The sequence below is a fragment of the Leucopleurus acutus genome, assembly GCF_964270905.1.
Source record: "Leucopleurus acutus genome assembly, chromosome: 20".
Lineage (NCBI taxonomy): Eukaryota > Metazoa > Chordata > Mammalia > Artiodactyla > Delphinidae > Leucopleurus > Leucopleurus acutus.
This window is the reverse complement of record NC_139162.1, coordinates 4728578-4791189: the sequence shown is the minus strand read 5'-3', so window position 1 is coordinate 4791189 and position 62612 is coordinate 4728578. Positions and strand designations below refer to the sequence as shown.

At 50.8% G+C, this 62612-nt stretch overlaps 2 protein-coding genes across 2 annotated transcripts; one reads left to right on the top strand and one right to left on the bottom strand.

The window, feature by feature from the left end:
• Positions 1-4254: 4254 nt before the first annotated feature.
• Positions 4255-10267, top strand: ADAD2 (adenosine deaminase domain containing 2; the record flags this gene model as incomplete). The annotated part of the gene is given in 11 exon segments (XM_082863022.1): positions 4255-4326; positions 4330-4828; positions 7857-7997; positions 8327-8374; positions 8462-8587; positions 8670-8820; positions 8898-9063; positions 9066-9339; positions 9472-9715; positions 9958-10078; positions 10163-10267. Coding segments are annotated over 11 exon segments (1947 nt in total).
• A 9533-nt stretch (positions 10268-19800) lies between these two features.
• On the bottom strand, positions 19801-32074 carry KCNG4 (potassium voltage-gated channel modifier subfamily G member 4; the record flags this gene model as incomplete). The annotated part of the gene is made up of 2 exons (XM_082862474.1): positions 19801-20571; positions 31334-32074. 2 exons carry the CDS (start codon positions 32072-32074, stop codon positions 19801-19803), a joined length of 1512 nt encoding a protein of 503 aa, XP_082718600.1.
• Positions 32075-62612: the final 30538 nt, after the last annotated feature.

The window sequence follows — 62612 nt, the reverse complement described above, 5'->3', positions numbered from 1 at the left end:
ATGCATGAGGCTTTCCCAGTAGTCAGGCAAATACAGCTTTAGGCACTGGTTCCCAGATTCTAGCATGCATCAGCATCAACTGGAGGGTGTGTTAAAACAGAGTTTCTGGGCTTCCCTGGTGGCTCAGTGGTTGAGAGTCCACCTGCCGATGCAGGGGACACGGGTTCATGCCCCGGTCCGGGAAGATCTCCTTATGCCGCGGAGCGGCTGGGCCCGTGAGCCATGGCCGCTGAGCCGGCGCGTCCGGAGCACAGGCTCCGCAACGGGAGAGGCCACAACAGTGAGAGGCCCGCTTACCGCAAAAAAAACAAACAAACAACAACAACAGAGTTTCTGATTCAGTGAGCCCGGGGTGGGGCCTGATAATTTGTATTCCTGAGTTCCCAGGTGACGCTGATACTGCTTGTCTGCGGGCCAAGCTTTAAGAGCTACTGTGCGATCATATTACCCTTATCCAGCCCAGTAGTTTTCAGACCTGAGCATGCATCAGAATCCCCTGGAGGGCTTGTTATAACCTTTTGCTGGGCCACACCCCCAGCGTTTTCTGGTTCAGTAGGTCTGGGATGTGATTCAGGAATTTGCATTTCTTTTTTTTTTTATTCAACTTTTTTTTCATTTAAATGAATTCCTCTTAGAATTTAATCCCAGAAAAAAACTTTCTCCTTACAAACTTTATGCTACTTCTTTTTTTTTAAGAATTCCACATATTACTTATTTTAAATTTAATTCCATTTTTTTTTTAATTGGAGTAAAATTGCTTTACAATGTTGTGTTAGTTTCTTCTGTACAATGAAGTGAATCAGCTGTATGTGTACCTATATCCTCTCCCTCTTGGACCTCTCTCCCACCCCCACCCCCAACCCCCCCATCTAAGTCGTCACAGAGCACCGACCTGCACTCCCTGTGCTATACAGCAGGTTCCCACTAGCTATCTATTTTACACGTGGTAGTGTATTTATGTCAAACCTAATCTCCCAATTCGTCCCACCCTCCCCTTCCCCCCCAAAATTTGCATTTCTAATGAGTTTCCAGTGATGCTGACGCTGCTGGTCTGGGCACTGCACTTTGAGAACCATTACTTTCAAGAGTCAATTTCCAAATTCTTGGCTTCCATCTATATAGATTTTATCTGGGAGGTGCTTGGCTTCGGAAGCTTCGAGCTTTTTTCTCCTCCGTGGAGTGTTGCCTGAGATGAGTGCAGAACAAGGGGGCTATTCCAGAAAGCAGAGTCCCTGCAGGAGAAAGTTCACATAAGACTAAGAAAAGCAGGCTCAGTAAGAAGTAGTGATGGAAGGGTTCAGGAGAGGGTCTGTTTATATATTATATTTTTTCAATTCTTTATTATTTTTATTATTGTTATTATTATTTTTGGCTGCAGCATGAGGGATCTCAGTTCCCCAACCAGGGATCGAACCCATGACCCCTGTAGTGGAAGCAGAGTGTTCACAACTGGACTGCCGGGGAAGTCCCAGGGGCTCACAGTGTTATGTTCGTTCATCTGAGTCCTGGTTACATGGCTCTGTGCCGTGTGTGAAAATTCATTGAATGATCCGTGCACTTTTCTGCGTGTATGTTATACTTCAGTAAAGAATCTTTTTTAAAAAGAAAAGGAAAAAGGAAGAAAACTGCTGGCTGTGACACTTGATATTACTGAGACTTCAACCTCTAGGTCAGCCTTCTCAGCTACCTTAGAAATAGAGTCCAGAAGTCCCTCCACGAGGGCAGGGATTCTTCTGTCTGTGTTGGTCCCTGACATATCCCAAACAGCTAGAAGATGCTTCATGCATATTTGAATCAACGGAAAAGGGCATGAATGAGATGGCTCTTCTGAGAAAGTGTCAACACATTTACTTCAATTGCAAAAGCTAAGTCAGACTATTTCTGATGAGAAGTAATTCCATTTTAGCTGAGTGCTTTGTCTATGAGAGTAAGCTTTGACGATTAAATCATTTGGAGGGTGTTTTTCCTAAATGGAATAAGCTAAGTCTGCATCTCTGTGGTTTTGGTGAAAACACATTGGAAAGATGATTACAATATATAATAAACTAGAAATTTCACCTTTCGTAACTCTGTGTGACTAAATAATTGGGGGATACATAGTCTTTCAAAATTATTTTAGGGGTATATATGCCAAAAATATTGAAGGTCTTTTATACTAGTTTCCTATTGCTGTTGTAACAAATTACCACAAACTTAGTGGCTTTAGACAACAAAACATACAGTTCTGGAGGTCAGAAGCCTGAAATGGGTCTCACTGGGCTAAAATCAGGGTGTCAGTAGGGCTGTGTTCCTTTCCGAAGGCTGTGGGGAGACTTCTCTTTTTTTTTTTTTTTTCGCCTTTTTCAGCTCTGAAAGCTGCCTACACACCTGGGCTCATGGCCCCCTTCCATCTTCAAAGGCAGCAATGACCAGTTGAATCTTTCTCACAGGCCATCTCTGATTTTGACTCTTCGGTCTCTTTCTGGTTTAAGGACCCTTGTGATTACATTGGGCCCACCCAGCTAATCTCCCTCTCTTAAACTCAGCTGATTAGAAGCCTTAATTCCATGTGCAATCGTAATTTCCCCTTGCCATATGATGTAACAGAGTCATAGGCTGAGGCGATCATGATGTGGACATCTTGGGGGTACCATTATTTTGCCTACCACATCACTATTCACATCACCCATCCAGCTTCTGCTCGGGGAGGCCAATTCCATTTCCTCCTTCCTTCTTCCCTTTCTATAAACAAGCTGTTAGGTTTCCTCCTGTTACTGATATATACTTAACATGCAGTAGAGTGTACAAGTCTTAAGTGTACACTCATCAAGTTCTTACATACATATAAACCCACATAACTACCACCCAGATCAAGACAGAGAACATTTCCATCACTGCAGAAAATTCCCTGGTGCCTCTTGCCAGTCAATACCTCCTTGAAGAAGTTACCACGATTCTGACTCATCACCACAGATTAATTTTGGCAGCTCCAGAACTTTATATAAATGGCATCATGTGGAAGATAGTCTTTTTAGTCTGGCTTCTTTCACTCAACACGCATATGTGATTGTAAGCACAAAGTTAGCTTGTTTATTTTTTAAAAAAATTATTACTGAGTAATAGTCCATTGTCTGAATATATCACCGTTTGTTTGTGCAGTTTCCTGCTGGTGACGTTTCTGGGTTTGGTGACTCTGGTGAAGTCTCTGTGGATTTGTGTAGCCCTCATTCCACTACTGAACACCTGCTATGCTGTTCCTCTACTAGGTATAATTCTGCTCTCTGGGCTACACACGAAAGAAAAACCATAATTCCTGATGCCAATCCTTGAAACGTTTGGGAGTTTGCATCTACGCCGCTCCCCGCAGCTGCTCTTCCCGAGTCAAATGTTACTGGTTCTACCAACTGCTCCTCCTATGCCTCTGTATCCACACTGCCCCAATCCTGGCTAGTGTTCTCAGACCCAAAGGTAGCAATCAGCAGCCGCGGCAACAGTGACAAAGCTTACAGACGGTAAACTGAATCGTTGGTCACGTTTTCCCATTCACTGGCTCCAAGACCGTTAAAATTTCCAACCCCTTCAAGCAACTGCGTTGCATCGTAGCAGTCCATATGTAAATTGTCTTCATCCCTAACTTCATTTTACTTTTGTTTTATCTCCTTCATCCCTAGTCCCTCATCTTAAAGCACTGTTGTCTTGCGATATTTTTAGGAACCAACCCAAAATCCCTTCTGGAAAAAAAAAAAAATCGGGGGGTGGATGAGTGGACAGGGTACCAGATGAGTAATTTTATCAGGAAGACCTACGGTGAACAGTTTTTAAATGTAGGTCCTAAAGATTCTGTGGGAATGCTGCAATTGAAAACACCTTCATTTAACAAAAGAGGCCTGACTTTCCACCTCCCCCCGCCCCTCTGCCCCCGCCAGGCTCAATTAGGCAGCTGGGGGCAGGCTGGCACGATATGGCATGATTTGGGAGGCATCCTAGGATGGGAGCAGGGGTGAGGTGCTGGACTTGGGTCTCCAGACCCCTCCCCTGGTCTTTGCCTCCCCAATACCAGGCAAGGGCCGAGAAGAAGCTAACGGCACTGCCCAGTGCCCCATCCCCACCTCACACCTGAAGCCCCGCCCCCCGGATGTAGGATGTTGGTCAGGTGGCCACTCAGTCCACATCCAACGGTTTGGGACACTGGCCTTTCCATTGGCTGGGCACACTGTCGGCCACAGCTTTATAGGCTCTCATTGGCTAGGAGAGAGGTAGGAGGCGGAGCTCTCCATGCGCTGTCTGTCGTGTCACGTGCTCCCCACGCGCGAGCTCGCTTTCGCGTGTAAAAGGGCCCGGGTGGCGTGAGAACGTGCCCACTGTCCTCTCGGGTCCTCGCGTCCGGCCATGGCTTCACAGGCCAGCGCAGCCCTGGGCGCGAACGCCGGTGCCCGCAGGAAGACCCGCCTGGCGGCGTCATTGCAGATCAGCCCCGGGCCCAGCCCCAGGAGGCCTTCGGCCAGCCTGGGCCAAGACCCCTGGGAGATCGTGCCCGCTCCCAACTCAGACGACGCCGAGCAGGGCGGGCAGCTCCAGGCCTCGGCGACGGGGCATGGTGGGCCCGGGGTGGGGGCCCGTGTCTGGGAACTGGGGGCAGCCCGGGCACAGGAAGACTCGAGGGGAAGGATGCGGAGGTCCCACAGGGTCTCCTTTCCGTCCGCCGGGCCCGCCGGGGAATTCCCGACGGCGGCCAGACAGCTGGGCCTACAGATCAAAGACCCGCCACCGGGCCAGGCCGTGGCCTTGCTTACTCAGTGCGCGGCCACTCTGGGAGTCTCCCTGATCTTCCGAGAGAACCAAGCAGCAGGTGAGGCCCAGGGGGCTGGGGCGCCGCGTGCCCTGGGCCGACCCCAGATGAAGGGAGGAGGACTGTGAGTTGGGCCTGAGCCTGGGGCCCGAGGGTAGGCCCTGCTGTGAGCAGCGTGGCGCCAGGAGCACCAGGTACATCAGGTTTCTAACTGGCAGGTCATGGCCACATCTGAAGCTTGGGTTGCTTAAAGGACCTGCCTCAAGCTACCCCAGCCTTTCAGCAGGCTTTTCTGAGGGCCAGTTACATACAGTTAGAGTTGCCATGCCAGCACTGGAGAGGAGATACCTGAGCGAGGGCCAGCCCCAAAGTCAAAGACATTATCAAACACAGCGTGATGATGGCAACACCGCAAAGAGATGTAATCATTACAGTCCCCCCCGCCGCCCTCCCCAAGAGCAATACACCAGGTCCTAAATTCAGGTTCCCAACTTGAAGCCAGTACATTCCCTGCTTCTCATGAGGCAGCAAGAGATTCATCGCTTAAGCTTTGGGGAGCATTTGTGAAACCTCCTAGGAGAACCCCAACGGAACAGCTCAAAACGAGATAATGTGTTCAGAATCTATCCGGGATTTGTTTTAATCAGGTATGGCAAGAACAGCAGACGTGAGAATGATTGCCATGAAGGAAAAAGGAAATACAGATCCCTAGAAACAGGAAGCACAGCTTGCCATGCCGGACCATGTGGGAAAGGATGGGGGTGGTCCGGAGGTAGAGGAGAGGGCAGAGCCCAACCCACAGCCTTTATGGGGTTTTCTTGGGACAGAACGGTTGAGGCAGCGTAGGGACGCTGAGTAAGTTTAGGATTGAGGAAGGCAAGACAGTAAGTTTAGGGGTTAGGGGTTGGTTCCTAGTTGTCTAGTACCTGGCCTGGGGTGGGGGTGTGTGATTTAGGGTGCGGGGAGTGTTGGCTTGTGTGAGAGTTTGATGGTTGGGGCGCGAGCTCTGGATTGGTTGGTTTCTATATGAAAGGGCGTGCTTGCAGGGGACTCATCTGCTATGTCCAGGAATTAGCTAGCCCTGGGAGGGTCAGTCTCTCCAGGATCAAGTCCCCAAATGCCAGAGCATCGGGAGTACAGAAGTAAGGACATCAATTCAACAGCAGTGATGCTAGCTAACGTTCACGAGTTCTGGAGATGGGCCCGGTGTTGTTTGAAGGCCTTCAGACAGTAACTCCTGGAGTCCTCACAAGTATTCCTCGAGGGAGCACAATACCGTTACCACCACTTTACCCATGGGGAGACTGAGGCCAGAGGGGCTGTAGCCCAGAGGGGGCACTCTGCATTCAGAGCCTGTGCTGAACCACTGGGTAATATCGGCCCCTCCCTTCTGCCTAAGGTCCCCCTTTCCACTGTTTACATGCATAGGCATATTTTCAGTCATTTTTATTTTTTATTTTGGTAAAATTTCAAAGAATAGTATAAAAGAGCTCCCATAAACTCTTCATCCAGTTTCTGCAGTTCACATTTGCCACACTTACTTTGTGTATGTCTCTCCCTCCCTCCCTTCTATATATTTATATATGAATATCCACATTAATTTGTCGTGCTCAATCTGAACACTGATTTGCTGCTCCTTAAACACTTCAGTATGTATTTCCTAAGAACAAGGACATCGTCTTATATAATGGCAGTACAGTGATCGAATTCTGGAAGTTGGACATTGATATGATCCTATTAGCTAATTACCATTCACATTCAATTTTTGCCACTGGTCACAATAAGGGCCATTTTTTCCCAACCCAGCAGGACCTATCACATTAGCTCTTACACCTCTTTAATCTCCTTTCATCTGAAACAATTCCTCGGAGTGTCTCTGGCTTCAGGACATTGATGTTTTTGCAAAGTAAGGGCCGGTTGTTCTGTAGAAATTCCGTTCACTTGGGTCTGTTTCCTCAGGATTGGGTTCAGGTGATGCATACCTGGCAGGAGCGCCTGTAGGAACCTTGTGGCCCTGGCTGTGCATCCCACCAGCAAAACTGAGACCCGTTTGTCCTACCCCTGGGATGTCAGCTGGGAGGGCCTCACTAGGGTGGCGTCTGCCAGGTGTCTTCACTTCCCCCTGGGTGCGTCATCAGTCATCCGAGGGGGGCATCTCCAGATGGCGTGACTATCCTGGTCCCCAGAACACCATCACCTCGTGGCTCTAGCAGCCTTTGATGATTGTTGCCAGATTTAATTGTCACCCCGCTGGCTGCCGTGGATTCCTGATGCTAGCCTTCCTTCTGCATCTACTAGTTGGCATTTTTTTTTTTTTTTTTGCGGTACGCGGGCTTCTCACTATTGTGGCCTCTCCCGCTGCAGAGCACAGGCTCCAGGCGCGCAGGCCCAGCAGCCATGGCTCACGGGCCCAGCCGCTCCGCGGCATGTGGGATCCTCCCGGACTGGGGCACGAACCCATGTCCTCCGCATCGGCAGGCGGACTCTCAACCACTGTGCCACCAGGGAAGCCCCTAGTTGGCATTTTTGATGCCCTTTTAAAGTAGGTGAATCTCTGTGCTAGGGAGGGGCACTGAAGTGTGGGTTCTCTTCTAAAAGGGAGACCTTTGGGCAGCCAGTTCAGCAGCAGGTGCCAGCAAATACCACGAACGGAACTAAATTTATGCCCTTTGACCAAGTGATCCCAGTTCTAGGATTTTTCATCTGTCTCTGTTGTGTCATAAGTAACACCTGAAGTGGTAGGGTTTGGAAGATGACCCTTTCAAATGTAGAAAAGAAATAGAGCTGTGTGTTTGGGGGAAGACAGGGGACCTCCATCCTGAGAACAGTGCAGCCCTGGATGTGGGTCCTGGCACCACATGGGCACGCTACCTGCCCCTTGTGTGCCCCCTCTGTAAAGGGGGGTCATAGGGCGCTGTTTCAGAGGGCCTAGTGAGGATTCTGAGTGGGCATGGCCTGGGTGGAGGTCCGCAGGCCTGTCACCTTGTCATTCTTGTCCTGCTCACTGGCAGGTGTCATGGCCCCCCTAGAAGGGGCCCATGATGCGGATAAGGTACATGGTGCTACTTCTCAGCCCCTCCTTCCCCAGACCCCTGCTTGCCCTTCTCCATGTCTGTGGAGCTGGATGGGGTGGTCTGCCCTGCGGGCACCGCCTACAGTAGGGCAGAGGCCGAGCAGCAGGCAGCGCTGGCTGCCCTCCACTACATCCAGCATCGGCTGGAGAGCCCAGGTACCGGGGGAGGGGACCCAGGGCCCTGAGCCCCGGCGGGGGGCAGACGCACGTGTGTGGGGAGGGGGGAGTCGCTGCGGAGACCATCTGGGCATCAGGACCCGGCCCGCAGGGAGCTGACCTGGCCCTAACGTCCTTTGAAGGATGTTAGCAGTCCCTGAGGACAGGGACTGCTGGGGGCAGCCCAGGAACTTTGGGCTTCTGGAGGATGAGCCCCCCCCCACACACACACACTGCTTGCCAGTGGGACTTCTGGGATTCCTGAAGGACACAGGACAGGAGGGCAGACCCCAGCACCTACGGCAGCCCGCCCCTTGTCTGTCTTCCAGAGACCCCAAAGACCCCCAGCTGGCCTCCACTCGCCCCCCTGAGCATTGGTAGGTGGGCCCCCATTGACCTGACCCCAGGCACGGGAGGGGCGTGGCCTGTGGGCCCCCCACCGCCGCCCTCTCCCTTACCCGCAGAGAACATCCTGACCCACGAGCAGCGCTGTGCGGCCGTGGTCAGCGCCGGCTTTGACCGCCTGGTGGACGCGGGCTCGCAGTACTGGGCCTGCAAGGGGACTGTGGCCGCAGTCATCCTGGAGAGAGGTAGGGCTGGCCCTGCCCCTCACCTCGGAAGGCCTCTGGGCCTCTCGCCTCAGTCTAGTCATCTCTGCCCCCTTCCCTGCAGAGGTCCCGGGCGCCCAGGGCCACGCCAAGGAGATCTACCAGCTGGTGGCGCTGGGCACCGGCAGTGGCAGCTGTGCCGGGTGGCTGGACTTCTCGGGCCGACAGCTCCACGACTGCCACGGGCTGGTGGTGGCCCGCCGGGCCCTGCTGAGGTGAGGGGTCGGGGGGACCCTCTGCGGCCGCTCCGGGTGGGCCGGGCCGCCCCAGCTGCTGCTCCCTCCGCCCCCAGGTTCCTGTTCCGGCAGCTCTTGCTGGCCACGCAGGGGGGCCCCAAGGGCAAGGAGCAGTCTGTGGTGGTCCCCCAGCCGGGGTCCGGGCCCCCCTTCGCCCTCAAGCCCCGGATCTTCCTGCACCTGTACGTCAGCAACACCCCCAAGGGAGCTGCCCACGACATCTAGTATGTGGCGCGCCCGGGGAGGGCCGTGTGGGTGGGGGTGGGGAGAGCGGCCCTGAGCCCCGCGTCCTCCTCCCGCACAGCTGCCACCTCCGCCTGCAGGCCCACATCCAGGGGCGGCTGATGCCCGTGTGCTACGTGGCCCCTGCGCTCCGCGACACCCACGTGGGCTGCCTCTCAGCCAGCGACAAGTTGGCACGCTGGGCCGTGCTGGGGCTGGGCGGTGCACTGCTGGCCCACTTCCTGCCCCCCGTCTATGCCAGCAGCCTGGTCCTGGGTGAGGCCCGAGGGCGGGAGGGCTGAGGCGGGCTGGGGCGGGCTGGGGTGGGCTGGGGGGTGGGGTGGGGGGTGCGGGTGCGGGGGAGCGTGGCGGAGACTCAGGTCTCGTCCTGGGCCTTCTGTCCCCCAGCCGACCCCTGCCAGAACACCCCAGCCCTGGGCAGGGCCATCCACGCCCGGCCTGACCTCGACGGCGCCTTGGGACCATGCCTGCCGCCCCCCTACACCCGGACCATGCTGCACCTGTTTGCGGGGCCCTCGGTGGCCCCCTCCGACCTCCCCTCCAACACCTGCCAGGGCCTGAGCCTCAACTGGAGCCTGGGGGACCCTGACGTCGAGGTGGTGGATGTGGCCACCGGGCGTGTGAAGGCCGAGTGAGCAGGGCCCGGGCGGGGGGCAGCGGGACGGGCGCCTGGTGGTGGGGGTCCCCGGCCCCCTGCCCGTGGGGAAAGAGATCGCATCTAGCTGCCAGCCTCTTACCAGTAATGTGACCCACCCCGTGACCCACCCCCCGGATTGTCATGGCGTGGGTGGTGTGCAGGGCATGGAGTGGGCCTGTTAGTTTTGTCCTCCCTTGCCCTCCCCCGACGTTCGGTCCCTTTCTCTCCATCCCCAGCGCTGCCCTGGGGCCTCCATCCCGCCTCTGCAAGGCTGCCTTTCTCTGGGCCTTCCGCCAGGCTGCCCGTGCTCTCGGGAAGTCCCACCTCCTGGCCTTGAAGACCTACGAGGCAGCCAAGGTCAGCTGCTTCCCTGCCCGCAGCCCCCTTTCTCCTGCACCCGCAGCAGGCACGCTCTCTCCACCGTCTCATCTCCTGCCCTAGGCTGGGCCCTACCAGGAGGCTCGCCAGCAGCTGTCTCTCCTCCTGGACCAGCAGGGCCTGGGGGCCTGGCCCTCGAAACCACTGGTGGGCAAGTTCAGAAACTGAAACAGACGTCCGGCCCGAGGTCCCTGAGCCCAGGCGGAGCTTGCTGGAGGAGGGCCGTTTCTGGGCGGGGGAGGGTGGCGCACGGGGACACAGGGTGAAGCTGGGGGTGGAGGGAGGGCCTGGAGTGCTGGAGAGGTGGGGCGGCTGCATATTCGGGGCTTGCATAAAGAAGCTGTTTCTGGTGGTTCTGTGTGTTGTTGGCTTTCTGGCGGGGAAGAGGGGAGTTGTAGCCCCTCGGTTTGTGAAGGGAGAAGCCCCCGTGGTGGCCGGGGCTCGGCTGGAGCCTCCTCACAGACTCACTGCGTCGTCGCCCAGCCTTCGCGCCTGGGGGCGGCAGTGTGGTGTCTCGGGCAGCGGGTGTGGGAGCCTGTCCTCCCTGGTCTCCTTCCTTTCCCAGGACTCGCCCGGCAGGGTTGGGGGAGAAGGGTGGCACCTGGCCAGAGGAGGCAGCCACGAGGCCCGTAGAGCCAGCTGGGTCTGGCCAGCCGCTGCCGGGAAGGGTGGCTTTGGGAGAAGAGGCGGCCCGGGCAGGCGGCAGCCCCAGCTCCTGCCCTCTGCGTCCTCTGGGTTCCCGCGAGTGGGTGGGGCAGCGCTGGGCGCCAGCAGGAGGCTCACGCAGAGCTGAGCCCGGGCTTTCTCCGGCGCCCCAGCTGTCACACCGGCTGCGGCTGTGACCGGCCCGAGCCCCTGTGCCCGCTGGATGGGGGCTGCCTAGCCTGCCTCTCAGGCCAGGTGGGCGGGTCTCCTTCCTTCTCCTCGGGGGGCTGCAGTGAGTCTGTGGGGACTACCGGGCACTCCAAGGACCTTGGGTGTGGAGGGAAATGCTGTACACTTCACATGTGCACACACGCACACGTGCACACACACTCACGCACAGGTCTGCAGGCCTGGGCGCCACCCCAGCCTGGGCACGGCCTGTTGAGTGGGAGTACAGGCAGCTTTGAGGTCTGGGGACCTGGGGCCAGGGGGGCTTGAGGACCACACCAGCCCGCAGCTCCACACCCTGTGGCCGGACGCTCCCTGCTCCCTCAGCAGTTCCAGGGTTTAGAACTACAGACTGCTCTCCCTGGTGGGCTGGGAAGCTGGGCCAGGCCGGAGCAGATGATGGAGCCCTGGAATCGCATCCCCTCCCTCCAGGCCACCTCCCGGCCCCGGGTGTGTGTGGCCTCAGCTGCCGCTTAACCTCGGTGCACTTGGGTCGACTCATCTGGAGAAATAACTGGAAGGCCAGCCCCCAGGTGGCCTGTTCTCCTCCAGCCCATCCGGCCTCAGGCTGGGCTTTCCCTCTGCCTGTCCGCTGGGCCCGTGCTCCCTCCCTTTCAACCAGTGCGGCTGTCAACAAGGGGACCTGGGAGGGACGTGGGGGCAGAGGAAATAGCTGAGAGGCTAGAGGCTCTGGAGGCCCTGCACCCGAGGCTTTACAGATGCTGTCATATGGAAGAGGTAGATGCCATCGCTGCCCCATTTACTGGTGAGAAAACTCCCAAGGTGAAGTTGGGTAACCTCCACAAGAGCACGCGGGGTCAGGATGGAGCTGCGGTTCCCGTCCAGGCACCTGACTTCCAAGCCCCTCAATCCCACTCACCGCCTGGGCTGCCACTGGAGTTGCTTCTGTGACCTTGGACAGAACCCCCGACCTCTTTTATAACGTGACTGGACCATATGGCTCCAGGAGCTTCCTCCTGGCTCCGACCATCGCTCCTCGGCTCTCCTAACGGCCACGAGGGTGGGAGACGCAGCCTTTGCCATTGAGAGAAAGAGCTGCGGGCTGGCGGGCTTGGGAGAGGGTGGGAAAGGGGCTGGGGGAGGTGGGAGTAGCCGCCAAAGGCAGGACAGGTGTCCAGGAACGCGCATGTGCAAAAGAAGGGCGGAGGGAAGTTTGGACCCGGTTGGAGGGTCTCCAAAGCCAGGTAAGCGCTGATTTTTTCTTCTTCTTCTTTAACTGAGAAAACAGCGAGGTTATTTACCCGTGTTGTTATTTAAAAGAAAACAAACTTAGGCCAGCTTTGAAATAATGATTTCTCATGGTTATTTTTTTCAGAGATGGAGAGGATTTTTAAAACAGCCAAGCCTATTAATTAGCACATTTACTACACATGTTTTTCCCCCGGAGAGCATTTAAATTGATTTCCTTTTTGTCCTGCGATGGTGACTACAACCAGATCCAGAAATATACCAGCCATTCCAAATGGCAGTTCTATGCAACGAGCCTTTTGATGTTCATTAATCACATAATCAGTGGGTAAACAAGCGTTCAGAATGACATTAACTCTGCTGCGTTCTGCCCAGTAAGTAATATTTGTCCCCATGTTGCATAAACCTGCCTGGCCAATCCTCCCCTCCCAAGACAGTCCTCATTACACAATATTCGCTCAGTTCCTTTGACTCAGCTTATGATTGCAGGGTGACGATGAAGGCTGCTTCTGAAACGGAAAGCCTGTTAATGTCTTCTTGGCCCGATCCCGTCTGAGTGAGGTTTTGCCAACAACAGCATATTTGAGCAGGGAGGTGACGTAACCCAGCCGGGCACAGCTCAAACGCCGCTTCCTCCACGACGCCTTTGCCATCATGCCCACCTTCCCTTCCCTGCAGCTCCAAGCTCCGGGGGTCTGCCCTGGACCCCAGCACTGCGCTGCCCCTCCCCGTGTGTGGTCTTCACCGCTGAGCACAGGTGTGGACCCAGCGGCTGAGGGGCTACTCCACCTTTCCAAGCCTCAGTTTCCCCACCTGGGAAATCGGTCACAAACGCGTGGCCTTCAGGGTCATGGTGGGATGAACTGAGAAGTGTGCCGAGCACTGTTCCCGATGTTAGCAGTCATCGTTGGTGGCTGTCATAGGGCCTGGCTGCTCCCAGCTCCCGGAGGTCAGCCTGTTGTCTGTTTCTCTCCATCCCTTCCTTGAGGTCTCCCACAAAGAACATGCACAGCAAACAAGCGTTGAATGTAAAATGAATGAATGATAGTATCTTCTCTTTACAGGAGTGGGCTAGAGGGAAGGAACAAAATCCCTGTTCTAAAATACGGCTCTAGAAGACGTTTTGAAAATTTCCATTTTATTGTGAGCTCTTTTTTGCTGAGCTGTAGAAGCATTCAGAAAGACCTAAAGAATGTGATTACACCACACCTGAACTCCGTGTGTCTTGTCAGTTAGAAGAACCAATAAGCCTCCTTTAGTTTGTCTGCTTGTTAAATGAAGTCTGATTAGAGTTTCCTGTCCTTGGAAACAAAATATTTCTCACTGATATTTATGGGTGTGTCCTAAAGATGTAAAGTGCTGGTTCAGTTCATCTCCCAAACTGCCTGCATGTAAATCCTGGCTGCGGGGTCGGCTTCCGGGGGGACCCAAACATCTGGGAGAACCAGGGCAGACCTCCTCAGGGCCGGTGCCACGTATGTAATGTTAGTCCCGTCACCACGCTGCCCTCTTCCCTTCTAGGGCTTATCACAGGCTCTGCTTGTCCTGTTTATTTCCTTCTTGACTTATCCTGGGTCTCCCTCTCTACCCCACTCTTCCCCTCTACCCAGGTCTACAGGAGCATCTGTCTTGCTGACAGAACAACGCCTGGCGCGTGGCAGGCATTTAAGAAACACTGCCCCAGAAACTAACCATTGCCCTTCCAACTTCTGACTTGGCCACAGCCCAGGGGTTGGTGAGCCCTGACTCCTGCCACCCATCACCTGGGGGACCCTCCCACCTCCTCCGACATCCCTAGGTCAGCCCCAGCAGTCCCCGAGGCTAGACCTGCCCCAATACACCAGAGCAGCCATTTATCGCTTCTTAGTACAGTTTAATGTTTCTCTAGGAGTTGCAAGCAGGGGTGGGGTGGGGGGAGCCCCGGAAAGCTTAGTTAGGAAGGCGCCAGGTGAAATTGCTGAGTTTCCCAGGGGATCATATTTCAAGCCAGTCATTGACTGAGTACAATGGAAGCCTTTGGAACAGCAAGATTGGCTCATTTTAGCTCAGGGCGCCCAATTTCATGCTGTTTTCCCTTTGTTCCTCTCGCAGGAAAGGTGATTTATGAAAGTCATGTGCCTTCTCTGCGCGTCACCTGGAGCTGGCGGCCAGGGAGGCTGGGCTCGTGCGGCCTCAGCCGCGCTGCTCTGGACGGCCCCAGAGCCACAGGACTGGTGGGGACAGCGGCGTCCCTTTGTTTTAACTGACATTGTGTTTCCGGAGGTGCCCCTTGGTTAGATGTCAAATGGTGGATGAGCCCAGCGCTGGGCGAGGGTCAGGAGGCTCAGAGTTGCGGGCGCTGCCTGCTAGTCCTGGCTTTGCCGCCTCTGACCGTGTGACCTGCCCCATCACGTCCCCTTCCTGGGCCTCCGGGTCCACACCCATAAAAGGGCCGGGTTGGGCCCAGTGACCGTAAGGGACCGTTTAGCTCTGAGAATCTGTGAGGCAGGCCGTTGGTTCCCGGGCTGGCGGGGTCAGGAGGGCAAGGGACAGTCCCCTTCTCGTGGCAGCTGGAGAGTGAGGACCTGCTCTGAGCCTCGGGGATGGGGTCACCTGCCAGGCGGACCCTCTCTCCTCCTCAGTGAGCCGCCAATGGTCCATGCACTGCCGGCCATCTGGCATGTTCTATCCGGCCTGCATGGGAGCAGGGGTTAATTTTGTTTCTTATTTGAATGCCTTGGGCCCGGCCACCACTCCCCTGTTCTCTTTCTCTTTCTCACTCTCCACTCCCTTGCCAGCATTTCCTGGGGTCACCTCGCAAATAAAGGGCTTTTATGTCACCGGTGATGGCACCCCCAGATGTGATGCCCTGAGAGGGACACAACCTCACGGATATAGTGTGTGGCCAGGAAGGCACAGCCTCAATCTCAGCACAAGGATATGGGATGGGCACAAAATGAGTTGTGTTTTACTAAATAAGGAGAGGTCCACACTCACCCCAAATTTCCATGTCATCTGTGTCGAAGAAAGGCTGTGGAAAGATCCAGATCACGGGAGGCTAAAGAGATAGGACAAGGAAACGCAACACCCAAGCCCGTGCTGGACCCTGTCCCAGACGGAAAAGCCTAAAAGGATATTATTAGGGCAGCTGACAGAAGTGGACCAGGCAGTAGATTAGATTAAAATAGTGCCTCCAAGTTACATGTGCTGACGTCGGTAACTGCATTATGGCTTTGTACGAGAATATCCTTATCCTTAGGATCTACGTACCAAAGCGTTTCGGGTCTCCTTGGGCTCTCCACCTTAAAATGAAGGAGTTGGTTTACCTTAGAGCTTCTATCCTTTCACTTGGGGGAGGAGTCATAGGTTCCTTTGAGAACCTGATGAAATCATCGAACACTGCACTCTGAAATGCACATAACGTACACGTGCTTTGTTTCACGTCATCTCCAGAGATTCCCAAACCCCTTGTGGAAGCTCTTGGCTGGGAATCCTTGGACCCATGGTCTTCTGATACGCTTTCCAGTTACTACCTTCTAAAGTTCTGAAAGCAGAGTGCCGTGATATAGTCATCTATTCTCAAATGGTCCGGAAAAGCATACTATATAGGGAATAAAAAAATAGAGCAAACGATAAAACAAATGGGGCCAAGTGTTTCTTAAAAGGTGTATTGGAGTTGTCTATGTACTGTTTTTGCTCTTTGCAACTTTTGGTCAGTTTGACGTGTTTCCCAAATAAAATGTTAAAAAATCAATTGCAGGGTGCCTAGTAATCATTCAACAAGTGATGCCCGTTATGAGCATTTCGACAAGAACGAGAGGAGGGAGGGAGTTTAACGCCGCTGGAGGGAGGTGGGCAGGGGGCATGTAGAGCCGTGCAGCCAGACACCGGGGCGAGGCACCCAGGTGGGTGGGTAGGCGTGTGGCGGGCAGCTGGTGGACAGATCTTCATGAACTCCTATTCAAACTTGAACTACTTGCTGATTGTTGCTATGGGAGCAATTCTGCGGATAGTCAGGGACTGTGGTCAGCTTTTCTTTCTCACCTCTCTCCCTGTTTCTTACCTGCCCCTCTCTCTCCATCGTATAAGTTGTAGCAATGAACTTCCAGAATCCCAGACTGTCCACGCTGGGAGGGAATTTAACAACTACCTCATCCACCTGCTCCACGGGATCAATGAGAAAAGGAAGGCCCAGTGAAATCAATTTCCATGCCCATGTTATACAAAGGGTTAAGTGTTGGTACCCAGGGACCCCAAGACCACCCTCCTTACTCTGTTCAGGGTGGCATGGCAAAGTGTTAGAATCTTGTCTTGAATATTTTCTTTGAGGTCTTGGGCAGTGTTTCAGATGAACCTAAGAGCTGATGTACTAGAAAGAGTGTCCTGCTGGGAATCAGGCTGCTCGGATCTAACTAAACGAACATGCTGTGTGGCCTTGGGTAGGTGGCTTTCCCTCTCTGAGCCTTGGTCTCGCCATCTTAAAATGCAGAAGTTGATTTACTTAACTTCTTGTCCTTTTTCAGGGATCATGGATTCCCTGAGGATTGATAAAATCATTGAACCCTTTCTCAAAGCTGTGCATTTTGAGACACACTTAATCACCAGACGTTCAGGGACACCTCATGGAAACCACCTGCTTAGGTTGTCTTCTGATGGGCCTTCCAGGTGTCAATTTCTCCAGTCCTAAAAGCTATGAAAATAGAGTCAGTGGGTCGAGCCCCACTTGCATTGCATTGAAGAATTAACCCATCCATCCTCAATTCACTTGGGCTCAACTCTGGCTAGAGAGGTGTTGAACCAACACTTTAAAGTGGCCTCTGGGAGCCGCATGAAAATAAGCTTGAAGTAAAGGGGCCTTTGCTCTTTTGCCTTCAGCTGGAAAATTTTGACTTTTGGCTGCAGTCATGCCCATTGGCCTCCGACAAAAACAAGCCCTTCTGGGAATCGCAAGACTCCTTTCAGCCAATGGGGATGAAGAGACCGCCTAGCAACTCGCTGGTCATCCCCATCCCACCCAATCAGCATGAAGGAAAGGCTGCTCTGCCAGGCTAGACTAAACACAAGGAGACCAATCCCCCGGGACATTGCAGGGAAGGGAAAAAAATAGAGCCTTTAATTAAGCCCCACATGTAAGCGATCAATTCCAATTTTCCACTTCTAATTTGGTAAAGAATTTCCACCGGGCATGTACTGAGACGTTATAGAGCCTTATAATGTTGGTGATGGGCTCACCTATTTTTCTTTTAGCCCTGGCACATTTTGTTCAGATGACTGGTATGGGAAACAGAGGAAAACGGAGAGGCCTGGGTGGGAGCCAGTCACAGGATGGGTTGAGCCAGAGTGGGGAGTTATTGCCTCAGGCACGCAGCACAGAAAAGTCTCCAATGAGAAGAAGAAGGACCGATATGGGGGCCTGATGTGGGTCCCAGGCCTTCCCTGATCTGGGGTGAGCTCGCCCCCAGTGGGGGCCATGACTGAAATGGGGGAGGGTATCTAGAAATGTGCACATTCTTTTAAAAATCATTATTTGCAAGTGCTGCACCTTGGGATTCAGAGTTCTCCACCCACACAGCAGCCCTGAGGGTCTTCGTGAGACCCCAGCTGGAAAACCACAGACCTAGCCCAATGCCTGAAACTGACAGAAAGGGGCTAAAGTCACAGGAGCCTTTTCTAGGGGGTAGGGCTTTTCCTTGTGAGACTGGCCACCTCGCCACTATGCAAAGCGCCTATTTGGTGGAATAGCATGGGAAGGACTGGGGGGTGCCCTGCTGACTTTGGGGGAGTTAGAGGGACGGGGACATGTGTGTCTGTCAGCTGGGAGTGCACCCGGAGAAGTCAAAGGGAACAAGGGCTCCCCGCAAGATCAAGACCAGCTTGAAGCTAGATGTTGATGTGGGTGCCCCCTGTGCCAGAGGCCAAGGCCACACTGAGCCTGGCGTTGAGGTCTGGGGAAGGCGTGTGCCCAGCACATAGTAGACCTGCACTAAATACTAGTGGAATGAATAAACAGCACGTTAAGTTGTCCCCACTGATGAAATGCTAACACGCTTTCACATGAACTACATCAGATCCACAGGTCCACGATCTTCTCTCCATCATCCATTTGCAACCCCGTGCTCTTAGCAGATTTACAGCTAACGGTGCGCAGCTGTGCACGGCCGAATCACTGGTGGGAGGTGCTATCGAGGCCCCTCCCAGGTGTGCTCAGCTGGGGAACAAAAGATGAGACTCCAGGGGTGCCACCACCTTGTACGATTAATGACGTGGAGGAGGCAGGCCCTCATAGCTTGCCTGACCTGCTCGACTGTTCCCTGTTCCCAGCTGGTCCTCCTGCAACCCATCCCTTCATCATCATCATTCACACCTGCAGTCCGTTCACATCACCACTTTCTCCAGCATCTGCCGTATCTCCTCTCCATCTACCGAAATGTCCAAGTCCGCTACACAGCATCTCATCCCAGCCCACCTTTCCAGCTTCATCTCCCCAAACAGCCCAAACAGCCCTCCGCATTCAACCCCTTCCTGTGTCTCTGTGAAGCCCTCCGGGAGCCGACTGCCCAGAATGCACTGCTCTTTCCCCTCTGCTCAGAGTGCACTGCTTTTATCTCTAAGGACTTGGTCCTACCTCTGCCTCCTACTCTGGATGCAAAGGGCCGCGTCTCTTAATGAATGAATGGATGAGCAAATGAATTCATTTAAATATCAGCCAAGGACGTCTATTCTCTGGCATCAAGGGGTCGGGGGAGCGGGGGAGCAGGCAAGGGGCAGATCCTAAGTCTGCCCTCGTTTCTACGCTGCATCTGTGGTGGCTTAGCTGAGAGTGGAAGGCCGAGGTCCCCGCGGTGCTGGGGGAACCAGCAGCAGGAATGGTTCTCTCAAGCGACAATGCAGTGCCCTGTGAGAGTCAGCCTCTGTCAAGGCCAAGGACCGGATAATTGGACGATGTCTCACCAAGAGCCCAGGTGGCCAAGGAGGACCCGCTGTGCTGACAAGTGCCGCTCCTGTCCAGGTCCCAAGTGCGTCAGGAGGGGTGGCAGGCCACCACCCCCCACTGTGGGACTTAACGTGGAGGCCAGTTCTGCCTTCTCGGCTAAGAGCTTCCAGAGCTGGGGGGAGGCAGCTGCATTAGAAAAATGCCATTGGTTGTGTGAACAATAGCAAAACTGACCCCGGCTAGAACCCCCAGTAGAGCTGGGTGGAGAGATCTGATCAGAAGGGTTTGCAGTGACTGAACCCTCCAGGTCCTGGTGGTGGGTTGGCCCAGGAAAGAGGGTCTTCGGGGAGGAATGGAATTCTGTAGGCTTGGTTCTCTAGGTGTCTGGAAGCTAGCCTGGGTTGTTGAAGACTCTGCAGGAAAGGAAACGAGATTAAAGGGAGACAGACCTAACCCAGCAAGCGAACCTGCTTGTGCTCAGCGAGGAGCAGGGAGAGAGGAAACGGCAAGTGACGTGAACGTCGTAGCCAGGAGGGTCAAGAATCACCCAACCAAACATCTCTGGCCTCGAGCCCCTCCTAGCCCTGGGAGTGACCCCCAAGCTCTAGAAACACACCACTGGATAATGTAGGGGCTGGTGCTCTCCAGTTCATGTAAGCCGAGGGCGATGGGCTGAAGATCTGGAATATTCAGGGGGGATTTGGAGTTAAATGTATGCCATGGGCAAGGCAGGGCCCTCCAGGATCAGGTCTTTGACGTCGTTTAAGAGTTCGCGTTCACTGGCCGGGGCCGCGCTCTGCAGGCGGCGGAAGCGAGCCTCCAGCTGCTCCTGCTGTTTCTTGAGCTCCAGGTACGAGTGCGAGAAAATGTGAAAGATGGACGTGGCCGGGAAGGCCATGATGAGGATCCCGCTCAGGATGCCGCTGAGGGCCACCATCTGGCCCGGCACGCTGCTCGGGACCATGTCTCCGTAGCCCACGGTCGTCATGGAGATGACGGCCCACCAATAGGAGGCCGGGATGCTGGTGAACTCCAGAACTCGCCCAGACTCGTTCTCGGCCACGTAGACCAGAGGAGAGAAGAGGGTGATGGCTACGCAGAGAAAGAGGAGGAGCAGGGCGAACTCGCGCGTGCAGCGGCGCACCGTGAGGCCCAGCGTCTGCAGCCCTAGCGAGTGGCGGGCGAGGCGCATCACGTAGAGGATGCGCAGTGCCCGCAGCACGCGCAGCGCCAGCCCCACCTTCTCCACGTACGAGCTCCGGCTCGGCCTCTCGCCGTCCCCCTGGGGCTCGTCGGACACCGCGAGGGACACGTAGTAGGGGGAGATGGCCAGGATGTCGATGATGTTGAGGGGCCCTTGGAAGAACTGGCACTTGTTCTGGGCCTGGACAAACCTCAAGCAGAACTCCAGGGAGAACCAGGCCACGCAGACGGTCTCCACGATGAAAATGTAGTAGCACTTCTGCGAGCACTCGCCCTGGAGAGGCGACAAAACGCAGGGTAGAGAGGGGACGGAAATGGCGAACTAACCACACTGAAAAGCAATTCCATAGATCTGTAATGATACCGATATCGATTCCGTATGCAGAGTCTCTATACTAAATGTATATTCTCTCTATATTTTATATATTAAATATATATTAATAATATATTAACACGTACTAATATATTCTATAATATATTAATATTTATAATATACATAATATGTTACTGTAATATATATTATATAATACATATCACAATATACTGATATATTAAGTATAGCATATATTAAACATTCTATATATATTCTATATATATTCTTTGTATAGTATATGGTCTCTATAGTCTATATATTATCTATCTATCTACCATTTAGCTGTACATCGATGGAGCCCTGTTGTGGACTCTTAGTCATCTGCCAAAACCCCCTTTTTACATAGTTCTCAAGTTGTGGCTGTGCGCATGGCCAGTCAGCTAGATCAGAGACCACTTTTCCAGCCTCCCTTGCAGCTAAGCATGGCCACATAACTAAGCCCCCACCCACAGAATATAAACAGAGGGGATGCATGCCACCTCCAGTTCCAGGAGTTTAGTGTTGGCGTGAGTTCCTGCACACTCTTTCTCCCCTTCCTGTGAGCCAGGGCTCCCCAGCTTAGAACCAGCAGATTGGACCAACGCCCTGGGGAGGATGAGCACCACGGTGGGAAAAGTCCAGGTGTCAGAATGGGAGCTGCCCACTCACCTCCGCCCCTGTTTATGAGAGAAACCCACTTCTACCGTGCTGAAAGCTGTTCTATCGTGAGGCCTCTTGGTTAGAGCAGCCAAGTTTCTCCTTTATGACATAAGCACCTCTTGGGTACCAGGCGCTGCTCTGGTGCTGTCACTTAAGCCCCACGGTGATGCCGTGAGCAGGCAGCCGGCTTCAGTTATGGCCCAGGAAATGGTCCCGAGCGCTGAATAAATTGTCTGAGCTCTCATCCATGGTAGATGGCCTCCCAGAGATTATGCGCTGTTTTGTAACTTCTTTGCCCGCCATCCCTCATTCATTCATCCAACAAAATTGCGCGGAGGACTCACCTTGGGCCAGGTGCCATGCTAGACTCCGGAGGTAAAGGACTAGAGAAGCAGACATGGTTTCTGGGGGCTTGGAGCCTGGGGCAGGCAGAGAGGACACCGGCAACCCTGTGAGGCGGATTGCAACTATGTCCCTCCTGAGATCCCAGCCAGGGGGGGCTCCAGTGGGTTCCTCACTGTGTCATTCACACCCCTACCCCTGCCTCCAACAGAGACTTCCGCTAGCCCCTCTGCTACTCCAAGTGCACCCTGGAACCTAAAGCATCAGCCTCCCCTGGGAGCTTGTTAGAAACATGGAATCTTGGGCTCCACGGCATCCCTGCGGAGCCAGAATCTGCATTTCAACAATGATTTGTGTGCTCAATAAGGTTGGAGAAGCTCTGCTCTAGTGCAGTGGTTCTCAGCCTTGACTGCACGTGTTAGAATCACCTGGGGGGGCTTTGAAACAATCCTGATGTCCAGGTCGGGATGCCAGAGATTCTAATTTACTTGATCTAGGTTTTAGCCTGAGCAGTAGAATTTTCCAGAAGCCCCATCAATGATTCTCATGTGGAGCTAGAGTTGAGAACCTGACTCTAAATATTACATCTGCATCTTCATCTCTATCTGCATCTATCTCTATATTGTCTCCATCTGTGTCTATATCTCTATCATCTGTATCTTATGATAGATGAGTGAACCAATGACCAAAGCCAGTTGATTGAGTGAAAAGCAAGATGCTGACAAGCACAGTTTTCTTTGGATTAAAAACCTCTGATGTGGAAAAAGAAATTATTTCCAGTGCCTGGGCTCACAGGAATACTAAACTGAAATAATCTTTTTGTCTGGCCTTTGAAGAAAAAAACAGGCTGGACCGTCCTGATCTCTATTCGCCGGTCCAGTGCTGGGTAGCTCTCTCTCCCGGTTCACTGCCTCGGGAGGGTTGAGACAAATGGAAATGACGCAGGTAAAGAAGTTAGCAGGCTGCTGCCTCCGAAGGTACATGAAACATTGTAGCTACCCGGATGAGATGATTCACTGGTTGCAGACATAGCCTGCCTGATCTGTTTAAGGGGAACTATCCTTCTCCTATCCTGGATTTTACAGGAGGCTGAGGAAATTCTCCAACACACTAGAGGTCTTTGCCATGACTGCCTGGGGTTTGCTTCAGGACTCTGGAAGGCTCAGGAGTTTTGGGTCCTGATTCCCCAGTCCTGCTACAAACTTGCTGTGTGACTTTTCTGGGGTCACTGCCACTCTCTGTGCTTTAGTTTCTGATGGAGAGGGTGGAACAGAATCAGGATTTCTCAAGGCTGATTCATAAGCCCTGCATCAGAGTGCCCTAGAGTGCTTGTTACCAATGTGGATTCTGGGGGCCCCCATCACAAAATCAAAGCCCTGGAGCGAGGCCCAGGAATCTGCATTTTGGCAAGGCCTCCTGTTGACTCAGAGGCACCTGGAAGTTTTTCAGCCTCTGGGCCAGATCCTCTCAATAAGGCCTCTTTCATCACTGACATTCTGGGAGTTTTTTTTCTTTTGCGTAAGAGCCTTATGTAGCCTGGGAATAGTCTTCCCAGACCAGCGACCCAATAGCTCAGGAAGGTGACTCCTGGGAGGCAGAGGAGGCCCTGTGGGTCCTTCCTCCCTTTGCCTCTGGTGCTGGCTTTTGGATGTTCCAAGCATGCACCACCCACCTCCCACCGGCCACCTCCCTGCCCTGCAACAAGCGCTCTGCCGAGTCACCCCCTGCATGGCTGCTCCGCTCTGCAGCCTAAACCAACCTCCCCGCACTGGTCCTCAGACAAATGTCCTGTTAGCGGCCGGCATTGGAATGGCAGGGGTTTATGGGGTTCGAGCTGAGAAAATAATTCCCAGGCCAGGCAATATTTGAAGAAAACTAGAAGGGAAGGAAAGAAAAAAGTCACCCTCTCTCTGAGGAAGTTTCTGGTTGTATTCTGTAGGTGGGATGAACAACTCATCCTGGTTTGCCCAGAACTTTCCAGGTTGAGCAACAGACAGTCCCAGGTCACCAGAACTTCCCCTCAGTCCTGGACAAACGGGGATGCTTGGTCACCCCCCTGAGGGGCTTGTCACCACGAATGAGGCATGCTCTGATTCCTTCCTGCAATGAAGAGAAACATGACCAGCCCCAGGTAGGCCGGAGGGGTGAACGGTGTAAGAGCATGGACGAATGTCACAGATGGATGTGGGGCTATGTTCCCATCCAGGTGAAGTCCAAGAGCGGGCAACACTCACCTGAGGTGGACAGAATCACCAAAAGAGTGGCTGCCTCTGGATGGGGTAGGGAAGACCACAAACGGACCTGAAAGAACATTCTGGGGTGATGGGAATATTCCATATTAAACAGGGCTGTGGGTGTGCCCCATTTGTTACATTGGACAGCTAAGACTTGTGCATTTCAGTGTACATTTACATTTACATTTACATTACATTTCATGTAAATGTCACCCATAAAACTGTAAAATAAAAATAAAATGAATGATCATGGTGCTAAATGATTGTGGGTGGGAGGGGGTGGAGAGAGAGAGAGAACCAGAACGGCAGACTGTGGACCATTGTGAAAGCTGAGACATGGGTACTTACTGGGGGTTCATTAGATTATTCTAGTTACTTTGTAAATGCTCCAAATTTTCCATCCAGAAAAGTTTTTTTTTTTTTTTTTTAAATCAGAGTTGGAAATCAACACAACAATGAGATACCACTCCACACTCACTAAGATGGCTGTGATTATAGGGACAAAAAATAACAAGTTTTAGGAAAAGGGGATTAAGTGGTATAGACTACTAGGTATAGAATAAATAAGATACAAGGATGTAATGTACAGCACAGGGAATACAGCCAGTATCTTATAATATCTTTAAATAGAGTATAAGATACAAAAATATCGAATCACTCTGTTGTATACCTGAAACTAATATGATATAGTAAATCAACAATAAGAAAAACAAGTGTTGGTGAGGATGTCGAGAAATTGGAATCTCCCAGTCATTGCTGGTGGGAATGTAAAGTGGTACAGCTGCTGTGGAAAACAGGTGGGTGGTCCCTCAGAAAACTTAAACATACATTTGCTATATGACCAAGCAATTCCGCTCCTAGGTATATACCTGAAGGAACTGAAAGCACACATCCACACAAAAACTTGTCCATGAAGGTCTGCAGCAGTGTGATTGATAACAGCCAACAAGTGGAAACAAGCTAAATGCCCGCCAACGGATGAATGAATAAAACAAAATATGACCTCTCTATATGTTGGAATATTATTCAGCCATAAAAAGGAAGTCCTGGGCTTCCCTGCTGGCGCAGTGGTTGAGAGTGACCTGCCGATGCAGGGGACACGGGTTCGTGCCCCGGTCCGGGAAGATCCCACATACCCATAAGCCATGGCCGCTGAGCCTGCGCGTCCGGAGCCTGTGGTCCGCAACGGGAGAGGCCACAGCAGTGAGAGGCCCGTGTACCGCAAAAAAAAAAAAAAAAAAAAAAAAAAAAAGGAAGTCCCGACACGTGCTACAAAGCAGATGAGCCTTGAAAGCCTTATGCTCAGAGAAAGAAGCCAACATAAAGACCATATATTGTATGATTCCATATCTATAAAATTCCCAGAAAAGGCAAATTCATGAAGATAGAAAGTATGTTCACAGTTGCCTGGGGCTGGTGGAATGGGGGCGGGGAGGGGATGGGGAATAATTGGAAGTGTGTGCAGTGTTGCTTTTTAGGGTGATGAAAACGTTATGGAATTAGTGGGGTTGGTTGCATTACTGTATACTAAAAATCACTGATTTGTGCACTTGAATATTTGAGGGTATGAATTATATCTTAATAAAAAAGAACCTCGAGTTTGAGTCTGAGTGGCCAAGTCAGTCTGGGTGAGGCAGGGAGTGAGGTCCACAGCCTTGCCCCATCCTTTCCTGAAGCTCCGTAGCAGAGCTACTCTGAAGGGCTCTGGGGTCAGAGGGAGGCCAGGGCTTTCTGAGGACAAAGCCATTGTCGATGAGGGACCATCTGGACAGGCTGACCAGCAGATGGCTGCAGGCGCAGCTAGGGCCAGTTCTAGAAGTTCCATCTGGGAGGGACTTGGGGCCAAAGTCTTGACCTTGGAGCCTCCCCTGCACCCTCTGTCTCTCTCACAGCAATGCTTGCCATCTCCCTCTTTGGGAATGAGGCCAGAATCGGCCACGTCTTACCCGCTTAGCTCAGTGCTGGTCCCACTGCCCCATTCAGCAGTTCCACCCAGTTCCCTCCCTTTCCTTCCTCCTGGCTATGAAATCCATCATTTGTGCCTCTGGCGCTGGCGTCGGTCCTCCCCCTTCCGGTACCTGGTGGTGCTGACTCATGCCTCTCCCTGAGAGCCAGGTCTCTCTGCCCTCCTCGCCTCATGCAGGCCCCTTCCACGATCCTCTCCCTTGTCGCCCTCGCCTTGAGCCGCCGTCCCTCCTCCCCAGCCCTGCCCCTACCCTCGGCTCCCTTGTCCTAGCTGCCCAGACTCCCCAACCCTGGCACATGGGGGCTCTGAGTGGGAGGGGCTAGGAATTGGATGCACAGAGACCAGGGGAGCGTGGTGAGGCAGGAGGGACAGCATGAAGTATGTATACTCAGGAAAGGGGGGCTCATACAGGAAATGGGGAATAGTGCTTGTTGGCTGGGATATAGGGAGACTCAGCAGGGGACAGGGAACCCCCCCCCCACACACACACACACAAACTCCCAAAACAGGTTAAGAAGAATTCCGTAAAGCCATTACCAAATGTCACTGAACACAGAGAAGCTACAGAGCGGGCAGTTCTCTCTATGGAGCTGATCCATGATCCAAGAAGGGGCCAGGTAGGAGGAGACACTGGCTCTAGCACGAGACTTTTTATCAAAGGCGGGGAGGAGGAGGAGGATATTGCAGCCCCGAAGGTGAGCTGCACCCGCGCCAGGAGGGAATTGTTCCATCAGGGCCCCCAGTGGTTCCACCTGGTCTTTAAAAATCTCTGTAAAAAAAACAAATCTCTCGGGCTTCCCTGGTAGCGCAGTGGTTGAGAGTCCGCCTGCCGATGCAGGGGACGCGGGTTCGTGCCCCGGTCCGGGAGGATCCCACATGCCGCGGAGCGGCTGGGCCCGTGAGCCATGGCCGCTGAGCCTGCGCTTCCGGAGCCTGTGCTCCGCAACGGGAGAGGCCACAACAGTGAGAGGCCCGCGTTCCGCAAAAAAAAAAAAAAAAAAAACTCTCTGTGCTTTCCTTCCTTCCCCATCCCAGCGAGACGCAGAAAGCACAGCACAGGGCACAAGCGGGCGGGGGAAGCAGAGCCCCGCCATCCCACCCCCAACCACACCGAGGCTCTGCTCCCATCCAGTGCACTTTGCACAGATGCAATCCAGAGTGTGTCCCTTTGCAACATCCCCGAAGTCCCAAGCAAACCTCTGGGCAGAAGTAGAAGCTAGAACGGGAGGGGATGTGCGAGCATGTGCCTGTGCTTGCCCCAGGGGTCCCACGGAGCTGGGAGAGAGTTTGAGGGACAAAGCAGATGCGCAGGCGGGAGGGGCATGAGCGAATCCCAAAGGTGGGTAAACATAGTCAGCGCTGGCTCTGTGCCGGCACATCGTGAATAGACCGTCGGTCCTGTTGCCTCCTTCTGAGCAGGTGCTGGCATTATCCTCTTAGGTGAGGAAATGGGGGCATAGAGAAACAGAGTGACTCGTCCGAGGGCAGAGCCAGGTAGCAGCAGTAAGGAGGAAGAAAAAGGTCAAGAGAAAAGGACCATGTGTTCAGCTGTAGCAGCCTGGTGACCTTCTGACTCCCCCAGAGGGCGGACAAGGTGCTCTAAGCAGCAGAGAGGCCAGGCAAGGGCTACAAGGAAAGGGCGCTAGGGCTAAATGGCAGGGGTGACAGCCCCGGTAGAGGACTTGGGCGGAGGGAAGCAAAGAACCTGAGGAATCCATCACTGGCTGGATGGATAAACACATTGTGGCATTTACAGACAGTGGAATATGACTCAGCCCTGAAAAGGAATGAAGTGCTGACATAGGCTACAACACAGAAGAACCTTGAACACGTTATGTGGAGTGAATGAAGCCAGAAACAAAAGGCCACATATTGTATGATTCCATTATGTGAAGTGTCTGGAAGAGGGACACAGAGACGGAAAGCAGACTGCTGGTTGCCAGGGGCTGAGGGTGGGGGTGGGGAGCGGCTGCCTGATTGGTCCAGGGTTTTCTTTGGGAAATGTATTGGAACTTGATAGAGGTGTTGGCTGCACAACCTTAAGAATGTGCTAACTGCCACTGAATTGTTCACTTTAAGATGGTTAATTTTATGTTATGTGAATTTCACCTCAATTTAAAAACTGGAGCTGGGATGCTCAGGATATAAGCTCCAGGAAAGTGAGAAATTTGTCTTATCTGCAGCATCTAGAAGAATAGACTTAGTAGGTACTGCGTGACTGTTGATGAATGAATAAAAGGACAAATGTGGTGACTTCCTGTTAACTAGTACCTGATAAGTGAACAATGATGACGACTAACATTTTTTGAGCACTTCCCGTGTGTCGGCTTTGTTCCAATCACTTTACACAAATTACTCTTTTAATCCTCACCATAACCCCCTGAGGAAAGGGCTAATAGCATCCCCATTTTACAGATAAGGAAACTGAGGCTCAAAGAAGTTAAGTGACTTTTCTGAGATCATTGAGTTCATGAGGGATGAGGCCAAGATTCAAACCCAGGGCATCGGCACTCAGAACCATTACCCTGGACAGAGAAGCACTTCACAAAGTCCAGATGCCTTAGCAATGCTAAGTGCCGTTGAGGCTGAGGGTCTAGCCTACAGGTAGAGGACCGAGCATTGGAAGAAGGGGTGTAAGGGGTCAGGTTTTAGAACCAGGCAGCTCAAATGAGCTCAAATCTTGGCTCTGCCACTTACTAACTTTGAGCTTAGGAAAGTGATAAAAAGCTTCCCTGAGCCTCAGTTTCCTCATCTGTAAAATGGGGGTAGAAGTGGTATTCACTTCCCAAAGCTGTTACAAGGATTAAGTCCATCCTGTGAAATGCCAGCCTCCTGAAGGGCACTTAATAAGCATCAGTTCTCTCATCCCTTCTGGGCCGAGCTCCCCCAGGGAACCCAGCAGAGTCTGAATGCTTCTGGAGGTGCTTAGGCACTTGGCTTGGTCTTTCCCGTCCACAATGCCTCCTGCCTCCTCCATCTTACTTTGCAATCTCGGGCACAGACCTTGCACCCCAACTGCCAAGTTTACCCAAGGGATGTTGCTGTAAGAAGCTAGAAGAATTAAGGGCAAGGAAAATGCTTTCTTCACAGGTGTGCTAATTCTCCAACCCTGCGTGACACCTCTTCCGTGTCTGATGGAGGTGTTCTGCAAGTCACATCCCCTCAGGATGACTTGAACCCTCACACCTCTTGGGTACTTCCTGTCCCCAGAAGTAGCTGTCCAGCTTTGCAGTCGGTGCTGAATCGCTGCTTTCAGACTGATGTCCCAGAGGACAAATACGAAATACCAGGCACGTGTGGCCGGGAAAGGACATCATCTTTTTATGTGAATGTAAGGGCGCAGTTTGAAAGAACGAAGCCCGCCTGGTCCTCAGCCTCCAGGCTCTCTGAATCACCATCGAAATAGACACACATTTTTTTGGAGGGCTGCATCTCCCAACCCCTCTCTGGGCAGAACACCCAGGGGTGGCTTCACAGTTGCACAGAGGTTGCAAGTGGACCGAGGGCATCACCTCCCTTGACCCACGAGTAGAAATGGCTGCCTGATTCCCCGGTTCTGCGGGCCTCTTACCCACCTCTAATTTAATTTTCCAAGTCCCTGTTACACCAACCTGTGTTCGTACCCTGGGTAATTTTCAAAGCATTAGGCTTTGAAAAGAGCTTGTCCCTCTGCACAATCTAAATCCCGGCTCCCTGAAAATCCATCCCTAAGAGGAACAGGCTTGTGAAAAATCCAGGGGTCCTTCCTCAGCAACGGGGATCAAGGGCACCCTTAGGGGACAGGGGACGGAGGCCCCTTACTTTGTCCTAATCTTTTTACTACAGCGTCCACATGTAAATATTTCTGTGAACAACCAGGCTATTAAATTGCATGATTTCGTTCTAAAGAATGAAAGAAATGCCTACAATCAGAGCTACAGTCCTCTCTATGGGGAAAAAAGCTGTTTGAAACTCGAAACGTTTTGGTTGGTTTCCTTTAGGACAAAATATTAATAGGTTGAACAAGATACATTTTATTCAGCAAAAATTTATTGAGAGCCTACTCCGGGTGTGAAGCACTGTCTAGTTCTCCATCTAAGTCCTCTCTATCTGGAAAGTTCTCTGATCCTCCCTGGGATTTATAGTTTTTTTTGTTTTTTTTTGCGGTACGCGGGCCTCTCACTGTTGTGGGCGCTCCCATTGCGGAGCACAGGCTCCGGACGCGCAGGCTCAGCGGCCATGGCTCACGAGCCCAGCCGCTCCGCGGCATGTGGGATCTTCCCGGACCGGGGCACGAACCCGCGTCCCCCGCATCGGCAGGCGGACTCTCAACCACTGCGCCACCAGGGAAGCCCTGGGATATATGTTTAAGAGAAGGGAACTTAGGTCAACCGACACCAGTTATAAACCATATACAGCCTGCACTGCCGTATGTATATGTTTTCTTTATCGGCTCTCTCTCTGCTATAATGTAAGCTCCGTAAGTTAGGTGCTGTGGAGCCACGGAGGATTACAGAGCAACATTTTAACTTAGGAAACAATCCAGTTCTCAGTTTGAAGCTCTCCAATAACCTTCCCAACAAAATGTTAGATTCTTATCTCATTTCTCAGACCATCTGGCCCCCTGGGGGGTGTGGGCAGTCTCCCACAGCTTCCCAGAAAGACAGGGCAGGAGTGGGCAAGCAAACGTTTCTGCCCTGGCCTCCTGGGGCAGGGTCACTTCCAAATCAACTCAGCTGTGAGTTCCCCATCCGGTGGGACTGATCGGGAGGCTCAGGAACAAGGGCCGAGAGTCTCTGTCATCATCGGCATCTTCACTTGGTTACTCCTAGGAAGCTAAGTGGCCTGAGCCTCAGTTTACTCATCTGACAATGGAGCTGAGATGCCCACGAGAAGGTTGGCTTAAGGAGGTAGGGAATCTGGCTCTGGTCTAGTGCCTGGCACAGAGTAGCTGCTCAGTTAACATGCGATGGGTGCATGGACTGTGTGCACCTTCATAGTGATGTGAGCCGTCTTACAGAGGAGGAAACTGAGGCTCAGAGAGGCGGAGCAAATCGCCAGTGGTCACAGAGCCAGGAGAGGCTGGGCTGGGCCAGCTCAGCCCACTAAGACCACAGTGGCTTTGTCAATGCCTGGGGCTCTCTATCAGAGGCAGGGCCCCTCATGACTTTCATGGGTGCCCTATATGTGCTTCCTTCTTCAAAAAAAATGTATAAAATTATCTTTTACTACTGCATCGGTGTGAAAATGAGTAGAATTCACACTGGATCATATTCATTTCTTTCTTTCTTTTTTTTTTTTTGGCTGTGTGGCATGTGGGATCTTAGTTCCCTGACCGGAGATCGAACCCACGCCCCCTGCATTGGAAGGGCAGAGTCTTAACCACTGGACCGCCAGGGAAGTCCCTCTTTCCTTCTTGTTTGCAACGATATTAAACGTTTTTGTGGGCCCTCAGTGCCGCGGGTCCCGGGCACCACGCCCGATAGAGAGACGGAACACTCACCTTGTCCTCCTCTGCCCTCAGGTCCGGCATGGTGCTAACGCACAGGCTGACGGCCATGGTGGCCACGAAGAGGATGGACAGACAAGCAAAGATCTTTCCGGGGAGCCCCGACTGCGGGTTCTCCACCATCTCCTGCAGCCGGTTCATGAAGAGCGCCCAGCGGGACGTGTGCACAGTGGGGCGGCCGGCTGCCCGACACTGCAGCGTCTCCTCCGTGCGCAGCTCGGCCACTTCGTCCAGCTTCCTCAGCAGTGTCTGCAGGCAGCACGTCTCCAGATTGGCTTCTTCGATCCCCCAGTAGGTCAGCTCCTCCTGGAAGGACAGCACGCACATCTCCTGGAGGAGGACAAGCTTGCCTGCCGCCAGGAAGCTTGCGATCACCCCGAAAGCGCTGGGGCTCCGGTCAAAGAAGAACTCTTGGTTATCCTCGTCGTAATCGTCGCAGAGCTGAGCGATCTCTTCGTGGCTCCGGCAGAAGCGGAGTTTGCTCAGGCGGCTCAGTGGAAACTCGTCCAGCGTGCTCCACGGGAGGAGGTACCGCTTGCCCCCCACGTTGACCAGCATCTCCTTCTTCAGGTCTGCCGTCCAGGAGGCGTCCTGTGCTCCCAGCTTCCGGGCCCTGCGGTAGTAAATGCCCTTGATGGACGGGGGCTCCACGGGCCGTGGCAAGAACTGACTCAAAGGGCCGCAGGAGCCGAGGTGATGGTGTCTGGGATGCAGGCCCCTGTCTCTGGAAGGCATGGGTATCACCGAAGACGTCCTGGCACCCAAAAGGGACAAGAGCAAGAGAACGGGGAGACATCAGTCTCAGGGCAGAGTCCTAGACAGCATCTCCTCATGTCTGCTTTCCTGCAACTGCACCTGCATCATTTATTCTCTTAATCTTCCATCCAACACAGATTTACCGAGCACCTACCACTATGCGCTTGGGATCTATCAGTGAACAAAAAGAGATGATGACGACATCCCTTCCCTGATAGAGCATTTATTTATATCTCAGAAGAATCTCCCTGGAACAGCTGCGTCACTTTCAGGCTGTGTGGTCTTAGGTATGTAGCTTAACCTCTCTGATCTCAGCATCATTATGGCAATGACAAGACTCGTCCCAACTTTGCAAAGTATGGTTGTTGAAAATAGAGCTTAGGGTGTAAAACTTTGTCAAGTTCACTGCCAGGTGAACTGCGATCCCTTACGGACTGCCACCCCAGGTAGGTTTCTCAGCCTCTCTGAGCCCTTTGCTTCATCTGCACAGCTAGGGTAGTTTGAGTGCCCACCTCACTGGACACAGTGAGGGTTATGTGCAGTAACACACGTGAAGTGTATATTAAGAACACTTCTAGATGCTTCTGACATGGCGGGCACTGACCCACATGCCTCTCCTATGTTAACGCATCTCAACAACCCCATGAGGTAGACATTAGTATACCCATTCTACAGATGAGGAAATTGAGGCCCAGAAAAGTTAAGTAACGAGGAACTGTATGTGGCACAGTGTCTGACTCCCAGGAGAAGCTCCACAACGATCAGCTGAGCCCTCTTATTTGCTTTCCCACTTAGAGGACTTTGCTATCAATGAGAGCACTCCTCCGTGTTCATTGGGTGCTTTCCTCAGCCACCTTGCTGTGTGACCTTGAGTCAGTTACTCCCCCTCTCTGGGCCTCGGTCTTGTTATCTGTGAAATGAAGGGGCCTCTAATGCTCTCTTCATTTCAGACCTATTTGGGATGCTTGACTTACAGGGAAGGGTTTTCGATTTAGCCCATGCATTAAAAAAAAATCATCGCCACAATATTTCTCACCCTCAGCCTCCCGCAACGGTTTCCTGTGCTATTCATTCTAGCCAGAGCTGTTTCCAAAGCGTCCATAACCTTACATTCCAAGATGCACTCCAATCACGAGAAAAACTCATCAGCTGAATGGAAATAAAAGTTCCTCTCAATTTCAGAGGCAGTTAGGTCCCAGCAGACAGCGGAGAGTTGCATCACAGCCGATGCATTTCACACTTGCTCGCCACACAATCGCCTGTTATTCTGCGTGCGTTACTTCGTTTACAATGTACGGCCAGAGAACGATGAGCAACCTGCAGAAAGAAGCGTATTTTGAGATCAGGGGAGCCGCTTCCCAAGCGTTCTTGTTTTCCGAGTGAAAAGACGCAGAGCCAGAGAGCTGAAGTGACTCATCCAAGGTCACACAGCGAGTCCCAATGCAACCAGGGACTCTGTCTCCCAGCCGGAGGCTCTTTCTAGAACCCCCCAAACTGCTCTTTCTGAATTCACTGCACAAACCCAACTTTGTAACCCACTGCCCCCCAGAAGTAGCCAGCACACAAATGTCCTTCCAGAGCGTGGGAAAGGTGTTCACTCAACACAGTGCTTTGACAAAGGATGTTTAAGAGCACCGTGCGATCCGCAGCCCCCGCCACTGCAGCAAACACTAACTTCTTCCCCCGAAGTTTAACTCACCCTCCTGTCTCAGGGAGCCTCTTTCCAGCTGTTTCTCTGCCGGGCAAGGGGAGCCCATGTCTCGATGGCCAGATAAGAGACAGGTTTGTGGTGAGGATGAAGGAGGAGAAAAGAAAAAGCCCGAACACAGCAGTTTCTGGCCGAGTTAGTTTTCAACCTTCCTTTCCTCGCCTCCTTCAGAAACCAGAAGTCCGTTCATTCTGCAGCTCTCTCTCCAGCAGCTGCAGAAAAGCCCAGGAGGAGTGGGGTGGTTTTTTTTTTTCAAATCCCCTTTCCCAGAATCCCTTTTCCCCATGAGAGGTGAGGGTCTGAGGGATGCGTGCTGGGAGGGAGCCGGGCCAGCTGTCCTGCTTCAGCGGTGGGCTCTGCACTCTGAGTCCCACCGGGAAAGCCAGTGTGGTCCTGCAAGAGAAGGGGGTGGGAGGATGGGAAGGGCTTAGAAATAATCTCTCCATCAGCCAGACAGCAGGCAGGAGCAGCCGCCGCTCTGCCAACCGCCTGGAAGGCAAGGACAGCTGTCCGCCCTCCCTTCCAAGGAGGAGCAAAACTCGGAAGGAGCGGAGGGCACCTTAGGGCTGGGGCATCTGCGGCTACCTGTCCCAGGCATCCCGGAAGCTCCTCGGGATGTGCTGATGATGGGGGGTGGGGTGTGCTCACGTTGAGGCTGCAGGAGGAACTGCTTTTAACTAGCCCAGGCCTGGGACAGGTGCAGAGAAACCCAGCATCCGAGCGCTGGGTGGGAGTCCCGGAGGCTCTGTGACGGACCCGGAAGTGGTGTGAGCTTGGAGTCGTACACACCTGGATCTCTGGTTCCCATGTAAGTGGATGGGTGGCCTTGGACAGGTGACTTTGTGCCTCTGAGCCTCAGTTTCCTTGTTTGTAAAATATATGAGAAGGAGAGGGGGTTGGGGGAGAGTCACGCCGGAAGGCACAGGGCAGCCTCCTTCTGTGGGTTTGACAGCATGGTCGGGATAAAGAGGAAGAGGCCCAGTTCTAGGGCCTGCGTCCTGGCTTCAGCTCTGCACTGCCTTGCTGTGTGTCCTTGGGCAGTCACTTCACCTCTCTGGGCCTCAGTTTTCTCCCTGGTCAAATGAGTACAGTGAAAGCGGTGACGGCGAAAATTGCAAAAGCATCTTCTCAAGTAGGCGCTCAGTGTACGCTGGCTCTTCCTAATTTTCTTAAGAGGTTCTGAGGCCCAATCTCTTGGCTTCCAAAATGGAGTTATTATTATCAGCTGCATTTTGCAGATGAGGCCTGGAGGTCTAGGGAAGAGGCTTGCTCAAGTCACCTTGCTGGTTGGAATGTGCACTTAACAGAGACTCCGGGTTCTGGTGCAAGGATCTGTGAGGAAGTCCGAGCTTGAGTCTTCTGAAGCTACCTGGAGGCGGGTGGCAGGAGTGGGGGGACCTCTGTGGGCTTTCTGCAGCCCGGGCAGTGGGAGGAATCCAGGCAGGAGCAGAGGGGCTGATGGAATGGAGCCGGTCTAGGGTAGCACTTTGCAAAGGGTATTGCCTGAAACCTGAGGGCTCTGCATGAATGATTAAGGGGGCTGGAATTGGGGGGTGGGAGACAAAGGAGATGGCAGGGAGGGATGAGATTCTGCCTCACCATGGCAGCTTCAATCAGATCAGTTTCCCATAGTGCGTCTATAAGTGTAACCCAAATAATTGCTGTGGCCCCGCAAGGCCCAGTCACCACACTCCGCCCACTCCAAGAGACCCCAGGGCGCCTGTTAGTGATGGAGAGCCTCTGCCCCCTTCACCTGACTCCCCAGCTCTCTCAGACCTCACAGCTGCTCCAGCACCTCTCATAGACGAGATACCAAAATCACCTTTCAAGCTCCTGCTGGCTTTTTCCCCTCCTCTCTCTCTCTGTCTCCCCACCTCCCCCAGCTCTTTATTATTTATCTCGATTTAACATCTCTGGCCAAATCTCCCCCAACCTGTTCCCCTACCTCTCAGCTCTCTTTGGATCTGGAGTGCATGGGTTCCAATCAAGAATTTACCACGTCCCTGCTGGGTGACCTTCAGCAAGCTTCGTAACCTCTCTGGGCCTCAATTCCCTCATCTGTGAAATAAAGATGATAGAACCTACCTATTGGTTTGTTATGGGTACTGAACATGTCAATTTACATTTATAAGGCAAGCAAGTCCCATTTAAGTGCTTGCTGTTATCATGATTATTATCTTAAGAAGTCACCCACAAGAGACCCAGAAAAGGGAGGAAAGAGTCTGAGCTTGCAGGGCCAGCCAATGGCAGGCCAGTGTGCTTTCCACAGCCTCAGTGCCTTCTATCAGCACTGTCCCTTTGTCCAGGCATCCTGGCCCAGGGTATTCAAATGAGTCCTTCCACAGGGCTTGGTAAAGTCCTAATTCCCTTTTAACTTAATGCCACTGCCTTCCTGCCCACAATATTTCCCCCGTTGTGTACACTTGACCTCAGCTAATCAGAGAATAAACCAGGCCCCCATCCCTTTCTAGCCTCTTCAAAGTCTGGGATACAGGACAGCCTAAGCCAGCCCATCCTCGTTCTCTTCTGAAAGGCTGCCATCTGCCATATTTTTCTGATAAAGGGATGACCTGTGACCATGAATGAGTCTCCTAGGGCTGCTGTAACAAAACACACAAATGTAGTGGCTTAAAAGGACACATGTATTATCTTGTAGTTCTGGAGGCCAGAAGTGCCAAGTGGATCTTAGGGGCTAAAAGCAATGCATTGTCAGGGCTGCACTCCTGCTGGAGACTCTTGGAGAGAGAATCTGTTTCCAGTCCCTAGGGGCTGCCCACACTCCTTGGCTGGTGGCTGCATTACTCTGACCTCTGCTTCCGTCCTCACATCTCCTTCCCTGACTCTCCTGCCTCCCTCTTATAAGGACCCTTGTGATTACACTGAGCCTGCTGGGTAATCCAGGATACTCTTTGAATTTTAAGATCCTTAATCACATCTGCAGAGTTCCTTTTGCCCCATCAGTAACATATTTGCAGGTCCTGGGGATTGAGATGTAGATATCTTTAAGCCCGGTGAGACCCATGTTGGACTTTTGACCTCCAGAACTGTGAAATAATAAATGTGTGCCGTTCCAAGCTGTTAGTCTTGTGGCGTTTACTACAGTAGCGAGAGCGAACTAATAGAAACCCTGACTGGGGGAGGGGCAGGCAGGTCCCAAACCGGTCATCAGAGAGACTTGCAATTTGTCGAGGAGAAGGTCCTGCCTTGTCTGCACAGCCAGGCCTGCCAGCACCTGCTTCCAGAAGTTAAGACCCATCGATCCATGCAACAAACACTTACTGAGATCTACTCTGCTGCAGCTGTCGCTCCCTGGCTGTGTGACTTTGGGCAAGTCACCTTTCCTCTCTGTGCCTCGGCAGAGATGGGGTAATGATAGTCCTTACCTCACAGGGTGAGTATAAGGCATGAATGAATAAATGCACGGGAAGCACGACTTCAGAGCCTGGCACATAGTAAATGCTCTGTAAGAAATTATTATTTCCATCGTCACTGTCGTGTATTATTACAGGAGCTCAAGCCTCCTGATAACAGAGCATGAGAAGAGCAGATGCCAGCGTGTTATGAGTGAGCAGACGAGGCAAATAAACGGTGGTGGGCTGTTCAATGATAATAACTGGCTTTCTGGGGGGGAGAATGCTGATTTGTAGCATTTGCCAATTACTGTGGTGTAAATACTCCTATCACGAGACTTCATACTGACAACAAAACATCTCGGCTCTTGCAAGCCCGTGCCCCTCGGCTCCGTGTATCACAGCACATGCAGCTCACCAGGCGACCAGGGTAACACTCCCCAAGCAGGACCCCCCCCCCCCCGGTTAAGCCTCGATGGGCAGGCAGCGAGTACGTGATGCCAGAGAGCAGAGAGGCAGGTGGGAATCCAAAACGATGTGCTTCTCTACCTTGCGGAGGACTACATACTTTACGCTGGCCTGGGGGAGCCTTTGGTGATGAAAGCTGCGGTTCTCCACCCTGGAACATTCTAGCATCACCCTGGGGAGCTTATAAAAAGCCCCAGAGGCTGGGCCACATCCAGATCAGTGAAATCTGATAAATTATATGTGTTTTTCAGAGCCCACAATAACTCACTCAGATACTGCTGGAAGCAGTGTAAATTGGCACGATCCTTTTTGGTTTTTTGTTTCGTTTTTTTTTGGCTGCATGGCTCGTGGGATCTTAGCTCCCCAACCGGGGATCGAACCCGTGCCCCCTGCAGTGGAAGCTCAGAGTCCTGACCACTGGACCACTCCCCTGGTACCACCCTTTTAAAGGGCAATTTGGCACTATTGACCAAAACAAGAAATGTGGGTGCCCTCTGACCCACAATCACATGTCTAACGATTTATTCAGCAGATATGCTTGTATATGTATGCAAAGACAATTGTATAAAGATATTCATTGCAGCATAGTCTGGGATAACAGTGGATTGGAAATGACTGAAATATCCCTCAGTAGGGGGCTGGTCATTTATTTATGACTAAATAACTCGTAGTCATAAAGGCAAGAGAAAACACTTGCTTTAACTCTGCTGTGAAAAGGAAACAGGAGAATCTGTATGTACTGACGTGGAAGGACCAGCACGATGCTTAAAGTTCAGGGTGCAGAACAGATCACCCTGAAGGCACTAGTTTGTTTGAAAATAGACAAGAGGGGTGTGTGTGTGTATGTGTGTGTGTGTGTGTGTGCAGAGAACAGTTATTTCTGAAAATGGGTAAAATCTAGAAATTGGGGTTGCCTCTGGGGAGGGAAACCCAGGAGTTTGGGGAAGAGGTGGGAGGGAGAGGGAAATTTCCTTTTCTCTCTATCATTGTGTACTATTTTATTTTTAAAAACCATGGACATGTATTGATTGAAAAACTTCTTTTTAAAGTTAACAGAAAAGGCATCTTGGTGCCAGGGTGGGAGGAGGCACCATCCGGGAACAAGGAGATCATTTATCAGCACCCTCACTGCAGTGACCTGATCAAGGTCCTTGGGCCACTGGGGTCATTCAGCATGACCTCACGGGTGAAACTGAGGCAGCCCAGTGATCTTCATTATGGACTCGCAGTGAAAGCACACTCGGCTCATTTCCCCCTGAGAGTCCCAAAGTCAAGGTGCCTCCAGGAGCCAGGAGGATGGCCTCAGGCAGGCTGGGCAGGGGTGGTGGGGGAACCCAAACCCCAGCTCACAGAGAGGGAATGTGGGTACCATATTGTGGGACCTTCACAGTTTGAAAGGAGAGCTGTGAGCCTGATTTGTATGCTACGTCTCTCAAATCCTAAATGTTGCCAACTAATAAGAAATGTATAAAGCGCCGTGGAGCTGAACACGGGCACATCTGCTGACCTAGCAATTCCTCTCCTAGGTGTACACCCACGAGAAACGCACACAGATGCTCGCCAGAGGCACGGGTCAGGAGGCCTGTCACCGCGCTGTCGTAACGGTGGAAAACTGGAACACCCACTAACAGGAGAGCGGGTAAGTAAATCACGTGTGTCCTCACGGCGGAATACCATACGGCAACGAGGATGCACACGCTACAACCACGTGCGACAACACAGAAGCATCTCATAGCCATCATGGTAAATGCATGGAGCCGGACATCAAAGAGCAGCTACAGCGTGACTCCATCGATAGAACATTCAAAAACAGGCAGCACGAATCCATGGTGATAAAAGCCTGGAGAGCGATTGCCTTTGGGGGGGCATAGAGGGTTCTGGAGGCTGAGTACACAGTGTTTTAAATCCGTGCAAGTGATGTGTGTACCTTAGTAGGTATGTTGTGTTTAATCTTTGAAAGTGGGTTGGTTTTTTTAAACTACCACTGACGTGGAGGACCAAATAAGCCATGTCAGTGGGCTGGATTCAGTCTTGGGCTCCCCAGTTAGAACGAGATTGTCACAGTGAATGTCTTGGAAGCGGCTAGGCTTTCAGAGCTACTCCAGCCCCGGAACCTCTATTTTTTTGTCAGTCACCCGTGAATCCTGCAGTTACGCCCAGCTCTGTCTCTACATGGACCACGCCTGCCTTCCCTCCCTCGCATCCTCCTGGAATTCTGACATCCTAGAGAAAACTCAGCAGTGGAGGTTTGCCCTCTCACCTCCCACCTCCCTTCTACCTTCCTTTTCTGGAAGGAAGGAGAGAGATGGCTGGACCAATGACAGCTGCTTCAGCTTTCTGTTTAAAAATATTGCTCAACGGGCTTCCCTGGTGGCGCAGTGGTTGAGAGTCCACCTGCCGATGCCGGGGATATGGGTTCATGCCCTGGTCCGGGAAGATCCCCCATGCCGCGGAGAGGCTGGGCCCATGAGCCATAGCCGCTGAGCCTGTGCATCCGGAGCCTGTGCTCCACAACGGGAGAGGCCGCAACAGTGAGAGGCCCGTGTACCACACACAAAAAAAAAAAAAAAAATATATATATATATATATATATATTGCTCAAGATGTAATTATCCCCAGTGAAATATGCAAGCACTTCCCAAAAGCGAGGCTGTCCTCAGGCAGTTTGCAGAAGTTTTGGATTGTCAGGGACAAGTCTCTGCTTCAAAGGAGGCATGTGCCACTGCTTCTGAATGCCAGGCAGCTGAGTCCTTTCTATTGGAGGAGGAATCGCCCTCCAAGGAGATCAGATGTTTTATATTCTGGTTGGGGGATTACAGAGTGGAACACATGCTAGGGGCTCAGCTCCCGCCACCCTCCAGGTGCCTGTAGCTTTTTATTATGACATTTTTCAAGCAAGCAGAAAAATTGCAAGGCTAGTACAATGAGCATTCCCTGCCTAGGCTCATAACTGCTAGCATTTTGTCATATTGACTTTATATATGACTATATGTATATTTTTTTCTGAGATATTTCAAGGTAAACTACAGGCACTGTACAGGCACTGAATTCTTCAGCATGGACATCTGGAAAAATAATTTCTACATAACCAGAAAACCATTATCACACCAAACTCGATGAACAATAATTAATAAAAATTCCCTAACATCATCTAATAGTCTATAATCAAATTTCCGTGTCTCCAAAATGTCTTGTGTAGTTGTTTTTCAGACCAACATCCAGTTAGGGGTCACATATGATTCTCCCAATTAGATTAGATTCTCTCAATTAGATTGGTGGACTATATTTCTTTACTCTTTTTTTTTTTTTTTTGCCTGCGTTGGGTCTTTGTTCACTTCGATCACTACTGTGTATCGCTGAGCTCGTTCTGTGTACCACGCGCTGAACGAAATAAACATTTTAACCCTTACAACAGCCTGATGATTGGTGGTAGATTCAATTATTCTCTCAGTTTAGAGATGGAGACACCGAGGCTTGGAGAAGTTAAGGAATTTGTCCACAGGCATCCAGGATTCAAAACCGGGTCTGTCTACTGCTAACTCTCTGTTACATTGCACCAACCCTTCAAATTCCAAGACCAAATTTCTGGGGCTGTGTCCCTGCCTCAGGAGGTAACAGAGGCTGGGAGAAGGGTTGAAGGTTGAGTAAGAAATGCGAGGTGAGACCAGGTACAGATTAAGCTGCCATCGGTAACCTTACGGTTACGAAGATCCTGAATTTTACTTTCCATTTAACCTATTTTGAACACGCATGTATCATTTTGAAACCTACGTATGATCATAATGACTTAATACAACAGATATTGGTAACGATCATAAAGTTATTATTATTCTATTAATTTTATTTTTTAATGTTCAAGACAGTTGGCTAGTTTATGGGGCCTGTTACAAAGGGGTCCACGCAGATCATGTTGAAAGTGCTTGGTTCCCGCTGGAGTTACACTCCCTGCCGGGTTCTGCCGCAGACAGAGCTTAAGGGTGGAGCCTGAGGGGTGATCAGGGGTGAGTAAGACCCAGCCCTGGACTTTAGGGCTGCATGTTGGGGAGATGGACTCACAACTGCCTGCAGCCAAGATTTAGAGAAACGTTAATGGGACAAAACACTGAGTTTCGGGAGGACAGGGAAATCTGAGATTGATTCTAACTGGGAGAATCCAAGGAAGGTTTTTACAGGAAGGGCCATTTGAGCTGGGTGTGGAGGTATGAGTAGGAGTCTGAGCAGTGACACTGACAAAGGCCTTTGGGGCTAAGGGGAGTACAGGAGTGAGAGAAAGTGTGCAGAGTGAGGCATGTCTGGGAAGTGAGATTTGTGGCCAGCTTGGGAGGACAGTCAGAGATTAGGTCAGAAAGGGAAATAGGAGTCAGAGAGAACATGGCTTTGAATGTTGGATTGAACCCTTGGTTTTTTTTTGTTTTTTTTTTTTTTTTGCGGTACGCGGGCCTCCCACTGTTGTGGCCTCTCCCGTTGTGGAGCACAGGCTTCGGATGCGCAGGCTCAGGGGCCATGGCTCACGGGCCCAGCTGCTCCGCATGTGGGATCCTCCCGGACCGGGGCACGAACCCGTGTCCCCTGCATCGGTAGGCGGAGTCTCAACCACTGCTAGGAAAGCCCTTGGATCTTAATTTGAAAGGCATTACAGAGTCGTCAAAAGAACTCAGGAAGAATATGACCAGATCTGACCTACCTTAGGGAAGATATGTCTAGGGGGGGGATGCAAAGACCAGATGAAAAGACAAGACAGGGACCCCAGTTAGGACACCATGAAAAGAGGGTGTGAGGCAGACAGCAGGGAGCAGAAGAGGCAGAGGCAGCAGGAGGGATGCAGACGAGATTCAGGACGAGTGTCGGCAGGATGCTCGTGGGGACCGGCGGACGGAGGGTGGAGGAGGCTACGTGACCCCAAGATCTCCAGTCTGTGTGGCAGAGTGGATGGGGGAGCCAGTAACCCACCTAGGAAGCAACGGAGGAGAAGAGGTTTAGGGAGAAAAGATGTCAGCCTGGTGGAGCTCGTTAGGTTAAGGGCGCCCAGGTGCAAGTGTTTGGGCAATTGCGTTCAGAGCCCAGAGGAGACCTCCGGGCTGCAAGCTCAGGCGTGAGTCTCCTCAGACCCCCTTCCGGAAGCGGAATCACCCTCGGCGAGGTGCGGCTGAGGGGGCGGGGCGGGGAGGAGGGAGGCAAATGATGGGTGACCCGGAAGGGATGCTGTGTGGAATTTCCTCTGCGTCCCAGGAGGCGAGAGGGAGGCCGGAGCAGCCCCAGGTCCTGGGAGGCCTGGAGACCACTTGAGGGAAAGGCTTTCCCCCCAGGCCAGGTCCCAGATGAGAGGCAGGAAGTGAGTGGGGATCCGGGCTTGAAGGGAGCGGAAACGGGCTGATCCGGGTGTGTCCTGGAACCGCGAACCCCCTGCCTGGTCACGGGGGGCCTGGCAGGATTCTCCTCGTGCCAAGAGAACCCCCCAGAGAGCCTTGAGGAGCCCCCCGAGGGCCTCAGGTGGGACAGAGGGCCTTTCAGAGTTTCCCAGGTATTCTGAACGACAGCCTGGCTGAGTCCATCTGGTCCGGCGAACTAAGCCGCCACGGGGGTCACCACACCTCGTCAGGCTGCAGATTAGTTCCTGTAAAGGGGTGAAAGAGGGTCTTAGAGGGCCTCGCCTGTACCCGCTACCTCTCTAACTCCCGTCCCCCACCCCCAGGAAGCATTTGAACTTGCATGGCTGCCCCTGAAGACGCGTGCTCCAAGGCCCTCAAGGAGAAGGATGCTGTTCCAGGTGAGTTTGGGGCCAAGCGTTTTCCCCCCGGGGATCTGCTGACCAGCAACCTGACCAATCCGATGTGAGAAGTGCCTCTCCTAGACCAGGGGCTGGCTGGCTGTCGCCTGTGATCCCCCCGACTTCTTGCTCCCCAGGGTCCCCCTTTTCGACAGGCCGGCTCTCCACCCTCCGTTGTTGGGTAGCTCAGCCTGGTACCCACTGGGCTTGGCAGGATCCCTGGCAGGACAGCGAGGCAGCACCGCCGCGGGGGATGGGCTGGAGTTTCAGCAGGGCCCGTGGTGGTGGACGGTTCTCTCCAGTGTCATTCTGCAGGGGCGGAGTCTCTGCAGGGGCGGAGTCTCTGCAGGGGCGGAGTCTCTGCAGGGGCGGAGTCTCTGCAGGGGGCGAAAATGCCCAATGGCAGGAGATGTGAACTCTGGAGCCCAGGACACCCCTGTTGGCAGTTGGGAGCCTCCAGGTGGGCACAGGGAGGGAGAGAAGCAGGCCCACAGCCAGGTGTTCTTACCTTTGGAGGTCTCTCCTCACGGAACATCCAGCTTCTGAAATGTGTCCCGACCCCTCATCAAAGATGTGGGGCCGTGTTTCTTGAGTATCGTGCTTTTGCAGCCTTTTGGCTGCAAGGAGCTGGCTGAATTCAGGATCGGTCCAACTCCTCAGCGTGCTCTGTTCCTGTTTCAGATAAGCCTTTTCAAAATGAGACAAGAAAGCGACAGATTGGTTCGGATGTAATGAAATACTTTGGATGTCATTGGCCAGTGAACAGATACATAGGTTAACCATCAAAATCTATATTAATAGCACTTGTATTTTTTCTCATGATTTGGAAGCTTTGTTTTTAGAATCGTGCATCTTTTAGTCGGTCTCTGAGAAGCTTGAGGGTCCAGGGGTCTTGGCCAGAGGGGCCCTAATAGGGGCAAGGGAGGAGGGGGAAGGGGCGCTGGGGAGGGACCAGGGGCCTAGGAGAAGGGCTGGGTCTCCAGGAGGACAGTGGCCAAGCAGAGGCAAAAACTCATGTCCAAGTTCAGGAGGACAGGAGAGTTGTAAAGGAGGGGGTCCCAAAGTCCCAAGGGCAGCTGGTGGTGTGAGGTCAACGTGGCAAGGTGCCACCAGGACTAAGCAGGAAGGTGACGAAAAACTTGAGAATAAGGCAGATGGATGCCTCTCCGTCCTTTCAATGTCACATTGCAGCCTCAACTAACAGGCCAGCCGGGGAGTAATTTATATTTAATTCTCCAAGGAACCGTGCCTTTGTTCGACTCACTTATTACTATTCATTAGGGTCCAGATTCTGAAGTGAACATGCTAAGTGGCAAATTTGTGTCTGGTAGAGATGAATATGATCTCTCTCTGTTAGCAAAGAAACCCCCAGGGATATGGTTGCCTTGCCCTGCAGAAGTTCTCACTGGTTTTGAATCTCGCTCAGCAATCTCCTCCCGACACTGTCAGGTGCCTATAAACACTAGGTGCTCGTGTGCTTCTTGGACCAGCTTTGCCATCCCATCGGCCCCCTCGTTCGTGAGCAAAATAGATTTTCCGCACGTGTTCATCCTACAAGAGGCATTTTTTTTTAAAACTTTTTGAAAGTTATATTTTGATGCCTGCTAGAGGCCCAGGCAGGGCAGGCCCAGGGGGCTGTCGGGACCTTTTAGAGGATTTTTGGTCTCGTGGTGCCTAGATGCACGTGGAGTAGCACAGAGTTTGGCTCCGTTTGTTTAAGTCAGTCTGTGTTTCCAGATACCAAATCTTGTTCCAGGAATCTATTGCTGTAAAACAAACCATCGTGAACTTAGTGTCGTAAAATAACGAGTACTTTATTATGCATAAAAAAGAATCGTGGATTCTGCGGGTCAGGAATTTGGTTGCAGTAAAAATAGGCTAGTGTCTCCTCTGTGATGTCGGCCGGGAGACTCGGCAGCCGGTGTGGCTTCAGCATCTGGGGCTGGCATCTTGGCAGGGGTGGCCGGAAGCTGGGCTCAGTTGGGACCGTTGGCCGGAGCATCTCCTGGTGGCCTCTCCAGCACGGTGGCCTCAGCAGGTGGTTGGACCTCTATCATGGCAGCTCAGTGCTCCTGTGGGCCAAAGGGGAGCTACATGGTCTTTTATGACTCAACCTAAAAAGTCACATGGTGTCACTTCTGCTGTCCTCTATTGGTCAAAGCCGTCACAAGCCTGCCTATACTCAAAGGAGGGGTCACAGCCCTGCCCCTCAATGGGAGGGGCATCAAAGACTCTGTGGTCGTGTTAAAGCTGCTACTGCTTCTTTAAATTTCTTTCCTTTTTGGTCATTTGATGAGTTGTAACCTCCCATGTATCATCATAAACCATGAGGCTTTGTCAGAGCCAAGGGAAGAGCAGGCCTTCAGGTTTAATCTTTGTTCCCAGTTCTGACTTTTGTCCTTGGGATTTTTATCCAGTCATGGTATCTCCTTTCTCTTGGTTTTCTGATCATGAGGGTGGAAAATATGCCTATTGACATAAGAGAATATTCATTGTACACTTGGTAAGTGAAAGAGGCAAAGGAAAAATAAAATCGAAGGCTATCTACCAAGGTGCTAAGTGGTTATCTCCGAATGGAAGGTTTAGACATGATTTCTATTTTGTTGTCACGAATAGGTGTTTTTCTTTCTGTACAAATTTCAAGTATCATGTGGAGATCAAGCTTGCAGGCTCTGGAGTCAGATCATCTGGCTTCAAATCTCAGTTCTTTCAATTTCTAGCTTGGGCAAATTACTTTGATTCTCTGAAACTCAGTTTCCTCATCTGTAAAATGGGGCTATCAATAGGACAATAGCACCTACCTCAGAGGTAGGATGGTTGTAGGATTAAACAAGACAATGCATGTAAAGCACTTACCATAGTATCCAGCATAAAGTAAGCAGTCTAGGTTCGGGATTATTCTTAGTGGTATTATTACTAACAACTTTTTATAAAAGATAACCAAGCAAAGGTTGTACAATTATACAAAAAAAAGGCACATTATAGAATTACAGAGAACCCTTAAAAAAAATAACTGGGTCTTAACTGTTTCTAATGTCCTGACAACAGCATCTCATGTTAGTGTTTGTGTGTGTGTGTGTGTGTGTGTGTGTGTGTGTGTGTGTGTGTGTGTGTGTGTGTTTTATCAGGAGCCTAAAGCCAGTTTTATTGCTGGAAAAATATCTTATAATTTGCTCTCACACCTTTTAAGAGCTGATTGCTCCAGATGTATTCCACCTTCCTGAAGACTTTGAAAATCTAGGGCAGTTATTTTCCTTAGAGGGGAGCGAGAAGGTCACAGAAAAGTGTGCTATCCGTGGATCCTCAGTATTCTAGAGCAAGCCCTCAATCGGGCAAGGTTGAGAAGCTAAAAGCAATGAAATCATTGACCTTGATTTTTTTTTAAACGCAGAAGCTTTGTTCTTTCTCTGCTGGGACACAAAAACATTTGTTATCCTAAAAAGAAACGTTTCTTTGACTGCTTTTGCACCCAATACCCTCTCTAACTAAATAAATAGGAAGGACAGACAGATTATCAGTTGTGCATTTAGAGCAAGTCTGGAGGAGCAGACAGTGGTGGGGAGGTGGCGTGATGGTCCCCTCATCCAGCCATGGTGGAAGACGGATCCCCTGGCAGCACTGTGTCTCAGGAGCAGGGCCGGCCTGGGTCTGATGAGATGGGATCACATCTTACACTGTTGCAGAGGGTAAAGTTGGGCCAGAGCTGGAAGTCTGTCAGTTTTGCTCCTGGCGTAACAGCTGGCATGGAATGGACATAGTTATTAGTAATAATATCACTAAGAATAATCCCGAACCTAGACTGCTTACTTAATCCTGGATACTATGGTAAGTGCTTTACATGCATTGTCTTATTTAATCCTACAACCATCCTACCTTTGAGGTCGGTGCTATTGTCCTATTGATAGCCCCATTTTACAGATGAGTAGCATTGGATGGGTGGATAAATAGAGGAATTAAGTGGAGTTGGAGACACTTTGCTGACCCCTGAGCGTCTGGGGACTCCCAAGCTCTGCTTGGGAGCTATGACCAGAATCCAAAGGAAAGGACACATTTTGGTCCTTTTTCTGCATTCCATGTGAGGTTTACCTGGCTAACAATAAGAATATTTATTAAAGACCGACCATCTGTCCCTAAGGGATGTGGTGCTGGGGTTGCAGAAAACAAGATTTATTTTATTCCAAATAATTTTCCACATTTTCTAGAATGAGCATGTGTTGTTTTCATATATTCATACAAAATTTATGACTATGTACAAAGAAGGCAGATGCACATTCTCCTCTTAACAAAGAATCACTGGTTTTATCTTGTTGTGCCTATTTCCGGACCCTTTTCGACGCATTTCGTATTATATGCTTGAGGGCTTGCTGCACGCTCTTCTTCGTGGCCTCAGTTAGCCACCACCCCAACAGCAACTTTCAGATGAAGGCTTTTCATATTGTCTTTTTACAGATATGAAAACAGAAGCTCAGAGAGGTTAAGCAACTTGTCTGAGGTCACACAGCAATGAGGGGGTGGAGGACCTGACATCTGAGTCCATGCCCTTAAACATCCTCCTGTACTGCTCTGTCCTTGCAAACATAATATAGCAAATTAATTTGCAAATGTATTTTTTTGTGATTTAAAAGGTAAATTCATTTTTTTAATGGGCAAAGGTGAGGATGACAGCTGGCTGATAAGTGCAGAGGACCTGATCATTTCTCTCCCAGACCTGGCTCAAGTGCGTTCAGAGTCCAGGCTCCAACAGCCCAGGGGTGCCGAGGAGGCTGAAGGGCAGAGGAGAGGCACTGCCTTAAGTCTTGAACCCCGGTGGCCAGCCTGTCCTCTCTGTCACTTGGAACTCTTTCCAGAGGGCCAGCAATCACTTTGATACCATCAGGTTCTGTTCTCCAGGCGGCGAGGGTAGGATTTCATTTCGCTGTGGTAGGAATTTAGTTGCTTTCGGTTGTACCGTCTTACACTGACTGCAGGTGTCGACAGGTTTGAAGATTAAAGTATGCAGAGAAATTAATTATTTAAGGAAAAGCATTTGAACTTGAGACAGAGTAAACCTAGATTAAAAAGCAGGAGGTCCAAACTGTCAGATACTGCCAGAATATTTTTCACGCTCGACAAACATGAACAGTAGCCGACACCTGCATGAAGCCTTATAATTTACTAACTTGCACTATGTAGTTCAGTCTTAGGTGATCTGGGAGGTCTCTGATACGGGTGTATCACTCCACTCTCATGGATAAGGATGCCAAGGGCCAGAGAGGTCGAGTACCTGGCCCAGGGTCACACAGCTTCAAAAGACCAGAGCAGGAATTGAAACCCAAATTCAAAGTTTCTATGACTTTTACGTCCACTGTTCCTCCGCGGCTGGTTCAATACCAAGATGTATGCATTGCTGCAGAAAGCATTCATTGAGGCTTCTGTGACTCTGGCTTTTCCTATTCTTGATATATTGATTTGAGGCTGAGAAACAACCATTTGCAAACGTATTTAGGAATAAAAATAAGTCCCATGGTGTCGCTGGGGACACTTAGGCAATCAGAAATTACACGGAAGACTCACTGTTGCTTTGGGTAGAACATGGACTCTTAGTTATGGAATCAGTTGATGGTGACAACACTATAATGAGGCCATTGAATGGGTTCCCACAGCCTCATTCTGATCCTTGTGTATGTGGAGAAGCCAGATGTTCCATTTGAGCTCAATATCATCAAGTCCCATTGTCTCCCCAGCTCAAAGTTATTAAACGCCTGGGGTCGATGTAATTTTTAGAGGGTGAGATGGTAACTGTTGCATTTAATGGGGTAGAATTTGCAATTCTGGTTAAGCCTCGGGTAACTGGACAGACCCATGCAGAAACCCCAGCTCACCCTCCTCCAAGCAGCATTGCTCGGCGAGTATGCTTCACTTCGCCAACTAGGGCTCTATCCCCTTGTCATCTCAACGGGATAAGGGTAGTGTCTACAGCATAGCAGCACTGTGCAGGGAGGCCTGCCCGGTGGCTCCTGGGTTCATAGGAAGCCATCAGTAAACATTCACCGCTGTATTATTTTTGTTGCCAAAGGTAGTGGCCGTGTGCATGTGTGCATGCGTGGGTGCACATGCATGTCTTTTAAGGCCATGAGAATGGCTAGAGATTAGGAATGGGGTCTTGGGGACCTGAGTTCTCATTTCCATGCAGCTCATTGATGATTCTAAAATCCTGGGCAAGTTATCTTCTTTGGGCTTCCCCTTCTATGAAACAAACTTAACGTAGATTATCTGTAAATTTCCTGTGTATATAAGACATTCTTAGAGTCTGTAATTCCTGTTCCAGTTCATGCAGATGGCAAAACCTTACCGGTGGGGAAGGAGCTGGTCACAAACACAGACAGGCTGGGAGGGGAGACAATAGGGAGTGGTGGGGATTGTGGTGAACTGCGGAGGGTGAGTCCCATTCGAAGGGGTCACTGCAACTTAGAAAAAGCTGCCTGCTGCCACATGGGAGAGTGGGCTCCTCGCAGCCAGGTTTCCCTGTTTGTTCAAGACAAGCCGGAGCAGAGATTTTAATATAGAACTTCACAATTCTTAAATGCTGACAGCTACTTTAAAAGAAAATGCAAATACCCGACATCCCAAATAAAACTGTCTGCATGTCAGATTCAAACTTGGCCCACGTTTGTGGCCTCTGAACCAGCCATACCTCCAGGTCAGCATAATTCCCAGGCAAGATCACCCTGGGGACTGGGTGATCTTTTATTCTAACATTTTCTTTTAACATTAAGACCCATATTATAGTCTCGTTAGCACCAAGAAGGAGACAGAAAAGGTCCCTGTTCTGGAAATGGTTCATCTGTTTTTAGCCCTCTGGGCTCAACGTGGTTGATTACATCATCCTGCGGGACTGCTCTTCTGGCAAAGGGCTTCAGGGGAGCACCCTAAATCTTCCTCAGCCACCTCGACTTCCACCATTAATGCTGGAGACTCTGACCTCCTCGGACCCACACAGAGTCTCGCAGTCTGTTACCAGACATTTTTTCGTAGTACAGATGAGTTTGAGTTCTTTGGGGTGTTTTTTTTTAATTTATATAAATAAAAATATAAATTATATAGATAAAAATATGCATATCCTAAAATTGACCATTTTTGTCATTTTTAAGTGTCCAGTTCTATAGCATCAAGTGCATTCGCGTTGTTGTGCAACCATCCCCACCAACCATCTGCAGACTTTTTTTTCACTCGCAAAACTGAAACTCTCGTCGCTATGAAATGATATATCTCTATGAATTTGACTACTTTAAGTACCTCATATGAGTGGAATCATGTAGTGTTTGTCTTCTGTGTCTGGCTTATTTCACTTAGCATGATGTCTTCAAGGTTCACCCATGCTGTAGCCTGTGTCAGAACTTCCTTCTTTTTAAAGGCTGTATAACATTCCATTGTATGTACATATAGGCCACATTTTGCTTATTCATTCATCCGTTGGTGGACTCTTGGGTTCTTCTGGCTGTTGTGAATAACGTTGCTGTGCACAGGGGTGTGTAAATATCAGTTCATGTTCAGTACTTTTGGATACATACCCAGAAGTGGCATTGCTGGATCATGTAGTAATTCTTTTTTTTTTTTTTTTTTTTTTTTTGCGGTACGTGGGCCTCTCACTGTTGTGGCCTCTCCCGTTGCAGAGCACAGGCTCCGGACGCGCAGGCTCAGCGGCCATGGCTCACGGGCCCAGTTGCTCCGCGGCATGTGGGATCTTCCCGGACCGGGGCACGAACCCGCGTCCCCTGCATCGGCAGGTGGACTCTCAACCACTGCGCCACCAGGGAAGCTCCATGTAGTAATTCTGTGTTTACTTTTTTGAGAAACCTTTATACTGTTTTTCCAAAGCATTTGCAACATTTTCCATGATTCCCAGCAGTGCACAAGGGTTCCAGTTTCTCCACATCCTCGCCAACACTTATTATTTTCTGTTTTTTGTCTTTTAAAAAATAATAGCCATGCTAATGGGTGCGATGGGTGGCTTTTTTAAGGGCTCACAATAAGGGGAAGAGGATGATAGCACGAGGGACCTGGGAGATAGAAAGTCCTTGAGAGGAAACAGTATAAACGGCTCCATCACATGCAGCAAGTGCTCCAGAGTTGTGCTCTCCAATAAATGCTACCAAAAGTCCAGTTTCTCTATTGTAGGTGCACGTTTCAAGTGCTCGGAAACACATGTAGCGGCTGGTGGCTGCCATGTTGGACAGTGCAGATCTAGAGCACTCCATCATCACAGAAGGTTTTATTGGCTAGAGCTGCTACAAAGTTCACAAAATGCATGTTCACAAATATGTCTCATTTTGATGTTTGGGACTCCAGTACTGGCCCTGCTGGTGACTTGATCTATGTCATGCAGCCTCTGGGTGGCAGAATCAAAAGGGGAGTCCCTCAGATTCCTGATCCAGTGTCCCATGTTCCCTTCCTCTTACCCAAAGTTCACGCAGAGCATGGAGGGCAGGTGGTGGGGGGGCGGTGGGCAAGGGGGAGGGAGTTGATTATAAAGGATGCTGGTCCCACAGCATTTCCCAGGATTTGTTTTTAAAGATGAGTAGGCTGTGCTAATATTTCCTGTCTAGTGGTTTATTAAAAGTAATGTACCAGATGCTCTAAGGATTATATCACACTCATGGCCTGGTGGCTCTGACAGCCCTTAATCAGCTTCCTGACTGCAGCAGGCTCAGGAGATTCCATGCCCTTGTGTAGCCAATTCTCTCTTCCTCCACACTAATATCATGTCAGCTGAGCGCATGGCCACGCAGAGCAAAGACTACATTTCCCAGCCTCTCTTGCAGCTAGGTATGGTCATTTGACCAAGTTCTGCCAATGGGATGTCAGTAGAGGGTCAACCTGCCAGCATCTAGGGATCTTTTTTTTTTTTAAAGAAGATGTTGGGGGTAGGAGTTTATTAATTAATTTATTTATTTTTGGCTGTGTTGGGTCTTCGTTTCTGTGCGAGGGCTTTCTCTAGTTGCGGCAAGCGGGGGCCACTCTTCATTGCGGTGCGCGGGCGTCTCACTATCACGGCCTCTCTTGTTGCGGAGCACAGGCTCCAGACACGCAGGCTCAGTAGTTGTGGCTCACGGGCCTAGTTGCTCCGTGGCATGTGGGATCCTCCCAGACCAGGGCTCCAACCCGGGTCCCCTGCATCGGCAGGCAGATTCTCAACCACTGTGCCACCAGGGAAGCCCCTGGGGATCTATTTTAAGAGACGGCTGGCAGGCATGTGCCCTCTGCCCCTCCCTTTCCCTCTTATCCCTTTTTCCATTCTGCTGTCTGCAGCTGTCACTGTGGCTCCTGAGGACAAGACTGAATGTTAGGGATGGAGAAGAGGAGCAGAGCCACCATACAGCCCTGAACTGCTAACGTTTGGCCTTTTATGTGAACATGAACCAAGCTGCTGTCTGGGTTAAGTCACTGTTATTTTTGGTCAATGCTACTTGCAGGCAAACCCAATTTTAACTGATGAGCTAAGTGATAACAGTGGCTAACTATAGGTCAGGCCCTCTCTATAAACCCTTAACCCTCAGAACAGCCTTAGTAAAGTAGGGATTCTCAACTGGGGATGATTTTGTCCCGTAGGGGACCTTAGGCAATGTCTGGAGACATTTTTGATGGTCCTGACTGTGTGTGGGTGTGGAGCGCTACTGATATCTCCTGGGTCAAGGCCAGGAATGCCGCTTAACATCGTACAGTGCAGAGAACAGTCCACCCCACAGGAATGATCTGGTTCCGGATGTCAATAGTACTGAGCTTGTAATGCTCTGCTTTATGTTTTGTTTTGTTACATATAGGAAAACTGAAGCCAAAGGGCATAAATTACTTGCCTATGGTGACAGAGCTTGTAAGTGGCAGAGTCAGGACTCAAACCCAGGCAGTTTCAGTGCAGAGGTGAGGGTTGGTATGTACCGTGGGGCGAGGTGTGGGATGCACCGAACACGCCCCCCCAAACACCCTGCACAGTCCCACCTTGTCTCCAGGAGTCTGGCAGCTCCTGGCTTTGCCACTCACTGAAAGAGTGACCTTGAGCTGGTCACCTCCCCTCTGGGTGCCCCAGTTTCCTCTACGGTAGGGGTGGGGGATGGTAAAGCCCAAGTGCCTGTTGCGTGTATTGGTGAGCCCAATGCAACACCTGTACAGCAGCTCTCTGACCAATCAGAATGGACTTAAGCCCAATGCAGCACCTCTATAGCAGCCCCTGACCAATCAGAATGGACTTGAGCGTAGATCCCAGAGGCCCCAACTGTGCAGAGCCAGCCCTTTAGTTGCCAGACCATGGGGGGGAAGCCGAGGAGTGGGGTGGATCTTGGAGGCTGGAGTCGGGGGGAGGTACTTGAGCACGTGCTGTTTGCTAATTGGTATGGAAAGATTTCAACACTTCAACAACCTGTACGGTTAATTCTTGTACCATCCGCCACATGTCAGCATGAGTAGGAGATGTAGAAATCATTCAGGTCGGGAGGGAACCTGGCCTCGTTTGGAAGTATGAATCTGAAGAGCTGGTCTCCTTTAACCTCCAAATTATCCCACCCATCTTGGGTTTAAAGAAATTAAAACACACCCACCATTCAAATGAAAGGTTAGGGGTGAGAGGGGACTGCCCGATGAGCTCTACCTAAGACCAGGAGCTTTGCTATCGTTTAATTCATTTCATTTCCACAGCTGTCCTGGGAAGCGGTGTGTTTATTATTTGCTCCCATTTTACAGATGAGAAAACTGAGGCCCAGAGAGAGTTAGTACCACTTCCAGGATTTTGTAGCTGGTAAGCAAACTCAGGAGTTTATTTACACAACCACCCAGTTAGAAGGCAAGGGGTGGGATTTGGGGGCCTGTGGCCATCTCTCATTTGTGCAGATGGGCAACTTTTAACACTCAGAAAGAAATAGGGAAAGGACTGGCCTCAAAGTGCATTTTGCTTGCTGAGTTTGCTCAGTTGGGCTCAGCACCTAAGTTCACCAGGGCAGAAACTGATGCATTCCATTTCCGTTTCCTGCCACCTGCCTCACCTTGACCCCCTAGGACCCACCTACCCCATTTGCACTCCCTGACTGCCTGGTGCCCCGTCAGCACCAGCCCAGGGTCTTCATGCCCCTCCTCCACACTCCCTGGCAGCTTTGAGCCACCTCTGGATTAAGGAGGCACAAATGATTTGATATCTCAGCCTGGGATTTAACTGACCTCTTAGCTCAGTTGGGAAAATTTCCTCTCTCAAAAAGCTGTTTTATCTTCCGCCCCTGCCACCACGTTAATTATAGTAACTCATCAGATGCCTCAAATGAGAGGGGGAAAAAAAGGCAAGAAGACAAGACACTGGGACAGGCTGAGTTGCCTTTCTAGACCATTTGGAACACAATTGCTTGTTATCACCCTCTGAATCACCAGCTTCCACCTGGAGATTAAAAGGCATCTCTTGGGACCGCTTGAAATGAACAATAAGGCATACAGAAGCTTAATCTTCTCAATGGTCATGAAACCTGGGTTTTACGGGACATTGCCTCCCCCAGCCTCCAGTTTCCCGTCTCAGGCCATCAGTTCCCTGGGCAAAAATGGGGCCCTGGGAAAATTCACACCTGCACAAAGTGGTTAATGGCACATGAGACCATTTCACAGTGTAACTAGAATGACATGTTTCCAAACTTAAGTTAACCTTCAGTGGAAGGACACCATTGACTAGACTTGGAACTTTTGAGTTCCAGAAGCTCCCAGAATGCTTTGCTTTGCTCTTTTCCTCCCTCCCTCCCTCCCTTCCTTCCTTCCTCCCTTCCTTCCTTCCTTCCTTCCTCCCTTCCTTCTTTCCTCCCTTTTTTTCTTTCAACAAAATTGAAGATTTTTATTTAAACTTTTTTGTTTTAACATAAATTATAAATCTTAAGCCTTTAATATCAACTTGTCTTTCACAAAATTGGAAAAACCCCAAGTTGAAACGACATATGGATACTAACACATAATTCAAGAACAGTTTCAAGAGAGAACACATTTTTAATACAGCTATTTTATAATCGGTGTGGTGTCACAGAACCCAGGCATCCGAACGCAGTTTCTTAGGGTTCAGAGGGATGTCATAGGGCTTGACTTTCCGAGGGTTGATACAACTTAGCTGTATCAGTTCTGGAGTAAGAAACGTCAGTGCTCATCAAATGTTTATCTTTAGCAGTCAGTATGTACCAGTGTGAATGGGTTTTGATGAAAGGTGATAGACCCAGGTTGAGAAAACCTGACAGTGGCCTCAGCAATTACAACTCACATCTGTGCAGCACCCGTAAACCAGGCACTGGGCTAACTGCCTTCCAGGCATTGTTTTACTCGATCCTCCCCACAACTCAGTGTGAGCGATGTTATTACTGCCCCACTTCACAGATGAGGACATTGAGGTTTGAGGGGCGGACAACCTGCCCACGAATATGCGTGCTGCTGTCACGTTGCTCTGGGGCCCCGGACCATTCGTGAGTGGAGTTCTTATATGGCTCTAAAAATGTGGCTCAGATTTTGCCCTTGGCGGCTCGCAGCCAGGGCATAGCCTGCAGGAGTGTTTCGGGTCGGCCGTCACAGTGTTATTAAAACGATGTGAATGAAGTGGAATTTGGAACAAACACGTTGGGAAACCGGCAGTTTCTACTAAACTGAATTCATGCCTACCCTAGAACCCAGTAATCCCACTCCTGGCTCTTTCCTGAAGACGGTAAGTACTCTTGCCAACCGAAAGACACAGACCAGAAGACACAGACCAGAAGACACAGACCAGCTCCATTTGGAGTAGCCCAAACGTAGAACCACTCAAATGCCCGTCAACATGGATAAATGGATTACTCTGTTGTCGTACAATGGAAAACTCTACGCCAGAGAAGGTGACCGACCCACCGCTGTGTGTCAACATGAATCTCACAAGTACCGTTGAGTGAAAGAAGCCAGGCATGAACGAAGGCACACTGAATATTCCGTTCATAGAAAGGACTAGAAAGGCAAAACTAGTCTAGTCTAGTAGAAGTCAGAATCGTGGTTACCTTTCAAGAATGAGAGGAGGTTGCAGTTGTGTAGTTAATGAGATAGGGCGTGGGAAGGGGTCTGGGATGCTGGCAGGGTTCCCCAACTCCTCTGAGTGGTGGTTACATGAGTCCATCTGCTTTGTGGAAATTCATCAAGCTCGATACTCTTATGTTTTTTATATGCCTATCATTTTTTTGGAACAGTTTTATTTGAGATATAACTCACATATCTAAAACCCACCACGGGGCTTCCCTGGTGGCGCAGTGGTTGAGCGTCCGCCTGCCGATGCAGGGGACACGGGTTCGTGCCCCGGTCCGGGAGGATCCCACATGCCGTGGAGCGGCTGGGCCCGTGAGCCATGGCCGCTGAGCCTGTGCGTCCGGAGCCTGTGCTCCGCAACGGGAGAGGCCACAACGGTGAGAGGCCCGCGTACCGCAAAAAAAAAAACAAAAACAAAACAAAACAAAAATAACCCACCCACGTAGCATGTACAATTCAGTGGTTTTTAGTATACTCACGGAGTTGCGCAACAATCACCACATCTAGTTTTGGAACATTTTCATCTTCTCAAAGAGAAAACTGGTACCCGCTAGCAGTCATTCCCTCTGTACCCCCATTCTCTTGGCCCGGGGCAACCACTAATCTACCGTATGAGTTACATACTCTTTTTTTTTTTTTTGGCTATTATTATTATTTTTTAACTTGTCTTCCAATCTTTTTATTTTTTTTATACAGCAGCTTCTCATTACTTATCTATTTTATACATATTAGTGTATATATGTCAATCCCAATCTTCCACTTCATCCCACCACCGCTCTTATTATTTTTAATTGAAGTATAGTTGATTTTTAATGTTGTGTTAGTTTCAGGTGTACAGAAAAATGATTCAGTTATATAGGTGTATATATAATATATATATATTCTTTTTCAGATTCTTTTCCTTTATAGGTTATTATAAAAGATTGAATATAGTTCCCTGTGTTATACAGTAGGTCCTTGTTGGTTATCTATTTTATACATGGTAGTGTGTATCTATTTTTTTTTTTTAAAGAAGATGTTGGGGGTAGGAGTTTATTAATTAATTTATTTATTTTTGGCTGTGTTGGGTCTTCGTTTCTGTGCGAGGGCTTTCTCTAGTTGTGGCAAGCGGGGGCCACTCTTCATCGCGGTGCACGGGCCTCTCACTATGGCGGCCTCTCTTGTTGCGGAGCACAGGCTCCAGACTCGCAGGCTCAGTAGTTGTGGCTCACGGGCCTAGTTGCTCCGCGGCATGTGGGATCCTCCCGGACCAGGGCTCGAACCCGTGTCCCCTGCATTAGCAGGCAGATTCTCAACCACTGCGCCACCAGGGAAGCCCCAGTGTGTATCTATTAATCCCAAACTTCTGATTTATCCCCCCCCTTTCCCCTTTGGTAACCATAAGTTTGTTTTCTGTGTCTGTGAGTCTGTTTCTGTTTTGTAAATAAGTTCATCTGTATCATATTTTAGATTCCACATGTAAGTGATATCATATGGTATTTGTCTTTGTCTGACTGACTTCGCTTAATATGATAATCTCTAGGTCCATCCATGTCACTGAAATGGCATTATTTCATTGTTTTTATGGCTGAGGAGTATTCCATTGTATGTCCGTATCACATCTTCTTTATCCATTCATATGTCAGTGGACATTTAGGTGGTTTCCATGTCTTGGCTATTGTGAATAGTGCTGCTATGAACATTCGGGTACATGTATCTTTTCAAATTAGAGTTTTTGTCTTTTCTGGATATATGCCCAAGAGTTGGGTTGCTGCATCATATGGTAGCTCTGTTTTTAGTTTTTTAAGGAACCTCCGTACTGTTCTCCATAGTGGCTGTATCAATTTACATTCCCACCAACAGTGTAAGAGGGTTCCCTTTTCTCCACACCCTCTCCAGCATTTATTATTTGTAGAGAGGTATACACTCTTAAGTGTGTATGTAGTTATATTTAAATGAAAAAGTTACTGAAGAGCCAGTGTGCCTGGTAGGAATTGCCCTGAGCTCCTAATTCCTGTGGTCTTACACTTGCTTGTCTTGTACATTTACATTACCTGCCTGGGTTCCCCAGGCGTTCAAATCTGTGACTTTGGGAATAAACAGTCTTGAGAGTGTTTTCCAACTGGAGTATCTCTTGTTTCTGGTTTCTTTCGCCTAGGAGCAGGTCTGGGTCAAATCATCCCTTAATTTAGACAACACAGTGGAGATGTATTTGACAGCCAGATGTTGAAGTGGGTCAGGTTCCTTCTGTACCCACGTCACAGCTCTCCCTGGAGAGCAGATACCCATCTGGAGGGAATCATTTCTCTGACTCCTTCACTGCCCCCGGGACCTGCTGCTCTGGGTGAGTGGGAGATGGCCCTGCCCGATGTGCCTGGCCAGTACGACTGGAGCCCAGCACAAGGCTGGTCTCAGAAGGACAAGGTATGGGAGGGAGCAGAGAGTTGTATGTCTGGGCAACTTGAGGATTTGAGAGTGGCCTGGCCTTGGGTCACAGTGGATGGGGGAGAAAAGTCGAAAGGAAGAGTTGTTCCCTTGGCTGGTCCAAAATTAAAAACTGGCAACCAATCACTGACCATCTCCCTTACTTTCTCACAACAAACATGGAAGGTAAAAATTGCTCTCCCCATTTTTCAGATGGGGAAACTGAGGCTGAAAGATGAACCAGGCCAGGGACTTAAAACAGCAATGATTTGTGATTTTCCCACAATTCCATGCATTGGCTGGGGCTCTGCTGATGGTTCTGGCTGGTCTCCCCTGAGCCCAGTCCTGTAGCCGGGAGCTTGGCAGGGAGCTCAGCTGGGGCTGGAATGTCCAAGGTGGCCTCATTTGCTGGGGCATCTCTCCATAGAGCCCCTCCTTGGGAGGTAGTCCAGCCTGGACCTCTTCAGAGCATGGCAGCCGGGCTCCAAGAGATGTTAGGGGCTATGCGCGGAGTGCCAGCTGGGTGGGAGCTCAGATAGCAGGCAATAAACCTGGACTGGGGATAGACAGAGGGCTTTCTTGAGGACATGGGACCTCCTCTTGCGTGGCTCCTTAGGGAAATGGTTAAGAGGAGGACTCTGGAGTCAGACTGCCTGGGTTCAAATCCTGATTTCAATTGCCAAGAGCTTGGACGAGACACTTGAGCTCTCTGCCTCAATTTCCTCATCTATGAAATGGGCATAACAATCATCCTTGCTTCATAACCCAACAGGATGTTCCTGTAAAACACTTAGCACTGTGTCCAGCACATAGTAAGTTCTCAAATTTAGCTGCCGTTGCTATTATTGTGGTTAACATCATGATGATGATGTGATATTGACAATGCGGAGGATTATCCAGACTAAGGGGGATAGGAAAGAGGGTCCTAAGCACAGGGAAGAGCCTCTGCTCCAGCCAGGAGCTGAGAGAACCTGATGCCCAGAAAGCATTGAAAGGAAGCCTATATAGCAGATGGGCAGAGTTTGGGGGGATGGTAGTCACAGGCTAGAGAGGTAGGCGGGGGTAAACCAGAAAGCCTTTGTGAGGTGAGGAGAGGATTGGGGATTTTATCCCAAGGGTAGCAGAGGCCCATAGGACCCGGGGGCCTGCTGGGGCCAGTTTAACACTGGATTGCGGTTCTGCTGGCTGCAGTGGGAGTGGGTGGAGGGAGCAAGGACGGGGGTGGGGCAGTGAGTGCGGGGGCTTCTGCCTCAACCATGGCAGAGGGAAGGGGGCTGGGAGCTGGCGGCTGCAGAGAGGGTGATAGGCCAGGAGAGCTTGAAGGCTGCAGGAGAAGGAGTTGCTGACACTTGGCGTTCGATGGGATGAGAAGGATGGAGCAGAGGGCAGAGTCCAGGTGCCTCGTGAGTCTGTGGTCTGGGGTACGGGGCGGATCCTTGAAGCACCTGGACAATACAGAAGGACCAGCTTTGGCAGGAGATGATGATGGCTTCAGTTGTGAAGACGCTGTGTTTGAGGGACCAGCGCTTCCATTCCCTGACAAGTGAGCTTCTAGAAGGAAGGACATGCCATAGGTGGAGAGAAGGGAAGCCTATGTGCCGGATCAATAGCATGTATGGGGCTTGGAGGCCTGAGGGAGAAGGATCTGTCCTCAGACCAGAGAGGAATTTCGTATGATGGCAGCACAGGGGGTTCAAGTGACAGGAGCAAGAGGGTGATGAGAAGCGAGACTGGAGGGCTATGCCAGGACCCTGGCGTGAGGACTTTGAGTGCCCTGGAATTTGCACCTGTCCTGTGTGTCACACATTGCTTCCTGAGGTTTTTAAGCAGGGAAGCGATGTGAGCAACCCTTGTTTTGTTTGGAAGGAGGCCAGAGCGCAGAGGGACCCCACTGGTGGCAGGAGAAGTTAACGCTAATGCTTTGAACCGGGATTATCAAGCCCTGTGATAAAGCTGCTACGTCAATAGCTGGGCGTGGGTGGGGAATTCATTCAATATAGATATTTGCTGATGAGTTAAGGTGATTATGGAGTCTGCTTCCAAGGATTAGAGGTGCAAACAGCCTGTTGACTTCTGTCACTTGGCAACAAAAGTCCTCACCAGCAAGGTGTAGAGCAGCCGGGCCCCCTTCAGACACAGATGGGAAGCATTTAGCCTCAGCGGCATCCAGCCAGCCTAGTCTGGCAGCCACGTCGCAGAGCTGTCACATCTCTCCTTCCTTCCATCCATCTTCTACTCACCCATCCATCATTCTGTCCATTCCTCCTCCTATCTTTCCTTCTATCTATATCCTTCCATTCAGCTATCGTCCCATCAGCCCATCCTTTCTTCTACCCACTCATCTCTCCATGCATCCACCCATCCTTCCAACCATCTATCCTTCCATTCATCAACCTTTCAAGTTTTCTTTTCCTTTACCAGTTTTCCACCCACCCATCCTTCCATCCAACCATCTACCCATGCTTCCATCTTTCTTTCCATCTCTCCATCGATCCATTTTCACACTCACCATCCTTTTGTCTTTCTTTAATCCACCAGTCTTCAATCCATCCCTCCTTCCATCCACCCACCCATCCATCCATCCATCCATCCACGCATCCTTCCCTTTACCCATTCGCCATCCTATCCATTCATCCTTCCATCTTTCCTCCCATCCACCTATCCTTCCCACCCAAATGGATTTTTTCATCCACCCACCAATCCTTCCATCTACCCATTCTTCCAACCACCTATCTTTCCGTTCATCAACCCTTCCATTTTTTCTTGCATTTACCAGTTTTCCACCCACCCATCCTTCCATCCAGCCATCTACCCATGCTTCCATCTTTCTTTCCATCTCTCCATCCATCCATTTTCACACTCACCATCCTTTTGTCTTTCTTTCATCCACCAGTCTTCAATCCATCCCTCCTTCCATCCACCCACCCATCCATCCATACATCCACGCATCCTTCCCTTTACCCATTCATCATCCTATCCATTCATCCTTCCATCTTTCCTCCCATCCACCTATCCTTCCCACCCAAATGGATTTTTTTCATCCACCCACCAATCCTTCCATCTACCCATTCTTCCAACCACCTATCTTTCCGTTCATCAACCCTTCCATTTTTTCTTGCCTTTACCAGTTTTCCACCCATCCATCCTTCCATCCAGCCATCTACCCATGCTTCCATCTTTCTTTCCATCTCTACATCCATCCATTTTCCCACCCACCATCCTTTTGTCTTTCTTTCATCCAACAGTCTTCAATCCATCCATCCATTTATCTCCATCCATAAATATTTGAATGCCTGCTTATCTCAGGTTCTGTTCTAGGCACTGGAGAGTGACCAGCACACAAGATAGGCAAGGTCTCTTCTCTCGTGGAGCTGACCTTCTTAAGCAGGAGACAGGCAGTAAACAAAGTAAACAACAAAATAGGAGAGTGATGGATGCTGGAGAGACAATTGAAATAGGGCAATGAGATTGACTGGGTGGCTGCTTTCGCTAGAGGAGTTGGGAAGACCCCTCTCTCAGGAGGTGACATTTGAGCTGACACCTAAGTGGTAAGGATACAGACATACACACTTTTTTTGGTGGGGGGACAAGAGCATTCTAGATGGAGGGAATAGCAAGCGAAAAGGCTTGGTCCAGGAATGAGTTTGGTGTGTTTGAGGGACAGCACGGCCAGTGGGGCTGGGAAGGGAGAGGCGGGGAGAGAGCAGAGGGTGATGATCTGCGGGAGGGTGGAGCCAGGTCTGAGGACCCTATAAGTCCCACTAAGAAATACAGAGAGTGATCACCACTGGA